This window comes from Setaria viridis, chromosome 1, assembly GCF_005286985.2.
Source record: "Setaria viridis chromosome 1, Setaria_viridis_v4.0, whole genome shotgun sequence".
Taxonomy (NCBI): Eukaryota; Viridiplantae; Streptophyta; class Magnoliopsida; order Poales; family Poaceae; genus Setaria; species Setaria viridis.
In genome coordinates this window covers 25,069,923-25,142,011 of record NC_048263.2, presented here as the reverse complement: position 1 = coordinate 25,142,011, position 72,089 = coordinate 25,069,923, and the positions used below count along the sequence as shown (strand labels likewise).

Here is a 72,089-nt window from a genome sequence, read left to right as displayed (position 1 = left end):
CGCCGCGCGAACCGCACCAGGGCAAATCACCCGAACAGGAGCTAAGCAGATTCTCCCGGGTCGTGTGTCAGACGCTGGAGATTCGGTTGACCGATTTCTAGCGCCAACACACTTTTGGCACGCCCAGTGGGACACGGTTATAAGGTTCACATTTTTATTCATATAAAAACCACCTTCGGCAGCTGTATCGAATTCATCGGCCAAATGAGTGTTCATCATCTTGTTAGAATTAATTAATTATAATATTTCAGCAAAAGCAGCCGATGTAGAGATTGGAGAAAAGGCCCAGTCAAGTCTGCGTGTTCCGGTGGGATCATCTTCATAAATGCCAATGACGATTAGAGATGAAGCTTCCTGCAAAATGATTGGCTACTCTATCCGGGAAGAATTGCTTTTTTATCAGGCACATATAGAAACCCATGTTGCAATTAGGGGGCCTATTCGTGCATCGTGCATCGGCTGAAATAAAAAAATGAATCGGCATATTGAAAATTGCATCGGCCGATTGACGGTCGTATCAGCTGATTGGAAAAATAAAAAGGGATCGGCCGATTGGAAATTGCATCAGCTGATGGAAAATGGGATCGGCTGATTGGAGTTGTATCGGCTGATTAAGAAAAAAATAGCAGCCGATTGTAGAGAAAGGCATCAGCCAATTAGCATCAGTCAGTTGGAATTAAAAAAAACAGAGAGAAAGGCATCGGCCGATTAGCATCGGCCCATTGGAAATAAAAAAAAAAGAAGAGAAGAAGACCAGCCGATAGGAGATCACAACCGATGGGCAAGAAAGAAATAAAAAAAGAAGAGAAGAAGACCGGCCGATAGAAAAAAAGAGGCATCGACCGATTAGCGTCAGCCTGTTGGAATTAAAAGAAAAAAAACAGAGAGAGGCATCGGCCGATTAGCGTCAGCTAGTTGGAATTGAAAGAAAAAAAAAGCGTGGCATCGGCCGATGGAAAATTGGTTGAGCCGATTGGGAAAAGAAAGAAAAAAAAAGTGGCATCGGCCGATGGAAAATTGGTTCAGCCGATTGGGAAAAAGAAAGAAAAAAAAGTGGCATCGGCCCATGGAAAATTGGTATTGCCGATTGAAAAAAAAACATAGAAGAAGAAAAAGTTGGCATCGGCTGATAAAAAAATTTGTTTAGCGGATTGAAAATTGCATTGGCTAATCAGCCGATTGAAGAGAAGTATCGGTGTATTGGTTAAAAAAAAAGTGCAGGGAAGCATCGGCGGGTTAGTTAAAAAAAAGCATCGCCCAGTTGGAATTAAAAAAAAAGGAGGAGTTGAATCGGCTGCTCAAGAATCGGCTGCCTATTTAATATTCTCCCATAGCTGATGGGAGAGATAGAAGATTTTTCAGCCGATGCTATATTTTTCAGCCGATGGAAAATAATCAGCAGGCATAGTGGCCGACGGCAATTTTTTTTTAGCCAATGAGAAGCGGATCAAGAGGACATTGGCAGTGGAATCTTTTCTTTTATTCGCTGATGGATAAGAAATAAAGAAAAGGAAGAGTGGCCGATGGAATTATCTTGCTGGCCATACAATAGCCGATTCCTTTCAGCGGACGGAATTAATAATGTCGGCTGGCCATATAAATAGCTAATGGAGTTTTTTATTCAGTTGATGGAGTCTTGGGCTCCAATAAGCTTAGTATGTCCAAACTACGGAAGGGCAAATAGCTGATGAAATTTGTTTTCAGCTGACGGATTTGTTTTCGGCTAATGGGATTTTTGCTATATTTTAGTCCGATGAAGTTAAAATTGCATCGGCTGATTGGTCCAAGAAAAATAGTATCGGCTGCTTATAGTATCGGATATTAATTTCGAAGCATGAAATATTCATACTCCGAAACTAGGGGGCATGTGTTGACAACAAAAGCTTGCTGGTTACTGCACCAAGTTTTGGTGTCAACAGACTAATCTGTTTCTACTGCCGGCAAATTTATCGGCTCAGAGTGGGATCAAGGCATCAGGCCGATGGGGTTCTTTATATTTGAAGAGGAGTCGACGTGGCTTTGGATATTGCAATCAGACGTCATTAGCTCTGAAGACAAGTATCAGACTTCTATAATTAGTTTCGGAATATGAAACATTCATACTCCGAAACTGGGGGGCCTGTGTTGACACCGGATTTTGATCAATCCTATAAATTCGGAGTACAAGATAATTGGAGTCACGTACAACAATAAGAAGCTAGCATGCGTGTATATGGGCACGGAGTCCAAATCGGCTTCATTGGATTGATCGGCAAGGAGAGGCAAGGATGATATAAAGGAAAGGCCAGCACGTATGGATAAAAATGATTAGAATATACAACATGGATTCTGGTGCACTTTGCATGCCATGCGTGGGAGGCTTCCAGAATAATTATGCATGCGGCCGATCTGTGCATGTACGGGAGGTTGTTTCATAGAATAAAATATTTTAGAGATAGAGTTGGGTTAGTTAGAGATAGAGTTTTTTATTAGAAAAGATTGTGTACGTGACTTGCCTTGTGCGTGGTTAGATGCCAATTATGTAACGTCCGCCCTATAAATATAAAGGGACGTGGCCATTGTAAATTATCATCACACGATCAATATACAACATATTTATCTTCTATTTACCTTTTCGGCTTCACGCCATTGCATTAGGAGTAGGAGTAATGTAGCTTCTCGACGAGTTCCTTCTAGCAAGCTGGGCTGCATCGACCTCGATCTCCGGCGAGCTGCAAGTTCCGTCACCAGGTGTTCTAGGCTTTAACCACCGGGCGCATCGCTGTGGTTTCGTCTAGTTTCATCTACCAGTTATCGAGTATCTTGGATCTTTGACTTACGGCGCATCGCTTCTGTCTCGATCTACGGTATTCACCAGTTATCCCGCCTTGATTAAGCTTGCATCGGCTGATATTTATCTGTTCTATCGTCTTGCCATTTACGACATATTAATTATTATTAATTCTGTCGGAATAGACGATAGATCTATTTTTAATAGCCTGTTGCATCTTGATCTTGGCCATCCTTCGAGTGTTGTTGGGAGTAAGTTCCGTTGTGATTGGATCATCGGCTAGCGGGGTTCAGATTAATGTCCTGCTAAATATTTCTAGACTGCAACTACCGGGCGCATCGTTGTGGTTTCACCTAGAGATATTGGTGGTAACGTTAGTTTAGATCTCATCGGCTTGTGGCTCTAGCTATGGCGGGGCAACAACTCAACAACATCCTGTTTTCTATCGGCCGTCTGGCCGATATTTATTGTAAATTATATTAAATCGGCTGGATGGCCGATGAATCACTCACATTCATCAAGGTACTGGAATCGGCTTCACAGCCGATATATTTGTCATGATTTATTTTGTTGCACCATTATCGCTACTGTGCCAAGATTATATCGGCCTGATCGGCCGGTTGCCTCGGACTTCACAATAACTATCATCTCCTTGTCAGTTGAATGGTCAAACTGACTGGCACGCCCGCGCACACCACGCGCGCCGATTTGGATTCTGCACTGGAGTTAAGCAGATCTCCCAGGTCCTCATGTGCTGATGCAGGGTCCACCACCGCCAGGATTTTGCGTCAACAGAAATATTAGTAGATCTAGATTTAGAAATAATAGTGGATCTAGATCTATACTTAGAAACTTTTAGCTGTATTTAGATATAGGAAAATGTCGGTTAGTTAGTATAACTGATTTAGCTTATACAGGGAAATAGAGTCAGCATTATTAGATTTATTTGTTATGGTAAATGGCTATGATAAATATAGTTAGTAAATTCTGATATTTTGGTTAGGTATTACATTGTAGTTTTTAGGTAACAATGTTAGATTTGTTTGTTCTAGTAAATGACTATGATAAACCTAGTTAGTAAATTATGATTTTTTTGGTAGGTATTCGAATATAGTTTTTCGGTAACAATATTTTTGTTTGTTCTGGTAAATCACTATGTTAAATGTAGTTAGTAAATTATGATTTTTTGGTTAGGTATTATAATATAGTTTTTCGGTAACATTATTAGATTTATTTGTTGTGGTGCATGCCTATGATAAAGTTAGTTAGTAAGCTTGGTTTAGTGTTACATAGTTGTTTGTTTATTCAATTGAGGTCATTATTGCAGTTAACTTATGTATAGTGCTAAGATTAATTTGGACTGCCCGTTTCATGTATGTTGCCAAGCATGTCAGATAGTGTAAATATTCAAGTGTACTATGGGTCGGGAAAGTTAGATATGGTCCAGAAGGGGTTGATTTGAGTGGATTTGCCTGTTTCACCAAGTGTGTTCCAAGAGCAAGAGAGAGAACTTGGGGGGGGGCATATGCAAGTGGCTTTGTAGGGACTTAGGTGTTGACAGATATCAAGCGGATGTGTTTGTGAGGGTTGTAGTGAAAACACGGCCCGACATAAACTTTTGGAAGTTATATCCACTTGAAAGAACTCCGAACTATCGGGCTTACATAAATGGTTGCACGAGAAGAGGTTTACCAATTATATGGTATATCCATTTTTTCATGAAGGGTGGACCTAGCACTCATATTAAAGAACAAGTCGAAGGTGATGAAGTTGAAGCGGAAGAAGATGTGCAGAGTAATGCGAGTGAAAACGAAGAACTTGATTACGAAGAACAAGAAGGTGGAGATGCAGAACATGATGTAGCATCTTGGGAACCAAATGGAGAGGCTGATGAGGGGGAGGAAATTCCTGAGTTAGTAGAGTAGATGGAGATGGAAGGAGGGGAGGCCAATGGTGTCGTGGATGAGGACTCGTCCAATGAGGAAGACAATTATTCTGTACCGCGAAATTGGTCAAATTACGACCATTCCGCCCTACAGGTCAATGTAGGGGAAAATATTTCTTGGGAGTACAGGGAGAATGAGGTATGCGTGGGGGCTGTGTACCAAAGTGGGGATGAAGTGAAGGTGGCTATTAAGAGATGGTCCACTTTGTGTTTGCAGCGTCAGTTTAGGGTGAAAAAGAGTAGTTCGAAGGTGTATGATGTCCGGTGTGTGCGAAATGATTGACCATTTAGGATGCATGCATACAAGGGCAAATGGAAGGATTACTGGAAGGTGACTATAGTGGTTAAGCACCAATGCTTGCTGGCTTAATTGGAAGGAACACACTGCAACCTCACTGCTAAATTTGTTGCTCAATACATGTACCCTCAGATAGTGGAGAATCCAAGCTTCGAGCCCAAGTCCATTATCTGTGCCATAGAGGAGAAGTTCAAGTACAAGATCAGCTACAACAAAACTTACCGTGCTAAGTAGAAGGCGATTGAGATGAAGTGGGGTACGTTCGAAGCATCCTACGACAACCACCCTGCCTTGTTGCACACCATTTGCTAGAGAAATCCTGGAAACTTCTACGACTTGAAAGCATATCCAGTTCTTCAGGTTCCAGGCAAACAGGTCCTACAGTGGTCATTCCTTGCGTTGGGTCCTTGCATTCAGGCTTTCCGGCTTTGTCGACCAGTCATTTGCATTGATGGCACATTTCTGACTGGAAGGTACAAAGGGACAATATTGACAGCTATTAGGACCGATGGCAACAATCAGGTGTTGCCGCTTGCGATCGCTTTTGTGAAGGAGTCTGGAGATAGCTGGTGCTGGTTCCTCGAGAGGGTGAAGAACATAATTGTGTTGGACGTGGAGGGGGTCTGTCTCATCCATGATCGGCACAAAAGCATTATACAAGCAATCGACGAGCTATAGGTTGAGTGCGGCGGGCCTTCTCCCTGTGGCTAGGCTTATGGAGAGCGACATGGTCGACAGTTCAGCGCGACGTGGCTGCGAGAGACCCACACAGTTGCAGTTCGACATGTCACTGCTAGCAGCTCTGCTGGACCGTTGGTGGCTAGAGACGCACACCTTCCACCTCCCAGTCGGTGAGTTGACCCCCACACTAGAGGACGTCTCGATGCTACTGGGCCTTCCTTGTGCAGGAGCCGCCGTAGCCGCGATGGACGTCCTACCTGTCTGGCGTGACAAGCTGCTGGGTCGGTTTGCGGACGTTCCCCACGTAGACAGTGCCCCGCAGTACCACACTTTTAGCAACTCCCACGGCCCGACGAAGGCATGGTTCCAGCAGTTCAGTGTGAATATTTAATTAGCAGGAAGTCCAAATAATTTTTGTCAATTTTTCTTATTGTTGACACAAGTCTGAAATTGTTTTGCAGGCTGAGTACATGAGAGAGGACGCAAACGAGACCACAGTAGCGCGTCACTTGGAGGCGTACCTGCTGTGGCTCTTCGGCTGGACCCTCTTCTGCACGTCGCAGGGGAACTCGGTGCCTAAGCACCTTCTTCCTTACGCGAGGGCCATTGCGGAGGCCCCGCTTGCCGAGGTTCCACAGTACAGCTGGGATTTAGCTATGCTGGCAGCCACATACAGGGGTCTCTGCACGGGCTGCGTGAAGGTGAGTTCGGCGGAGCCAATCTTCCTTGGCTGCCCGCTGCTGCTTCAGCTTTGGGCCTACGAGCGGTTCCCGATAGGGCGACCTCGTATGGACATGTCCCCCTACCTTGGGGGTTTAGACGAGGACGACGTCAACAAGCCCACGATGGGGTCGTTGTGGTGCCTGAGGAGGGTACGGTTCTGCTACTACTATTTTTCGATTCATATTACACTTTGGAATTTTCGAGGTCCTAACTGAGAAATTGTGATTATATTTGTTGCAGGCGGTTTGGACTGGGGTGCAAACAAAGAAGTCGTACCCGGACTTCGTCAGTATGTTCGACGCTCTGGTCGACACCGATGTGAGGTGGAGACCCTACAACTTCGAGGAGGTGGACGCTCGTGCCCTGCATGGCCTGTCTTCGCTATGCTATCGGGACATGGCGTACTGGAGGATGAGGAGGCTAGTAGTTTACGACATCCACGTCGAGGACTACACGGTTGACCGTGTGATGAGGCAGTTCGGCCTGTACCAGCACTCCCCGCTTCCGGCAACGTCAGCCGTTCCAGCTTACATTCACAGTTACAATCCAGCCCATTCATTCTCCTTGCATTAAGAATTTTTCATTTATGTAACTCGTGTAACGATGGTTCCATTAGAGCTAGCCGTCAGGGTGGTGGTGGTGGTGGGCCTGGAGTCCTATGGGTTCCGAGGATGGTTCACTAGGTCGCCCTGTGGGCGACCGCACTAGATGAGGTGGTCCAGGAGGCCCGGGCACACGACGCCGATGCTTTCGCAGTGTACCTTCGCTGGTTCTTACCAAGAACCAGGACGCGGGTCCTATTCGTTCCGGTCGAACCACCGACGGAGACCGCTCCAGTCACGCAGACGTAGCCTCGCGCGAGAGACGTCAACTACGACCGTGCGGTAAGCTACTATAATTTTTGTTGTTACTAAACTTGCATCATTTGGTGACTAACTTCAAATTTTTTCGCTCCCCAACTGTTCGACATTATTGCGGATTTGGACACACAGCTGACGTACGGCATCAAGCACTTCGACGTGCTAAATGCCCTTCAGCACCGTTCGCTGCTTACGAGGGCTAGAGATGTCTGCAGGAGGTTTATCAGTGCCGTCAGCTACCGTGGTGGGCACGGGGACGTCTTCCTTCCACCACGAGCTCCCTACCCCCGTGCGTCCTCTTCAGCTCCTACTCAGCAGGCTAGTACATCCTCTCACCCGCCCGTTCGTCCGCCAGCAGCCGGGACGTCCTCCGCCACACCACCACCACCACCGTCTTGGCATGCCACAGCAGGTCCGTCCATTGTTCCGCGGAACGTTTCGCGGAACGTTCCGCGGAACATCTTGCTATTTGCCCTGCAGATGCAATCCGTATGGTCCTCTTGTCCATCTTCATCTACACCGGAGATACGACCAGCAGGTGCGTGGTGCATACATTTTTTATACTCCATTTTAAGTACGCAATGAAACTAACAAAACCATTTCCTTTGTGATTATAACAGGCTACACAGACCAGGGATGGGTTTCGGAGGATTCACACGACGAGGCAGCGAGGTCCAGTGGCCAAGCTTGGTTCGATGAGCTTTTTCAGAGTGGACCCCAACCTGCTCAGTCCCTCTTAGCTGGCAGATGCCCGCACGGTCCTACACAGGGTGCGACCCAGTACCTCAGGACACCACAAGGTCCTACACAGGGTGCGACCCAGTACCTGGCAACACCACAGGCGGAGGGAGCGGGAGGACGTCCAACTCGCGATGTTCACCCGCCGGAGCCCTGGACGTACGACCGACAGCAGACTAGAGCAGCGCAGCGGGCAGCGAGGCGTGGTCGTGGTGTCGGCGAGCCTCGTTTCAAGTGAGGACGCATTTAGTGCGTAGGATGACTTGTTATTTTTTATCATTTGTAGGATTATAATGTGTACGATTATCTTTATGTGCGAGGACTGCTCTATCCAGATAAGAAGTTAAATGCTTTTCATTATTCGCGTGCGTTCACTATACAAGTCTAAACATTTCACAATTAAGAATTAAAAGCACACAATTAAAATAATCGATCAGTACAAATGAAAATTATGCTGCAAATAACGAAGTACATATGAAAGGTCCAACAGTACACAACATTATCCATGAATAAATCATGGACACACAATGAAAGGTCCAACCGCACACAACGGAGTACTAGCCAATAACAGAGCCTACTGAGTACAACGAGGCCACTTTCCCTTCCTCAGGGCATCGGGATTCTCCTCGATCGCTGCTTTCGCTCGGCGTACACGCTCAAGCTTCCTCTCCCTCTCCTCCCTCTTCGCAGCAAGATGCCTCCTTTCCTCCTCTTCCTTGTGCTCCTTCTCTGCAGCCTCCTCTCTGAGCCTCTTCTCCATCCTTTCCTTGTTCTCTTCCGCCCAACACAACATGTACTGCATCTCCTCCTTGTCCTCAGGCTTCATCTCAGTGTCAATCCACTGCTCAAAATTACAGAGTGGTGGAGGAGTCTGCAGCAAACGGAATAGTTACAAAAAAAAACATGCAGGATGTCACAGGACAATAAAAAAATTAATAAACAACATTGATTACTCACCATCTTGTTGATCCGGCGCTGACAAAGCAAGGCTCAAATTGAAAGTTGGAACACATGCAATACCTCTGCCTATACGTGTCCTCTTCATCGGACTTGGCTACCTTGCAAGGATCGCCGCAAAAGCACATGGGCACTGGAACACCACTAGGCAGAGGCAAAGGGTCGAAGGTATTTCCGGTCAATGCAACACCACTCCACCTTTACCATTTTCGTTGTAAGAACCAGAAGCAGCTAAGGTTAAATCATACGACTAGCAGTTAACGTAATAACGTGCACTGAGATTACCTTGGTTTCCTAGCTTTTCCACGCCTTGGCATCCTACAGTTTTATAATAAAAATATTAAAATTTCATGAAACTATACTACTAAATACTTCTAGATCTAAATACTAAACTATGAACTAAAAATCGAATCTACTATACTAACTAAGCTACATTTTTAACATCTAAAAGTACACAACATATTTGTAGATCTAAATACTAAACTATGAACTAAATACCGAATCTACAGTACAAACTAAGCTAGATTTTTAGCATCTAGAAGCACAAGATAATTTTAGATCTACTATACTACGACATTGAAAAACTTACCTGATGCCTAGGAAGTTTCTTCCCCTTCTTTCCTCTCTTTCTTTCTTCCTTCCCTTCCTTCTCCCCCTCTCTGGTTCTCCTCTAAAAAACAATAGGTCTAGCTCAAGAGGTGGGAGGCTTGAGGTCTGGCGGGGGGTTTTATAGGGGGAACCCCGCTGGCCCAGGCGGCGGTAAGGGGCCTTATCGCCGGCCCAGGTGGCGGTAAGGACCCTTACCGCCCGCGCGCTGGTCGTACCGCAGTGGTGCAGGAGGCCAGGTCCTTACCGCTGGCCCAGAGGTCCTTACCGCCAACCCAGGCAACGGTAGGGCCGCAGCGATAAGGACACGCGCCCGCAGTGTCGGTGCTGTACCGCCGGCTGAGGCGGCTGTAAGGCCTTATCGCCGGCCCAGCCGGCGGCAATAGCTTAGATGCAATAGCTTAGATTTGCAATTTTTTCATCCCACTATATATTTCTGCAAAATTGAAAAAAATTAATAAATAAATAAATTCAGCGTACTAGCTAAGCCAGGCTTGCACAAGCCCACGACGACGCAGCCCCTCACCTCCCTCGCGTTCACCTCCTGCGCGCTGCCGTTTGCCGTCCCCTCATCCGCCCATCCCGTGCAGCCGTGCCTTCCTCTCTCTGCTTCCCCGTGCGGCCGCGCCCCAGATCTGCGACGGCGGCCGGTCGTAGCACTTGAACCACCTCCGCTCCTCGTCCCACGATGGAGCTGCTCCTCTACTCCCACCACCCCCGTTACCTCCGCTGCTCCGACTCCTCGGGGCGACATGTACGGCGCCGCTCAAGAAGCTCGTAAACACCAGCCATGGTGCTGACTTCCTGCTCAGACTCAGAGGGGGCGTGCGGGGAGGTTCGATTGGTTCAGCGAGCAGGGCCAGTTCGGGATCAATTTGCGCGAATCTTGCTTCCAGATGCTCGCTCGCGAGTAAGCAGGAAGTGCATTAGCAGGATTCTTCTAATATGGAGTTAATTGAAGTTTGGATCGATCTTATTTTCAATAATTTTCTTGAATCGCTGCACGCATGCGGTTTGATAGATTGATTCAGCATGGGATTATTCCTAATCCTAAATGCTCATATGTTAGATCTTACCAGCGAGATTGTTGAGGTAATTTAACAAATTGGTGAGTAACGATACTAGTAATCTTCATTTTCTCTTCAAATCAGGTGTCTCGTTTGATGCAATTGTGTCACGTTGGTGTTATTTCTCAATTTTGCTTCAATTTATGGGGTAAGATTAACCTTACCACACCAAGGAAGAGGTGATTGTACCAGGCAAAACTAGACAACCAAGCAAAATCTATTTCGATCCAGGCTTAGCTAATGCATACAACCAAACTCGGACGTCTTGCACTAGGCTAGCCAGGCTTGGGATGGCCTGCTTAGTTCCTTAGCCAGGCTAGGACTAGCCATACAACCAAACATACCCTATACAACCAAACATACCCTATGTTGCTTTGCTACTTGTCATGTCTGTGTAAAAAGTATAATGCATGACTCAAAAGTTCCATCGTCAATTTTTTTAAACTTTTTTAATTAATATTTTAAAAATTAACTCACCTAACAAATATTTGCAGATCTCACTTTTTGATCGTGTCGGAAAGGATATGCCAACATATAGGGTTGTATCGAAAGGGATCTGCCATCTTATATTCCATGTGAAAAGTTTGTTACCCCACTTGTGCCGACGTGACAAGGGCAAGATAGTCTTGTCACGCCACATCTAAAATGGCGTGACAAGCTCTGATTTTAGAAAAATTATATTTTTTTCATATGAACTTGAATAAAAATATTTTGTATGAAAATTGTACAATCGTTGTAGTTTTGAGCTTTTTCATTTGAAGTCGTTTAGACACATTAATAATTGATCTAGACTTTAGATAGCATATTAAGCACATGATCCTCTTTCATGTCATCTTCGACTTGACTTTGTTCATCATGGTTCCACCAAAAAATTCTATACAATATCTTATCTATGAAATTATAGGTACTAGCTAAGACTAATATGTTAAAAACTAATACAACTAAAATGAAAGATATATAATTATCAAATATGGAACAGAAATAATGAAATTTGGGTATATATGAAATATGTTATTGGTGACTTATGCGAATTTTGTGGCATATTTAAATTTTCAAGGTACACCTTAGAATTAGATAGGTTAAAATTTTACACACGTGCATCATCTCATAATTCATGGTACACGATGAGTGAGCATGTTTGAGTTATTTTTTTTTTGAAATTTCATATAACAACTTTAGACAAAATCATATTAAGATTGAAGTAAGATCCCTAGTGAATATTTTGGACTAGTCCTTGATCACGACAAACATTGTTTGAGTATTTAAAGTGGAGTTCAGAGTTCAAAAGTTTGATTGTTTGATCTAATAGCTGAAACACCGAAGAAAACATTGAATCAATAGTTTTTTCCTCAAAGTTCAAACCTAAAAAACTTGCAAACCATTTTATTTATGAATTAAAGTCCTATGTACCATTTACAACTTCGATTAAAGCTTTGGAAGAAGTTGATGTACTGGTCCAATTACCTGATAATGCGCATATATACACACACTCCATGACTGACCATAGAATAGTTATTCTGTAGTCAGGTCACCTGCCATGCCAGGATTGGCCAGCAGTAAGGGGGTGTTTGGGAGCACTCCACTCCACAAAAAATTGCTCCACTCCACCAACTCCAAAAAAACTCGCAGCCAAACGCGTTTAGCTCTAGCAACTCCGGCTCCAAGAAAAAGGTGGAGCAGGGGGTAGATCCACGTTTTTTGTGGAGTACCTCAAGAGGTGCTCCAAAAACCCCATTTACAGACCTCCTCGTGGAGTTGGTGGGTATTTACCCATCATTACCACTCGTTACACATGTTACCGGTTCGCGAAACAAAAAAGGCTCCCGTCGCACTCGTTCCACCGCGCCGCTGCCGCGCCGCCCGCCCGGCCGCTGTCGCCCGCCCGGCGCGCCGCCCGCCCCGGCCACGCCCGCCCTGCCGCGCCGCCCGCTCAGCCGCCGCCGCGCCGCCCGCCCCGGCCACGCCCGCCCTGCCGCGCCGCCCGCTCGGCCGCCGTCGCGCCGCCCGCCCGGCCGCCGCCGCGCCGCCCGCCCGGCCGCCGCCCACCCGGCGCGCCGCCGCGCGCCCGCCCCGGCCCCGCCCACCCTGCCGCGCCGCCCGCCCGGCCGCCGCCGCGCGCCCACCCCTGCCCCGCCCGCCCTGCCGCCCCGGCCTGCTGCCCGCCCCGCCCGTCCCCTGCCGCTGCGGCCGCCCGCCGCGCGCCCCGCGCCGCCTGCCCCTGCCACGCCCGCCCTGCCGCCCCGGCCTGCTGCCCGCCCGCCCGTCCCCTGACGCTGCGGCCGCCCGCCGCGCGCCCGCCGCTCCTCGCGCCGCCCCGGCCGCTCGCCACGTGCCCGCCCTGCCGCGCCGGCCGCCCCTGCCGCGCCGCCCGCCGCACGCTCGTCAAGATCATGTCCAAGGTGTGGATGACTTGCTTGCTCGTGTAGATGACTCCGTGCTGTTGCTCTTGCGATGTGCAAACAGGAAGAAAGATGAATTGCTTGCTCGTGTAGATGAGATGGTGTTTGAGTTGTGATTGGTTCTCGTCGTCATTTCTGAATGATGATCAAGATTGTTCTACATTTCGCATGATAATTTCTTGTAATATATGTAGCATTGTTTAAAACTGAGAAGAGGAGAGGAGAGGAGAGAGAGGAAGAAGAGAGGAGAAAATAGAAGAGTATGACATGTGGGTCCGTTCACAAAGGGTAAAATAGACCATTCACAACAAGTGCTCATGTTTTTGGAGCTGGAGCACTGCCATCAGCCAAACACGTGCAGCAGCTCCATATTTTTTTGGAGTTGGTGGAGCGGAGCTAGGAAAATGTGGAGCTGGTGGAGTGGAGCTGGTTTTTCTGAAGTGGAGTGCTCCCAAACAGGCCTAAATCCGCCAGGACACCTCCCACGCTCCAAGCCGGTCTAGGTGAGTCCTCTACGAGCGAGCCGAGCATCCAGGAGCGAGGGAGCCGTACATCGTTACGTAATTTGCGCGGATTAGGAGCTAGGGTCGTTACGATATCAACGCTGGAAGAGAAAATTCGATTCGGCTAATCAAAACAGCTCAGTCCAGAACACCATGCATGTGCATCCTACTTGCAGGTTACGTCATTTTAATCAAAATAGCTACATCCAGAATTGAGAATACCCAGGCAGGTTACGAGAATACATGGACTGGTATTTTATACAGAAATAAACAATTCATTTACAAGGGGGCTAAAAAAAAGGAGTGATCACGTTACTATTCCTATAAAACAATGCCCAGTTTACTAGAATCCAGATATAATTCAATGCCTTCAGTAATGTACCAGAACCCATATGATGGGTTACTACAATGGCATCATCTATTTACCATAACGGTGTCATCAATTTAGTACCAAGGTCTTTGATAATATGGCGTGATCGAGTTACTATAAAATGATGATGTACAGTTTACTAGAAGTTAATATACCGGAATTACAACAATGCCTTAGAATGATGTAACACAAACATAGGTTTAGTGTGATGCAGAAAGCGAGTGGCTGCTCGGATGACAATTATTTGTATTTACTTGTATCTCGTGATGCATATGACAAATAAAAACAATCCAAAATGCAACTATCTTGTTCACTTTGCTTTTCCTCTAAGCTGAAGCTCTTTGGAGCACATTTCATTTTCCCGACCTCATTCATGTGGTGGTAGTACGAGTTCCAGTGCTTGCTGCCCGACGAGACCCTGATTGCAGCACAGGCCATTGGGCATCTCCAGGATCACCAGGAGCTGCATGCCACCCAGCAATCGGATAACTTTAAGTCAATGTGAAGTGTTTGTTTGCTGTCATGCTGCACACAATGATAAAAATTGGACATGACTGCAAAGTGTATTTTAAAGCTCAAGGCTCACCAACCCAAAATGCAAATCTGAGAAAGGAAGAACTTACCGGCGAAAAAACATTTCAAGCATCAGGCGTTGAAGAAAAATTGAGGAATACCGGAATAGTACTTAAAGTTGCAGGCTAGGCACGATGTGCCTGAAACTCGCTTTGGGTGTGCATGGACATCATAAGGTGGCTGTGCAGCAGGGTTCCTGTGGATCTTTTTGCACTACATAAACGTCTGACGCTGCCGCCTGCCTCAAAAAGGATCAGATCGGAGTAAAAGATCCTCATATCAATTTGCTCGCAACAGAAAATAAGTAATCACTTGAAAGATAAAATTAACATGGTGGGGATTCTCTCTTTGAATGACGAGCATTTTAGTACTGTGGCTACATTAATCGAGAACTGAGAATTGTAAATAGAAGGAAATAAGCTGACCAATATAAATGCACCGCATAATTTGTTTATCAAAATTACAGTAACACCACATTGGTTGACATAACTTTCTGACAATGATTTACAAGAAACGTAATTCATATTAATATGAATCCATGAATTTACTGTAACACTGACCAAGTTCCATCATAATTCAAAATATTTATTACCAGATAAAACAACCAGAACTCTATAAATACTAGTAAAAAATATGGTTAATTTACCACATACTTTACATGTAAAAGTTCTGTACCACAACAATGATTGACGTCAAATACTGACTATGATTTATGAGAAAGACTGATAAGTATTTTAACATGAATCCATGGATTTACTTTAACATTTAGGTTCCAACATAATTTAAAATTCAATTTCATGCAATTTAGAACCCAAAGCCAGATAAATCAATCACAACTGTATAACCTGGTGAAATCGACATAGTTCAGAAAAGTAGTAAATTTACTACGGTGCTGGGTCAATGAAGGTCTAGTAAATTAGGAGAATTTGTACTATGCAGCCTGTTAATTTACTATAAGAGTGATTTATCATTGAAAAGTATATTTGGCTCCAACAGGAACTCACAATGTTACACGCAGCTAATCAGACAAATAAAAATAGGCTAAAATCATTGGTATAAAGTGAAGCAATAATCCGAAACCAAGGGTAATAGTGTCAGATTTAAAGAGGGATGCATAAACCCGTGGCAAGCCTGTGGCAATCTAAGAATGGATGGCACAGGCAGACGTGGGGGAACCAATCTAGCGTAGGGAGGAATTTTTTGGGCTCATCTCATAGGAATATTAGTAATTCGTTCGCCACATATGATGAATCAATAGAAAGTAGTGGAATCTGATGGAATCGAAAATCAGAACAAAGAAACAACAATAACTTCCCGTTCATCCCGTTCCTCATACATGGATTAATCAGAAATTTGAAAGGCCCATACAAAAGTAACGAACTGGATACGCAGATTTGCACGAATGCTCACCTCACAATCCATTCTTCTCTATGAACGGATTAGGATTGGTGGGGAAGCCTAGCGCTAGTCATGACGGCAGCCGCAACGTTGCAAGTCGCCACCGCATGCATAGTTGCAGACGAGAGGGGAGGGGGCTAGTTGTCCTGCGTTGTAGAAGATCGGGTTACCGTCGAAGCCATGCCAGAGGGTGGAGGACAAGGGCGCAGCGGAGGTCGCTGAACCTGCGGATGTCTTCGGCAGCGGCGTGTTCGGTGGAGAAGCAGATGGTCAATGGGGGAAGTGGGCGTAATTTTGGAGTGTCGATGGCTGGGGCGCGTGGGCGGGGGACCTGTAGCGATACTGCGTTAGGAGCCAAGCCAGGCCGGGAAGATGGTTCGTTGGATGGACGAGCAGAGCAAGGCGCCAGCGGGTTGGGCGGGACCGTGGTGGGGGGTTGGTGCACAGTCGGTTCGGTAGATTGGTCCGGCTACACAATTAGTTATTCTGTAGCCTACAGAGAAACAGATGCTCGTGTTACCCACGCGAGGTCTGTAGTAGGGGTTAAAGGAGAGTGAGAGAGGGAGCTGGTCCCAAGTCTCTTAGGTGTGCACTGATGCTCTAAAGGAGAGTGTGAGTGTGTTCTGTTGGCTTGAGAGCCTCCCGTCTCAAGGCCCCCGGTTCTCCTTTTATAGCGCAAAGAGGCCACCGGGGTTACAAGTGAGACCGGGTGTGAAGAGAAGTAAAAGAGATAAACTAAGTTAAGTAAAAAACAACGAAAGGAGAGGGACCAAGTTCCAGGGCCGCCGCCCCCCGCTCTGGCCTTCGGCTCCTGTCAGCGCGTCCGCCGGAAGAGGGCGGCTACCTTCGGATCCTGTCGACGATCTCCCTGGTGGCCGTTGCCGCCAGGCATGATGATGATGTTTGGTCGTGGCATCTGTGCCTGTTGGGGAAGGCAGCTGGTCATGTTATCTTGCTAATGGCCCGTGGGACGCGGACGTCGCGTCCCTATCGCCGGATGTGCGGGGCGCGAGAACGAGCGGGACTTCCTCCTGTGCCGGGCGGCGCAGGCCATGAGTGCCCTGCAGCGAATCGGGGAGAGCCGCGGCCACTGTAGCCCGTGCCGTGCGGTCGTGCATGGGTACTTGTGACGGGTCGCGTCGGGGGCGCAGGTGCCTTTCTGCGCGCCAGAGCCGCGGCGCATTTATGGCGAGCTCGACATGGGGGCCCATGAGATCCTCACTCCCTTCCAATCTGCGCCCGAGGCGGATACTTGTCTCGTGGGCCCGGGTGAGTCCGACCCCCTGCGCCCTGGGTCGGGCGAGGCGGAGTCTTGCGGCGGGGGGTCAGGTGCTCCCGACCCTAGGCCCGTCATACGCCTTGACCCTCGGCGATCCGTACTCCAAGTCGGTGGGGAGGATTGCCTCGGACCCGTAGACCATGAAGAACGGGGTGAAGCCCGTCGCCCGACTAGGGGTCGTCCTCAAACTCCACAGGACTGCGGGGAGCTCCGCGACCCATCGGCCGTCGAACTTTTTGAGGTGGTCGAAGATCCGCGGCTTGAGACCCTGGAGTATCATGCCGTTGGCTCGTTCAATCTGCCCGTTCGTGCAAGGATGCGCCACGGCCGACCAGTCCACTCGGATGTGGTGGTCGTCGCAGAACTGGAGGAATTTCTTCCCGGTGAACTGCGTGCCATTGTCCGTGATGATGGAGTTGGGGATTCCGAAGCGATGGATGATGTCGGTGAAGAACTGCACCGCCTGTTCGGACTTGATTTGCGCGATCGGTCGTGCCTCGATCCACTTGGAGAACTTGTCGACGGTGACAAGCAGGGGGGTGAAGCCCCCGGGCGCTTTCTTGAAGGGCTCAACGAGGTCCAACCCCCAGACCGCGAAGGGCCACGTGATGGGGATGGTTTGGAGCGCCTGTGCGGGCAGATGAGTTTGGCGCGTGAAGAATTGGGACCCTTCGCAGGTGTGGACCACGTGGGTGGCGTCGGCGACCGCCGTCGGCCAGTAGAAGCCCTGCTGGAAAGCGTTTCCAACGAGGGTTCTTGGCGCGGCGTGGTGGCCACAGGCTCCGACGTGGATGTCCTGAATCAGCGCCTTTCCCTGCTCGATCAGGATGCAGCGCTAGAGGATGCTGGTGTGGCTCCGCTTGTAGAGCTCCTGGTCAATGAAGACTAAGGATTTGGCGCGGCGCGCAATCCTACATGCCTCCGTCTTGTTCGCCGGGAGCGTGTCGTGGACGAGGTAGTCGAGGTGCGGGGCTCTCCAGTCAGGCGAGGGGTCGGGCCTCGTTGCTGGGTCTGCATCGATCTCTATGACCTTGGGGTCGGAGGGGTTGGCCTCCGAGTCCAGGGCAGGCGAAGCGTCGCCGACCTTGTCTGGGTCGGCGCCCGAGCCCGGGATAGGTGGCGCGTTGCCGACCTCTCCCGGGTCGGGGCCCGAGTCCAGGGCAGGTGGCGCGTCGCCGACCCTCCCCGGCTCCTGGTAACGGATTGAGGGCTTGAACTGGTCGCTGACGAAGACACCGTCGGGTACGGGCTTTCGGCCGGACGCTGCCTTTACCAGCTCGTCGGCTACCTCGTTGAAACGCCTTGCGATGTGGTTGAGCTCTAGTCTGTCGAACTTGTCTTCGAGCTTGCAAACTTCGTTGCAGTAGGCTGCCATCTTGGGGTCGTGGCAGCTCCACTCCTTCATGACTTGTTCGACGACTAGCTGAGAGTCGCCTCGGATGTCCAGCCGCCGGATGCCCAGCTCGATGGCGATGCGAAGCCCGTTGAGGAGGGCCTCGTACTCGGTGACATTATTAGATGTAGGAAAGTAGAGGCGGATCATGTACCTCATGTGCACGCCAAGAGGAGAGACGAAGACTAGACTGTTGGAGGTATGCCCTAGAGGCAATCATAGAGATGATGATATTCCATTTGTATCGATGATTTATATTGTGTTCCTTGAATATCCATTAAAAGGCTACTTGAATTGATTTGCAATTATGTGAATTGTGTGTGAAACTCTTTACTTGTATGGTTATTCTAAAGTTGTCCCTAGTCGGAGTTCATGTGAGGACACACATGAATATTAGACTAGCACATGTATTAGTTGATGACTATGTTTCACAAGTCATGGACATGGAGATGTTGAACTAATAATGTGGGCACATGTGGAGACATGTGCTAGGACTGACCCAACACGAGAAGTAGTTCTCTCTTTAAACAACATATACGCTTTGTCCTTAGATCTGAGATTGTCGCATGTATTCAAGATGTGGATCGACCTACTTAGGGGCTATCAAACGCTACGCCGTAACATGGTAGTTATAAAGGTACCTTTCGGGTTTGTCAAGAAGCATGCTGTGAGACATGGTCAATCAAGATGGGATTTGCCCCTCTCTGATTGAGAGTGATATCTCTGGGCCCCTCGAGTGATCGGATCCGAAAATGCATGGCCATGCTACGTACGGTTAAGAGTTGACCTACAAAGGGATTCCGAATCACAGGATCGAGAAAGAGCGGTCGGCTTGAAGCTAGACCAAATATCGTGAGGCAAAGGGAATAGCATGTATATAATATTGTGATGGTTTGTCTGATATGATCTTCGTGTGCATATAGGAGTTGGCACGTCTTGCTAGAGGCCGCTACCGACTATTGGGCCGAGTAGGAGTACTCGAGCCATGTCTATATGTATCCGAACCCATAGGGTCATACACTTAAGGTGCTGGAAGCCCAATTCGGATGTGATCCGAGTTGGATTAGGTTTAGAAGTACTAATGGGCCTCGGACCTAGAGGCCCGTTAGGAACCTCTATAAATAGAGGGGTGGGGGCGCCCTAGGGTTTACACCTTTTAGCGAAACACATCTGCCGCGCCTCCCACGCCCTCGCCTGTTGCAACTCTGGATCTAGCAGTCCGGCTTGCAACACTTCCTCCCTGCACGTGTGGATACCTTGGAGGTGTTGCGCCTGCAGCACTTGGACGAGCCGCCGACGAGCCACGACGAGCCGCCGATGAGCCACGACGAGCCGACGACGAGCCGCGGCACGAGGGCGATCTTGCTGCACGTGGACGAGCTGCTGAGGAGCTGCTGGATGTCGACGTGATCGACTACGTTGATCGACTTTGTGGCATCGACGCAAATCTACATCTTCCGCACCAGTAGTGCGTCGAGTGGTAATCCCGTGATCCTTATACGGCAGTTTTTCTGGTTTACGCGGTAGAAACTTTTGATTTGCGCTAGTGTAGCCTACCTCGTATCCCGACATAGACCCGCTCTAGCACGGGCCCTCATCAACGATCTGTCGAAGTACATCGTCCAGTACTCCTGCTTCTCCGGCGCCGATGGTGTCTGGATCTCCGTCCATTCTGCTATAAAATCGGCGAGTACCTGGGATTTGATAGCGGTGCGGGGCGTAGGTGATGCCCTGGTCCATGAGCTCGAGCGCCCACTTCGCAATTCGTCCCGTGGCATCCTGGTTTCGGATCACTTCACGGAGGGGGAACGACGAAACGACCGTCACCGGGTGGGAGGTGAAGTAGTGGCGCAACTTCCTCTTCGTGATGAGGACAGCGTAGATGAGCTTCTGGATCTGCGGGTAGCGCACCTTGGACTCGGACAAGACTTCACTGACGAAGTACACCGGGCGCTGCACCTTGAGGGCGTGTCCCTCCTCCTCTCTCTCCACCACCAGAGCTGCGCAAACTACCTGGGTGGTCGCCGCAATGTAGAGTAGGAGGGGCTCCCCGTTGATTGGTGGGACTAGGATCGGGGCCTTCGTCAGGAGGTCCTTGAGCCGGTCAAGTGCCTCCTGGGCCTCGGCGGTCCACTCGAAGCGGTCGGTCTTCTTCAGGAGTCGGTAAAGAGGGAGCCCCCGTTCGCTGAGGCGCGAGATGAAGCGACTCAGGGCCGCCAGGCATCCCGTGATGCGCTGGACTCCTTTTATATTTCGGATCGGTCCCATGTCGCTGATGGCCGCTATCTTCTCCGGATTGGCTTCGATGCCGCGCACGGAGATGATGAAACCTAGCAGCATGCCCCTTGGAACCCCGAAAACACACTTTTTAGGATTGAGCTTAATACGCTTGTCTCTCAGCCTTTCGAAGGCTAGTTCGAGGTCGGGGACGAGCTGGTCGCCCTTCTTGGACTTGACTACGATGTCGTTGACGTAAGCCTCAACAGTTCGCCCGATGAGGTCCCCGAAACACTTAAGCATGCATCGCTGGAACGTAGCCCCTGCGTTTTTGAGGCCGAACGACATCTTAACATAGCAATAGGGGCCGAAGGGGGTGATGAAAGAGGTAGCGAGCTGGTCGGACTCTTTCATCGCGATTTGATGGTAGCTGAATACGCGTCAAGGAAGCTAAGGGTTTCACACCTGGCGGTTGAGTCGACTATCTGATCTATGCGCGGCAAAGGAAACGGGTCCTTTGGGCACGCCTTGTTGAGACCGGTATAATCAACACACATCCTCCATTTCTCATTCTTTTTTCGTACAAGAATAGGGTTAGCTAGCCACTCGGGGTGGTACACTTCCTTGATGAATCCGGCTTCCAAAAGCTTCTGGAGCTCCTCGTCGATGGCGTTGTGCCTCTCCTCGTCGAAGTGGCGCATACCTTGCTTCACTGGCTTAGAGCCGGCCTTGATGTTCAAGGAGTGCTCGACGACTTCCCTCGAAATGCTGGGCATGTCTGAGGGTTTCCACGCGAAGACGTCGCTGTTCGTGCGGAGGAACTCGACGAGCGCGCTTTCCTATTTGGGAGATAGGGTAGCGCCGATCCGTACGGTCCGGCCGTCGGAGCTGCTGGGGTCAAGGGGGACCTCCTTGACGCCTTCGGTGGCCTCGAAGGAGGTGGCCGATTGCTTGGAGTCGGGTTGGTCCTTGGCGCCCTCCGCAAGCTGGACCGCCGAACCTTCAATGAAGGTGATAGCTGCGGTGTACTCGCAGCACTCTACGTCGCACTCGTACGCCTGCTGGAAAGACGTGCCGACAGTGATGACCCCGTTGGGCCTCGACAACTTGAGATTGAGGTAGGTGTAGTTGGGGATGGTCATGAACTTGGCGTAGCACGGCCGCCCCAAGATGGCGTGGTAGGTTCCACGGAAACCTACCACCTCGAAGGTAAGGACCTCCTTCCTGTAGTTGGAAGGAGTCCCGAAAGTGACGAGCAGGTCGATCTGCCCGAGAGGCATTGCCTGTTTCCCCGGCACGACGCCGTGGAATGGCGCCTTGCTGGGGCGGAGGCGGGAGTGGTCGATCCCCATGGCGTTGAGAGTCTCGGCGTAGAGGATGTTGAGGCCGCCGCCTCCATCCATGAGCACCTTGGTGAGGCGCGTCGTGCCGACGTCGGGGTCGACGACGAGCGGGTAGCGTCCTGGCTGCAGGACGCATCCCGGGTGATCGGACCGGTCGAAGGTGATGGCGGATCCCGACCAGTCGAGGAAGGCCGGTGTAGCAGGCTCGGCCGCGTAGACCTCGTGGCGCTCCAGCTTCTGGCGGCGCTTGGAGTCGTAAGCCGCCGGGCCGCCGAAGATCATGAAGCAGCCGTCCACCTTGGGGAAGCCGTCTTCCTTCTCTTTGCCGTCCTTCTTCTCCTCGTCGGGCTTCTGTTTTTGGTTGCCCTTCACCGGGTTGGCTACAAAGTACCTCTTCATGAGGTTGTAGTCCTTGTAGGCGTGCTTCGCGGGGAATTCGTGGTTCGGGCACGGTCCCTCGAGCAGCTTGTCGAAGAAGCCGGGGGTGCCCTCTGGGGGCGGTTGTCCCCGCTTGCGCTCAAGAGCAGCCACGAGGGGAGCCTCGTGCCGCTGCTTGTTGTTCTTCTTCTGCTGACGGTTGGAGGTGCCCTCGTTGGCGTCCTCCTCCCACTTCGCCTTGCCCTTGGAGCGGTTGAAGATCGCTTTCACAGCCTCCTTACCTGAGGCGAAGCTGGTGGTGATGTTGAGGAGCTCCTCCGTGGTCCTCGGGCCTCGGCGTCCCAGCTCGTGGACGAGGGGCCGGCAGGAGGTTCCTGCCAGAAAAGCCCCTATGATGTCGGTGGCCGCGATGTTTGAGAGTTCGGTGCGCTTCCTGGAGAAGCGTCGAATGTAGTCCCGGAGGGATTCGTCTGACCCTTGGCGGCAGCTTCGGAGGTCCCAGGAATTGCCAGGGCGCATGTACGTGCCCTGGAAGTTTCCCACGAATATCTCCTTCAGGTCGTTCCAGCTGTGGATCCGACCGGAAGGGATATGTTCCAGCCAGGCTCGCGCCGAGTCGGCCAGAAAGAGTGGAAGGTTGCGGATGATGAACAGGTCATCGTCCGTCCCACCGGCCTGACATGCAAGCTGGTAGTCGCTGAGCCATAGCCCGGGGTTCGTCTCCCCGAAGTACTTGGCCACGTTCGTTGGCTGCCTAAAGCACGGCGGGAACGGCGCGTTCAGGATGCGCGCGGAGAAGGCCCGGGGCCCCACCGGGTCGGGGCTCGGGCTGCGATCTTCTTCGCTGTCATAGTGGCTGCCACGGTGGACATGGTAGCCGCGGTCCACCCCTCCTCCCTATCCGCGCAGGAGCGCCTCCGCGCATCCAGGGTGTCGCGAGCGTCGCGGATGGGACCGACACGCCGGTGAACGGACTGAGCCCCACCTCCTACGGGTGGCGGTGTCCGTCGAGCGGGCGCGGCCTGGTTTGCCCTAGGAGGAGGCTGGTGAACAGACTCCCCCCGCCTCTCAGGGGGTGCGGTGGGCGCTGCCCTGCTGGAATTTTGCCCGCGTCGTCGGGACGCGGAGCTTTCCGCCTGCTGGACGGTGGCGCACTCGAGCAGGTTGTGCACCTCTTGTTGCACCTGACGCTCCTCGGGCGTCGCCGGCTCGGGGAGTCGTCGGAGTAGGGCCACCACAGCGGCGATGTTCTAGCTGGTGCGAGCGAAGAGCTGAGGGCGCTCTTCGTCTGCGCAGATGCGCTGCTGGACGTCACGCGCCCGTTGTCGTGCCCTACCTTCGTTGCGGGGGCGCTCGACCTCCTGGCGGGGCGCCGCGCGCGCCTCCGGCTATCGGGGTCGCACCGGGGCCCTGGCAAGGGCTCCGGTCGTAGCCGCGGCGCGCGGTGGGGGAGTCCTCTGCGTCCCTTCGGCGCCGTTATCATTGGACCCCTCGGAGTGCACGTCGGCCATGAAGCACTCACGCGAGGGGTGGTGGCTCCCGTTGTTGGAGCCGGCGTCGGAAGTTGTCCTCGCCACGCCCATGAGCTCGTTGCTTGCAGGCGGCACGGTCATGGACCGCACCAAGAGACGACCGTAGGTCACCACGGCATTACACAGCCCGAAGAGCCGCCCCTCCGATGGAGGCCCTTCGGCGCGCGCCCGGCCGCTCGCCGCTATCCCGACGGCGGAGTCGGAGATGGTGGGACGAGCGGGCAAGACAAGAAGAGGGATCAACTCGATCCCCTCTCCGGTGGTTAGGAAGTCCAGACTTCCGAAGCGGATCAGGGAGCCTAGAGCGAAGCTGGCATCGTGGTTGGCCATCTGAAGCCGGTGATGTACGCGCAAAGGTCCCCTACCTGGCGTGCCAACTGTTGTTGTCGAGATTAGCGGATCAAGACTAAGACTAGTAAATTTTTTTACACGCGTAAGGCTTCGTATGGTGGCGTGGGAGACACAGGGTTTAGACTAGTTCGGGCAAGGAAGAGCCTTATGTCCAGTATCGCGAGCTGCTCGTGTTGCCCACGCGGGGTCTGTAGTAGGTGTTACAGGAGGGCGAGAGAGGGAGCTGGTCCCAAGTCTCTTAGGTGTGCACTGATGCTCTAAAGGAGAGTGTGAGTGTGTTCTGTTGGCTTGAGAGCCTCCCGTCTCAGGGCCCCCGGTTCTCCTTTTATAGCGCAAGGAGGCCACCGGGGTTACAAGTGAGACCGGGTGTGAGGAGAAGTAAAAAAGATAAACTAAGTTAAGTAAAAAACAACGTAAGGAGAGGGATCAAGTTCCAGGGCCGCCGCCCCCCGCTCTGGCCTTCGGCTCCTGTCAGCGCGTCCGTCGGAAGAGGGCGACTACCTTCGGATCCTGTCGACGATCTCCCTGGTGGCCGTTGCCGCCAGGCATGATGATGATGTTCGGTCGTGGCATCTGTGCCCGTCGGGGAAGCCAGCTGGTCCTGTTATCTTGCTGATGGCCTGTGGGATGTGGACGTCACGTCCCTATCGCCGGATGTGCGGGGCATGAGAACGGGCGGGGCTTCCTCCTATGCCAGGAGGTGCAGGCCATGAGTTCCCTGCAGCGAATCGGGGAGAGCCACGGCCACTGTAGCCCGTGCCGTGCGGTCGTGCATGGGTACTTGTGACGGGTCACGTCGGGGGCGCGGGTGCCTTTCTGCGGCAAAGCCGCGGTGCATTTATGGCGAGCTCAACATGGGGGCCCACAAGATCCTCACTCCCTTCCAGTCTGCGCCCGAGGCGGATACTTGTCTTGTGGGCCCGGGTGAGTCTGACCCGCTGCGCCCTGGGTCGGGCGAGGCGGAGTCTTGCGGCGGGGGGTCAGGCGCTCCCGACCCTAGGCCCGTGGGTCGGGCGAGGCGGAGTTTATTCGTCAAGGGGTCGGGAGCATCCGACCCCGGAGCGCTGGGTTGGGCAAGGCGGAGCGGGGCTCTCCCCTCCCGTGTTGGGCCGACGGCAGTCTTTATTACCTTAGGTGGGCCTGGGCCTTTATGATTGTTATTTTCATGGGCTTCAGGAGGTCGTTAATATTTCCTCCTAACAACTAGATCTATCTGCACACTCAACCAAACATGTCGTGCTTGTGTCCTAATTAATTTGTATCATCCACCTACCATGCAGAACCACGTTGTATACAAATCCCACAAGACTGCATGCATGTATAGATGAAATCTTTTGTGGTTCGATTCTTTGAAACAAAATTTTCTCCTAAACCGTAACCCCCAATTAACAAACTGTTTGCTGCATCTTACTAAAAAATGTGCTTAACAAAACTAGATCCAATATGGATATATTTTTATTATTTTTACATGAGTTGCATCTCTGTGTATTACTGATTGCAACTTCGTATACTACCGAGTTGCAACTAGTTATAACTTTGTGTACTTTTGCATCTAGTCTCTGTAATCAGATTTAGTTGCAACTCAGAGTTGCTATCATATCTGATTGCAACTAGAGTAGCAACTGAGTTGCAACTGTGTAGTTGCAACTAGTATAACTTGGTTGCAATTGAGGAGTAACTGGTTGATAGTAACTGGGTAGTAACATGTTGCAACCAGTAGTAACTCGGTTACAACTGGGCAGTAACCTGTTGCAACTAGTAGCAACATGGTTATAACTAGATTTCAACTGGTTGTGACCAGTGATAACTTGGTCAAAAACTAAGGTGCAATTATGTTGTATCTATGATTGCAATTCACACTACAATATAGTTGCAATTACATATTTTTGAAAAAATTCATTAGAATCTATCCTTCATGGATCTCATTTTGTTCAGCATATTTTTTCCATCAACATGCTTCAAACGGATCTGAAATCGGACCTACGGTTTATGAGATATCGCATTTTTTAGATTCGAATCATGGAAAGATTCCCACCACATGCAAAGCTTCTGGTGGGTGGATTTCTGGGATTATGCGGCTTCACATGGTTGGTTGGCTTTATTGTTTCTTAGCATGCGGTAGTGAAATTGGAGCTCGAATGGGTCTGTGCACTCGTAATACAAAATTCACCTTGGTGCATTTTAGCCTCGTCACACACACACTGTATATCTATATTGCACCTGGATGCATTCTATGTACATAATGCACCCAGGCCCAATCGGTGCGCCTGGTCCAGCTAACCAGCCCAACCACCCAATTAACCAGATGCGCAACTGCACTTGGAAGCGGAACCGCCCCCCGCACGCTCAGACCAAAGTCACCATGGCATTAACTCCCCCGGGGGCCCACCCACTCCGCTTCAGTTTCATTTTGTTCTTCCCACTACTCTCCGCCTCTCTCCCTGCTCGCCGCACGTGCTCGTCGGATTCCGCGCTGCACATCCATCCTCCTCGCCAGAAAGCTCATCGCCGGGGTGTGACGGCCTCGGACCAAAAATCCTTCGTGTCAATCTTAATCCGAGCCCCTGATCACCTGTCTCAGTTTTTCCAAGCCTAAGTGTTCAACCTCCAGCTCTTCCGACCCCTGCGATCCGACCCCTCGCCGTGGTCTTCCCAGTTCCGACCCCACCAACTCCCAACCCACCGTCGGATCTTCCTAAGCCATCCCGCAGCATCGCCCTCCAGTTCGAGCAGTGGACCACCGAGACTAACCGGTAGGCCCATGAGATCTTTTCCCCCCAGATCTCCCGCGACAGGCGCACTCGAGTTGCATGCCCGCTTCAGTTTTCCCCAGCCGCGTGGCTCAACTCCTCCGACGCCCGCCGCTCCGCCTCGTCTTCGGCCCACGACCGGATGGATTCTCGCGCCCCCTTCCCCAATCGCGGCGGAAGCTCCTCTGCCACCCTTTCTGCAGCACCTCGCCGCCCGTGCCCATCATCACATCGCCAGATCCCGGCCGCAGAGCCGATGCCGCCCGTCTTTTCGGTCACCTCACCACAGTCGCGCCGCCCCGGTCTTCGCTACACGACGATTCCTCCTCCGCCAACCCAGACCGCGGCAGCGACAACTCCTTTTCCCGTCCTGTGATAATGAACTTAGAACCGGATAATGAACTTAGAACTTAGATGAACTTAGAACCGGAGCTAAAACGGTTTGTCCTATGATTGCTTAGAATAGGTTGCAAACTTAGACCGGATAATGAACTTAGAACCGGAGCTAAAACTTGAAAGTAGGGATACATCTAGCGCTTTTGGCAAACAAACCCCTCAGCCAAAAAGCCCTTGCATGTCTAGACGAGGTAGTTTAGCGCGCTCCCTGTCGGTTAAGTCTTGTTGAGCTTAGTAGCTCAGCCTTGTTGTGGCTTTTCTTTTTCAGGTGAAGTTGCTGCTTCTGAGCCCCCTTCTTCTGGCACTTGGCCGCCCCAACTTCCTCCGGGTTGGACGGTCGAGTGGGATCCCTCCTCGGACGGCGAGGAGAGAGATCTTTGATGTCCCGATTGGCCTCACCAGGGATGTCCGACCCCGACGAAGTAGCTTCCGCTTGTTGTTTATCTTCTGTGGTTTTCTTTCAAACCTTGTAAACTCTGATGTTGTTTTTACGGTCAAACTAAATGGAGAATTTGTTAATTTCGTGGACTTGTTGTATTCTCTGGAACCGCTCACCTTTGGGTGGGTTTGCTATTCGGTCCTGTCAAGTGGTTAAATCGGATGAAATCCGATGGCACTCCGTGTTTACTCGGTTAGGCATGAGCGTCGCGTGTCATGCGGCTAAAACATGTTTAACTAAGCAAATCCGAAGTGGATCCGCCACAGCTGGTATCAGAGCCGACTCTCGCGGTTTCACGGGCGCGTGCTGTCGCAGTTGCGCAGGCATGGTGTGCATGGTTGGTGTGGACCCGGAGTTGTCACACAGCATGGCACATGCGCTGGCATTGGACACACGGACGTGGCCAAGAGGGGATGTTCCTAGCTTGGGGTTGACCGACGAGGGCGTCGGTCTTCTAAGGGGGTGAGTATGTGACATTCTGGCCCAAGGCTTAATAGGATTGAAAGAATACTCATACCAACAAGTTGCAACTTCTTTTCTGGAAGGTCATCCTCAAAGAACTTCGGGGTTAAGCGTGCTTGGCCCGGAGCAATTTCGGGATGGGTGACCGACCGGGAAGTTCTTTCCGGGTGCGCACGAGTGAGGACAAAGTGCGTAGAAAAGACTTGTGTTGGTCTATGAGGGAATTCTTGATATCATAGAGAGCTGCCAGGTGTATGCGGGCCTGGCCCCGGGGGAGGGGGGGGGCGGGACGCCACAACTGGTACCAGAGCAGGTTTAGCAATACAGAGAACACAATAAGCCCTAACACACTTCTTTGAAAAGATAAAAGTTGCAAGAAACCCTTTTGAAAACATCTCGTACGATTGTTAAGGAGGACTTTAGTGCGAGAGGCCCTAGGGGATTTTGGGGTTGTTTTCAAAGATAAAAGTTGCAAGAAACCCTTTTGAAAACATCTCGTACGATCGTTAAGGAGGACTTTAGTGCGAGGGGCCCTAGGGGATTTTGGGGTTGTTTTAGGTGGCTAATATTATTTGGTTATCTTGCTAACCCTTCCAGCACTTCGCCACGTTTATCATACGTGTGCCGAGTTCCGCATCACGAGTATGCGAGGGTTGATAGGGAGTTCTATTCAAAGGACCCTATCATCGCGGTTGTTTCGCCCACGTCTATCATACGTGCGTAGGTTCCGTATGTGATCCATACGAAGGTTGGTACGGTTCGATTCCAACGAGCCTATCAGCACGGTTGTTCGCCACGTCTATTATACGTGCGCTGATTCCGCATCGCGAGTATGCGAAGGGTTATACGGTTCCATTCAAAGGGAACCTATTTCCACGGTTGAGTGCTGTCCATGCAGCCTTGAACGCATGGGTGCCATTCCTATAGTGAGCGGTAATGTTTGGGAACACTTTCGTGGGTGCTGGCACGAAAGGTTCGTGTGGTGGTGTTTTTCTGCAGGTACGCTAACCGCGTTCGCTTAAGAAACGTTGCTAGAACCGACTAGTTATTATAGGGAGAGACGTACTGGTTGCCTTGCCACGGGCACTAACTGCGTAAGACCAAGTTTTGGCAGTTGTTTTGGTTAAGAACGAGGTAGGCCGTGCATGCAACATAAGCTTAAGAATCTGTGAAGTCACCCTCCTCAAAAGCAACCTTGCTCGGAGAAGCTCTTCTTCGGTTCTAAGGATTTCTAGTTTCTTCCATCTTGTTCTCGGTTAAGACCGAATGCTTTCTCTGTCCGACCGCTGACCTCTAGAGTCCATCTCACGTGGTTTTGGTTCTTGGTTCCAGATGGCCGCCCCCGGACATGTCCTGTATGGAGCGGATGGCACCTTCCATTCGACGTGTCTACACTTCGAGGGCTTTCCCGCAATCTTGTGGGATACCTTGAAATGGTTCGGGTACCAGTCCCCACCGTTGTATGCGGGACGATTGTACCTGGAGCGAGGCGTCCAAACGTGCAACGTACAAGCATTAGTACCACCCCCTCCCGTGCGGCCCGACTGGCCCTCGTTTGGGATATCAGCATACGGCCTTGCCCCGGAAGACACCTGGGAGTCCGCCGCTCTTCAGCTCCTTACTCAATTCTGTCAGCTGCACCCGCTGGAGGTCACCCTAGACCCTATCGGCCTGTTCCCTGCCAGGAACCGGTTGGACCTGGAGTGGCTCGACCGCGTTAGCAAAATCGAGGTGCTGGCCACCACCTACTCTATGGTCACCATCTCCACCAACATCCGGTGTATGTCAGCCCTCTATCGACTGATCGAGCTCCAAGGACGAGCCATGAATATTCTTGCTTGGACCGCCGTGGATGCCCAAGGACACCTCCAGGCTGCCAGAAGAGACCTGGTAGGCCAAACCTATCAGCTCATCCAACGAGGCGTTCAGATCCATGACATGCAGGACAGAATCTCTGAGCTCGAGGGAGAAGTAGCCGACTTGGTGGACGGCATGATCGAGCTATCAGAGGAGAAGATGGAAGTGGAAATGGAGCTGGCGGTTGCCAATGCTCACCTGGACGAGCATCACGCCGAGCTCGATGATATGCACGCCCTCCAGATGCAACTAGAAGCTCAAGAGGACCCCGAGGAGGTTGAGGAAGCGTCCAGTATGGACATTGAAGAGGACGACGCCCCTTCTCCTACTCATAGTGTTCCTTTGTAGATGGAGAGTTGCAGGGAACCCATTCTTTTGTTGTACTCCTCAGCAGCCTAAATTTTGGAAAGTCCTGTAATAGGTTAGCCTTGAGTCGAGTACTCCTTGTGTTTAGAACACCTCTGTAAAAAGGATCCCAATGAGATCAAATCCTGAAGTCTGACCTTTGACTCTTTAAAAAAAAATGTTGGAATGTTAGACTAAGTGAGTTGTGTTGTGACCACACACGCTGTTTTCTGTGGGTCTGTTCAAGTTGGCCGACCCCGGTTCGCGAGATCGGATGCGCCCGACCCTTCGAGGCAGCTCACCGCCTCGCCCGACCCCTTTTTGGTATGAATCGTTGCCGACCCCTTTTCTCGGGATGATCACCTAGCCCGGCCCCGTGGCTTAAGTTCGGAGGTAAGGGAATTCTAGGAGTCTGGGTATGGATCGCCCGAAGTTGAGTACAAGGCTAAGATAAACGCTAACTAACATGACCATGAGAAGAGTGTATCTCCCTTATGAGGACGTGTGTTGCATTACCAGCAAGAGTTGCATCGGAAAATTTGACTTATGCGTTCCCATCTGTTGGGGTGCTTTTAAGATTATGAATTTAATGGAACGTTAACTCTTGCAGATGGCGCATCGCACTAGATCTGGTTCTGTGCCCGGCAGCAGCGAGCAGAGACGGGATCTTCCCCCACCCCTACCCCCGTCTCCACTAGAGGCAATCTTAGCAGCTCAGACCGAGCTGCTAAGACATCTGGTACAAGGGCAACAACAGCAGCCGCCCCATGGTGGAAGGGCTTAGCAGCAATCTCATGTTGCTCGGTATGAAGACTTTTTGGGGACGCAGCCCCCATTGTTCCAAAAGACCCAAGACCCGCTCGATGCAGACGCCTGGGTTCGCACCATCGAATCCAAGTTCGAGCTTCTCACCGCCTAGTGCCCCGATCACAACAAGGCCCGGTTTGCGGCCCAGCAGTTACGTGGTTCCGCTCGGCTATGGTGGGATCACTACCACGCCATGTTACCGGCCGACCATGTCATCAGCTGGAATGAGTTCAAGACTACGTTCAGAGCGCACCACATTCCGGAGGGTCTCCTGGAGCGCAAGCTCAATGAATTCCTGGCTCTTCACCAAGGAAACCGAGATGTGTTACACTACGCTCAGGCCTTCAATGACCTGTGTCGTTATGCCGGATATCACGCGGACACTGACGAGAAGAAGAAGGATAGGTTCCGCAGAGGACTGAGCTTGGAGCTCAGAGAAAGGTTGAACCCGATAAGGGTGGATACGTACAATGAGTTGGTCAACCTGGCCATCTCCCAAGAGGACTGCATGAAGGCTCTGGTAGCCGAGAGGAAGAGGAAAGCCCCACTGCCAACGCCCAGCCCACCTGCGCAGCGTTTCAGACTGGTTCCACCCCAGGCGCCCAGCCGACCCCAGCAGTCGGGAAGGTGGATTGCCCGACCCCCACCAGCAGCAGCGCCCCGTTTTCCTGGTTTCCAACCGCAGGCGCCCCGGCCAAACCTGCCGCCATCTCCACGCCCTGCAACGGGTAACCGCTGTTTTGCCTGCGGTGATGTGGGACATTTCGCCAAGGACTGCCCCAGAAATCAGAGCCCGCGCCCAGGGCAGAGCAATGCAACGCCCAACAAAGGAAAGAGGCCCAAGGTGCAAGTTCGCCAAGGACGACTGAACTTCACCCACGCAGCCGAGCTTCCCGAAGGTGCGCCGATAATGACGGGTACCTTTCTGATTCACAGCTTTTCAGCTTTGGTTTTGTTTAACTCGGGAGCTTCACATAGTTTCATCGGGAGAAAGACCCGTGACAAGTGTGGGTTACAAGAATGCCAAACCAAAGGGTCTTTTAGAATATCCACCCCGGGTGGAATGATCACATCTGATAGGATGAGTGTCAATGTTCCTATTCAGCTAGGCCAAAACCTTTTTAAGGAGAATCTTATCATCCTTGACCTGGACGGAATAGATATCATTCTTGGAATGGATTGGATGACCCGGCACCAAGTGGTTCTAGACCCAGCCGCCCGAACCCTCCACATCAACTCGCCCTTTTATGGCAGTTCTACCCTGTTCTTGAACCCTCTTAAGTCTGCACTTCCCTGTGCGTACCCTCTATTGCAAGCCCGACTAGAAAGCCTCCCTGTTGTCTCTGAGTACCCTGATGTGTTCCCAGAGGATTTGCCCAGCATGCCACCTGATCGAGACGTAGAGTTTACCATAGAGTTGATCCCCGGCACCGCCCCCATCTCCAAAAGACCCTATCGGATGCCACCAGCTGAGTTGGCCGAGTTGAAGACCCAGTTGCATGGTCTGTTGGAAAAAGGTTTCATCCGACCCAGTGCATCACCCTGGGGTTGCCCGGCCCTGTTTGTGAAGAAGAAGGATGGCAGTCTACGCATGTGTGTAGACTACCGACCTCTCAATGCGGTAACCATAAAAAACAAGTACCCACTCCCCCGCATTGATGTCTTGTTTGATCAGTTAGCTGGAGCTAGAGTGTTCTCCAAAATCGATCTTCGTTCAGGTTATCACCAAATCAAGATCCGACCGTGTGACATCCCTAAGACTGCCTTCTCCACAAGATACGGACTCTACGAGTACCTGGTCATGTCTTTTGGACTCACCAATGCACCCACATACTTCATGTACCTCATGAACTCGGTATTCATGCCCGAGTTGGACAAGTTTGTAGTGGTGTTCATTGATGATATCTTGGTATACTCAAGGAGCGAAGAAGAACATGCCAACCATCTTCGCATAGTTCTCCAATGGCTGAGAGACCATCGGCTCTATGCCAAGTTCTCCAAGTGTGAGTTCTGGTTGGATAGTGTCAAGTTCTTGGGACATACTATCTCTAAGAATGGCATAGCCGTCGACCCCAGCAAGGTACAGGAAGTCATAGACTAGAAGCCTCCTGCCTCAGTGCACCAGATCCGAAGTTTCCTTGGACTGGTAGGCTACTATCGGCGTTTCATACCGCATTTCTCCAAGGTAGCTAAGCCGATGACAGAGTTGTTGAAGAAAGAGGTCAGATTTGTGTGGAACGACAAGTGCGAAGAAGCCTTCAAGACTCTAAAGCACTTGCTGACCACAGCCCCAGTTTTGGCTCAACCCGACCCCTCTAGGTCGTTTGACGTGTACTGTGACGCCTCTGGCACTGGACTTGGGTGTGTTCTTATGCAAGACAACCGAGTCATTGCCTATGCCTCACGAGCGTTACGACCTCATGAGCTGAACTACCCGACCCATGATCTTGAGTTGGCCGCAGTGATTCATGCCTTAAAGATATGGCGACATTATCTGATGGGCACCCGCTGCAACATCTACACCGACCACAAAAGCCTCAAGTATATCTTCACCCAAGCCGACCTCAACATGCGCCAAAGAAGATGGCTGGAGTTGATAAAGGATTATGATTTGGAAGTACACTATCACCCCGGCAAGGCCAATGTGGTGGCCGACGCTCTTAGCCGCAAGCCCTGTTGCAACTGCTTGTTGGCAACAACCTTCACCGAAACTTTGTGTCATGAGATGGGAAAACTCAGGTTGGAAATTGTTTCCCATGGAACCCTCAGCCACATCACCCTTGACTCTGTTCTAGAAGACCAAATAAGGTCAGCACAAGTAAAGGACGAGGAAGTACAGCGGATCACCAGGAAGATCTCCTGGAAAGATGAAGGATATAAGCAGTTTCGGCAGGATGAAACTGGAAGCGTATATTATGGAAACCAACTGGTTGTAAAAGCCGACCCCAACTTGAGGAAGCAGATCCTAGATGAAGCTCACCTCTCCAAATTCTCAATCCACCCAGGCAGCAATAAGATGTATCATGATCTACGTCAAACTTTCTGGTGGAGTGGAATGAAACCGGAAATTGCCCGGTACGTTTCAGAGTGCGACACTTGTCGACGTGTCAAGGCCAGTCATCTAAAGGTAGCAGGTACTTTACAACCCCTACCTATTCCCTCTTGGAAATGGGAAGATGTCAGCATGTATTTCATTGTTGGACTGCCTCATTCATCGCAGAGACATGATTCCATTTGGGTTATAGTGGACCGTCTAACCAAGACCGCCCACTTCCTTCCTGTCCACACCACCCACACAGTCAAACAGTATGCAGAGTTGTACCTTGACTGCATAGTTTCCCTACACGGTGTGCCTAAGACCATCATCTCTGATCGAGGAATTCAGTTCCTAGCACGCTTTTGGGAATAGCTACAGACATCCATGGGCACCAAGCTCATTCGTAGCTCAACCTATCATCCTCAAACTGATGGTCAAACCGAAAGAGTCAATCAGATCCTTGAAGACATGTTGAGAGCTTGTGTCATCCATTATGACAAAAATTGGGACAAGTGCTTGCCCTTGGCAGAGTTCTCCTACAACAATAGCTACCAAGCCAGTTTGAAGATGGCACCATTTGAAGCATTGTACGGACGGAGATGCCGGACACCATTGAACTGGTCCCAAGTAGGAGAGAGACAAGTTTATGGCCCTAACTTAGTGGTAGAAGCCGAAGAACAAGTGAAAATGATTCAACCAAATCTCAAGGCTATCCAATCTCGACAGAAAAGTTATTTCGACAGGCGAAGAAGGCCCCTACAGTTTGATGTTGGTGATCATGTGTATCTACGAGTTTCCCCAACCAAAGGAGTGCAACGGTTTGGAATGAAAGGGAAATTAGCTCCCCGTTACATTGGCCTGTATGAAGTTGTGGAGATTTGTGGACCCGTGGCCTATCGGATCTAGCTCCCAGAACAGCTATCGGCCATACACGACGTTTTCCATGTGTCTCAGCTGAAGAAATGTGTCCAAGTCCCAACCGAGATCTTAGAATAAGGACAATTTCAAATCGAGCCTGATCTGACCTATGCAGAGTATCCGGCCAAGGTCCTTGACCAGAAAGAAAGGCATACCCGGCGCCAAATGGTCAAAATGTACAAGATCCTCTGGAGCAACCACACGGAGGATGAAGCAACGTGGGAAACAGAAGAGTACTTGAACAAGCACTTCCCCGGTTTTCTTTCCAGCCAAGGAGGTAAAGGCTACACACCCCCACTGGTTGCTTCTACATCCGAATCTCGGGGCGAGATTCTTTTTAAGGTGGGTAGGCTGTGACGGCCTCGGACCAAAAATCCTTCGCGTCAATCTTAATCCGAGCCCCTGATCACCTGTCTTAGTTTTTCCAAGCCTAAGTGTTCAACCTCCAGCTCTTCCGACCCCTGCGATCCGACCCCTCGACGTGGTCTTCCCAGTTCCGACCCCACCGACTCCCAACCCACCGTCGGATCTTCCTAAGCCATCCCGCAGCATCGCCCTCCAGTTCGAGCAGTGGACCACCGAGACTGACCGGCGGGCCCACGAGATCTTTCCCCCCAGATCTCCCGCGACAGGCGCACTCGAGTTGCATGCCCGCTTCAGTTTTCCCCAGCCGCGTGGCTCAACTCCTCCGATGCCCGCCGCTCCGCCTCGTCTTCGGCCCACAACCGGATGGATTATCGCACCCCCTTCCCCAATCGCGGCGGAAGCTCCTCTGCCACCCTTTCTGCAGCACCTCGCCGCCCGCGCACATCATCACATCGCCAGATCCCGGCCGCAGAGCCGATGCCGCCCGTCTTTTCCGTCACCTCGCCACAGTCGCGCTGCCCCGGTCTTCGCTACACGACGATTCCTCCTCCGCCAACCCAGACCGCGGCAGCGACAGCTCCTTTTCCCATCCTGTCAGAAGCCGCCCCGACAATCTGTTGCTCCGCGCTCGCCCGCACCCCCGCAGCCGCATGTCTTCTTACCTGTGCGCCCTCGATCCTAGCGCCGTTTTCCCGGTCACTTCCATCAGATCCACCGCACGCCGACGCCCGCCTCCGCCAAATCTCAACCACCGGCAAACCCGCGCCTGCGCCGCCCTGAAGCTAGTGCCCAATGACCGCCGGCGTCATCCCCAAAGTCCTGCTCCACCGCCCTCGTCGCTCAATCGCCGCCCAGGCAGAGCACTCCATCGCTTCTTCCCCGGCCTTCGCGCCGCTCCCCTTCCCTCTTCCGCGCAGCTATAAAACGGGAAGCGCAAGCCCCGCTGGAGTTTCCCTTGCCCTAGCTGCCATCTCTCTTGCTCCCTGTTCGAGCTCACAGCACCACCACCTAAGTCTGAGGAACTCTCCTCTCTACTCAAGCACCACCGCTTTCCCCGATCCGCCAGCCACTGCTTTCAGTGCTGCCCAAGAGCTTGCTTGTGATCCACAAGAAGCACCGCCGCCGTCGGACATTCTCGCCGTCGTCCCAAGCCCTTAGTTCTTCCGCCCAAGCCTCCTCTGTAAGACGAAGGTAGGCTGCCAACCCTTGTTCGCTTCGCACGACCCCTCTTATCCGCCCGACCCCGGTTCCGTCTCGCCCGACCCTGTCTGTTCCGCCGACCCTTCTCCGCCTCGCCTGAGGGCTCGGCTGTATCTTTTTCTTTGAACCGAGGGTGTATGTGTAAAACTTGGGGACCTTTGAGCGTTGAGTCTGAGGGCCCCTAGTACATCAAACCCTCTAGATTTAGGGTCAGATCATAAGTTCCTTCCCTCCGACCCTTACCTCTTGATCTCCATCAACTCCATTGAACATCCCCACCCTCCTGTAACTTGTCGCAAGTTTCTGGGCTCAGACTTGCAAGTGTTGCTGTTGAAATAACCGTCTATGCTAACCAATGCATTGCATTCGTGTAGAGCTGCGTCTCGCCGACGGCTACTACGAGCTGCACCCGGCGCCAGAAGACGACGGTGTAGCTGAGCTCCTGCCCCCAGAAGCCGAAGCTGCCCCAGAAGTCGAGCAGTTCCCTTCCTCTTTGCTCGGAGGCAAGCCCCGGATGCATGAATCCCCCTATGTTTTACCAAACTTGCGCATGCCTTCTTTAACATGCTTGTGCATTTACGTATAGGAGTTGTTTGGAACCCTAGATGCATAACTTAGCTCCCCTGATCTGAATACTAGCTGTTGGACCGAGTAGATGCTTGCTTAAATAGGAAACGGTAAAAGCCAAGTGATTCCCTGTCACTCGCTAGTTGTAGGAGTTGGATGTTTACTCTTCTGTCACAACTATAAGGACGATGGATGGGGTAGGGTTCGAGGTAACTCTTTGGTGGTCAGATGATCGCCCCGTCTGTCTATGAAACTTGCTAAGGCCCGACAGTGGTGGTGTTCGTGATCAAGTGTTTGAAAGTACTAATCTCATACCTAGTATGGGATGGGGAAGCCTAGTACCGGATTGAACTAGGGCGTGGCTTATACCCCTGCTGTCCCTGGAACGAGGTTCCCATGGTGCATCATGTGGGTGCAAGTGCGGTCACAGTACGGTAGAGGCCGGGACTGTGGAGCATTGCATACCAAGGGAAGTTTGGACCTGACACGCGCTTGGGAATTGAGGGGGACGGCCGACACGGGAAGCGGCCCTTGTGGTGCGCGGATGTCGTGAGATTAGGTTCGCCATGCATGGTTAAGAAACTCGAATCGATTCGTCTGCCTCTCACAGTTTGAGACTGTTTGATCGCTATGTCACCCTGAGTAAATAAGGAATCTGATGATGACATGGTTTTGTTGATGAGATATATACCTTTTGGTTTGTCCTATGATTGCTTAGAATAGGTTGCAAACTTAGACCGGATAATGAACTTAGAACCGGAGCTAAAACTTGAAAGTAGGGATACATCTAGCGCTTTTGGCAAACAAACCCCTCAGCCAAAAAGCCCTTGCATGTCTAGACGAGGTAGTTTAGCGCGCTCCCTGTCGGTTAAGTCTTGTTGAGCTTAGTAGCTCAGCCTTGTTGTGGCTTTTCTTTTTCAGGTGAAGTTGCTGCTTCTGAGCCCCCTTCTTCTGGCACTTGGCCGCCCCAACTCCCTCCGGGTTGGACGGTCGAGTGGGATCCCTCCTCGGACGGCGAGGAGAGAGATCTTTGACGTCCCGATTGGCCTCACCAGGGATGTCCGACCCCGACGAAGTAGCTTCCGCTTGTTGTTTATCTTCTGTGGTTTTCTTTCAAACCTTGTAAACTCTGATGTTGTTTTTACGGTCAAACTAAATGGAGAATTTGTTAATTCCGTGGACTTGTTGTATTCTCTGGAACCGCTCACCTTCGGGTGGGTTTGCTATTCGGTCCTGTCAAGTGGTTAAATCGGATGAAATCCGATGGCACTCCGTGTTTACTCGGTTAGGCATGAGCGTCGCGTGTCATGCGGCTAAAACATGTTTAACTAAGCAAATCCGAAGTGGATCCGCCACACGGGGCTGCAGGAAGCCTTACCTGAAGGAGGCGCGGGGGCGCGCGGTCGCGGTTTCTCACCCGCGACCCTATCCCGCGTGCAACGGAGCCCATCGTCACAAGGTTTGTGGGGTGGAGCATTCGCCATCGTCATCGGGCGGGGGTGGGGGGGGGGGCGTGAGTTTCGCCATCATCTACGTCTGCAACCGTCGTCACGTAGGTGTTTCCCCGCACAACCCTCTTCTCGCGCGCTCGCACTCCTACTCCCCAATAGTGACCTAGGGTTTCGTATCTGCGGGTTTTCCCCTTTAGTTTTCTCCTCAATCCTGTGCTCGTGCTTTATCCTATCATTCGGCTAGGTTTTCGTAGTGTTTTGGGGTTTTCGTGCACAAGTTCTCACCTCCTTCATATTAGCGCGCACGCACACACATATTAGCAACACACACCCCACACGATTTTCCCATTGATTACAATTTTTTTATTCAGCGCAAATACTCTAAAAAATGTGATAATCCTTGATCTCTATTTTTGTTAGTTACTGGATCCCCAATAATTTTGCAACTGGAGGTCTGCTATATTTGCAATTTGTCTTGGACGTGTATGCCCGGGCTGATTTTCTTTTTAATGCGGACCTCCCGCATGAATATCTAGTTTTGTTAGTTACTGGACCCCCAAGTTTTTTGCATTTTTTTATTTGCGGATGTTTAGCATGAATATCTAGGTTTTGTGAGGTACTGGATCACAACCCTCTAGCTCGGTAGTTAATGGATTGTTACTTGCAATTATAATGCTTGTGGCATTGCAATTTGTTCGATTGTGGATGTGCTGGTCCTTTTTTTATGCGGATGTTCCTAGATGAATCTCTAGTTTTCTCAGGGGGTACTGGACTTCTGATTACTTGCAAATTTAATGGTATGTATGTTGCAATTTGTTTTGGATGTGTATGCGCTGGGTGATTTTTCCGAATGTGTTAATCTGTAATCTCTAGTTACTGTATCATAACCTCTTAGCTAGTTACTGGATTTATTCCTGTGTGTGATTGATTTTTTTTGAGTGTTTTGGAACTAATCTATTTTATAGTTGCAACTGTACTCCCATTAGTTTCATGCAGTTTTTTTTTAATTCCTGTTACTACATTGTACTCCTAGTAGCGTTTTTGCAAAACACACACTAACCTTTGGAGCCACCCAACGTTGTCCGTTCGTCCCCTTATGTAAAATTGCACAACATTCAGCGCGACAAAGGCAAGGAGATTGCGCGGGGGATGTGGATAGTGCTCTCAAGTTAAAGAACAGGAGGAAAAAGTTAAAGCTCCCCGATCCTTCATATTCCCCGTGTAGCAACGACGATGAAGACGACGACGCCGATGATTTCATAGAGCCCATTGAAATAGTGCCATCGCCTGATGCGCATCCCACTAGAAAGAGGCGATGTGAGAAGGCCAGCGCACATGGCTCAGCAGACCCTGCAGAGGTAAAAAAATATACATGTACTATTTTTTTGCTTCTTTTTTCTATCTGAATATTTATATATGTTCAATATTGCCTTTTTTTTTTTGCACAACCGCAGGATGCAAACAGCGGTGATGATGGTGGAGAAGATAAGAAGAATAAGTCAGTCTCCCTTTGATGTTCTCCTTCTAAATTCGCAGATCTTATCGCAGCAACCAACAATGATTTGAAGGACATACTAAGCGGCATGCGCTTTGGTGGGTTGCTGGAGTTCAAGCCAACCATAATGGACAGATCCCTACTTACATGGCTTATGGACAAATTCAACCTAGAGACTATGAAGATAGAGCTTGGTGGTGGCATAGAAATCGAAATCAACAAGCAGAGTGTTTGGTGTGTGTTCATGCTCAATAAAGAAGGATTTGACACCCCCCATTCAAGAAAGAAAATGAAGCACGTGGTAGATACACATGGTTGTTAGACATCAAATATATGGACAACTAGGGAAGAAGATCCTACCCAAGGTAATTGAGGAGAAGCTGAAGTATGGGACTCTTATAGGAGATCTGGCACTTAGGTCTTTCCTGATGTCTGCATTGCACACTACTTTTCTCAAACACCGACAACTACATCAGGCTGGATGATGTGGTGTGGACTGAGCATCTTGATATAATTGGTGGCATCAACTGGTGCAAAGCAGTTGTTGACAACCTCAGGGTTGCTGGACGGCTGTAAAGGGTTGAAAAGCAGACGAAGGGCTCCAGCGCACCCATCACCAGGTGCGGAATCTTTCTCATTGTTAGTTATCTAACCCCTCTCTTTTTTCTATCTTCATACATGCAATTGGGTTAGCTTCATAGGTGCAATAAGTTAGTTTGTGCTTAGCTTTTCCACACATGCAACTATCTTGCACCAATCATAGCAACTGGTGCAGCATTACAGTTGCAATCGGCCATGTTTTACAGCGCAATTGGTTTTTTAGTAGTCTCATATTTGCAATCTGCTAGTTTTTTTTAGCTTTGCAACTATCCCCACACCAATCATAGCGTTTTGGGGCAACATCCACAATTGCAACTGGGTTATGTTTATACGGTGCAATTTGTTTTTTAGTTTCCATAGATGCAATCTGTTAAGTTTATTCCCCTATTTTCCCATAATTGCAACCAATCAAAGCAATTATAGCAACAGATGCATTATTTTACAGTTGCAACTGGAGTTTCTTACCTTTTTTATTTCTTTTAATATAAATGCAGATGCTATATGTTGACCGCCTCCAGCATAGGCTAGACATTGATCTGACCAGATTAGCTCGATGTTCTGTGCTGGACAACAGGATCATTGACAAAATATTAGCAATGGATCGCAAGGGAGATGTCCCTTCTAGAGTGATCAAGTACGGCAATCTCAATGTGGTTCTATTTTTCTCATGTACATGTTTTTTTTTGCAATTGGTTGGCATTGTATATTGTAACTTGCTTGTCATATCAGTTGCAATCTATTTTTTTTCACCGCGCTCACTATATCTCTGTGTTTTTTGTCTCAAGTTGAGGAGTCTCTCAAGCACCTGCTACACCCCCGACCCGCTGCTGCCCCCGTACCTGCCCCTACACCGGCAACTGCCGGTGCCCCTTCTGTTGCTGCTGGACCTTCTGATGCTGGCACATCCGGGGATGCTTGTGCCCCTGCTAGCAGCACCATGGGCACACCAGCTCTGTTCAACTATCCGAGTTTCTTTTCTAGTTTTGGCGAGAGCCTATGTGATTTAGTTGGAAGAAGCAAGAACAGTGAGGCTGAGAAGATTTTGAGGAGTTACGATGCCAACACTATGCGGGCTCAGTCGATGATTAGGAAGGCTCATGATCTCACAAGGACGGCTGACAAGCTAATGGGGAAAGACCACCATGAGTGCTATATTGGCATCAAGAAACTCTTGGATGACGCTCGGCTGCGAAGTTGGCAGCCAATATCATTAGGAGGAAGAAGGTGAAGAAGCAACGTGTTTCAGGAGCGCAGACTCGTCGAGCGCAGCATGGTGAAGCATCTAGTTTAGCACAAGGGGAACAGTCCCCCTCCAGCCCACACACTAAAGCAGGGTTTGTTCTAGGAGAAGAGAAACCTGCCAACCAGAGAGAGCATTCTGAAGAAATACCATATCCAGTAGAAGAAGATATGCCGCGTCATTTAGAGGAAAGAGGCACGCCACCCCTTAATGATGTTTCAATGGAAGACCAGCCAAACTAGGAAGGAGAGGAATCCTTCGATCGACTGATCAGGACACCCAGCTCAGATTCCCATCATGATATCCCTAAGACCCCAGTGCATGATGACAACATTGAAAAGCAAGCAGAACAGCAAAGGAAGGGCTGATTTGTCATGCACCATTTTTTAATAAATTTGCATGTTAGTTTCTGTATCACAAATCCTTTTCTTACTCATTTTTTTCATTCCTTTATTTTTATTTTTTTCTCGCAGCACCTCCTGCATTACACGGGAAATCCCACCCTGTGGATGATATAGTGGAAATGTTACAATCTCCATCACCCCGTGATAGCGATGATGACCAGGTTTTTCTTTTTTTTTGGTGTTGTATTGTTTTCCCCATTCTTTTCTCCAAATGGCTTTTAATACAAGCGCACAGGATGTGGATGCTGAGAACCAAAATACTGGTATTGATGGCACCGCATCTGGTGCAAAGCGTTTGCATTTATAGGATGCACATGACATTGATGACACTGTAACAGTCCTGTTAATTTTTTTGAAAAGCATTCAATTTTCCTTTTTTTTGTGTTTTTACTACAGCACGCATGATATTTTTCTTTTTTTCCATGCCACTCAGGACCCTCCGATGGGAGAGGAGGCACTTGCACCACAACGTGTAGCTGCCAAGAGGAGGGCCCCCGCAACCCCTGGTAATGAGCAATAGAGCGAAGCCGAGGTAAGCCCCTGCTGCCAAAAACCTACGTATATTCTGAGCTGAAACTGACCTTGTCTATCATTGTGCAATCACACACTCATTTATGTTGCAACTCATTTTTCAACTGGCTTCCATCCAGATTAGCAACTAATCCTTCTATTATTGTGCAACTATACATGTTTTCATGAAACATTTTTTCCACACACCCCTTTTCAAATGCATACTGAGATGCAACTGTCTCCCCCCAGAAGCATCCCCAGTGTTGCAACTATCCTCATCCATTACTTATCACAACTTTCTTTTCCTACACTTTTTAGGGAGACACAGACCAGGAGACACGGGAGCATGATGCGTCGTGCGAAAACTAGATGGAGCAAGAAGATAGAACCTCAGAGTGCGACACCGGTGGGAACAGTGAGCAGATGGTTTCCGACACATGGGCACATGAGCAAGACACATTAGGCACTATCAATGCAAATGATGTAGGTCTAAAAAAATCATTTACTTTTTTTGACCCCCTTTTTTATTTTTGCCATTGCCACTTCTCTAATTACGCCTGTTTTTTTGTTAACAAGGAAACTGACAACCAGGGACATGGCACCCCCAATGAGAAGGATGCTATCCCTACCGATGAGAATGACTCCAGGCCCACTGAGAGGTCTGTGGCTTCTCCTTTACATGCGGAGGTACATGGAAACGACTCGAGCATACCTGCAGCAAACATCGAACATCATGTAAGCATGCAGATACAACCAAGCATTTTTCACTTTTTTCTAAAGTTGCAATCCATATGAGACTTGAGTCGCAATCCAGATGACACTTGTGTTGCAATTAAGTTTTCATACATGTTTTTTTTTTACACGGAAACACCTCTAGTGACATCTCTTTTTTTCCCAATATGTATTGAGGAAACTCACACAGAAAAGGTTGTTTGTTTCCCAGCCCGCAGTGAACCTCATGTAAGCATGCATACACTCCCTATGCAACTCAGTTGATATTTGGGTTGCAATCCATATTCTTACAGACTTCTTTGCATTTTTTGTTTGAGAAAAAAATAGGAACTCAAAGTCCCGCACTTCTCACCTGAGAAGCACCCAAACGCACCTGACAAGGACATATGTGGACAAGGAGCCCATACAGATGATGTAGATGCCCACACAGAGAAGGCTTCCGCCCATGTCGATCCCTAGCAGGGTGATGAACAAGTCATTGGCACATCTTCAGGCATCAATACAGAAAATGTAAGCATGGCCAGATACAGCAAGCAATCTAGTATATTAGTGAGTAGCAACCATGGTTCATATATCTTTGCAATTTGTGTCTAAACAGGTAATTCTATGTCTGCCCACGATGTTCGAGGATCGATCCAACCAACCTGTCCAGGCTGCAGTTACGTACAGAAGAAGAATCGCACGAAGCACAAGGTCTACCGACACTGGAAACACAAAAATGGCTGAATCTGACAAGAAGGCGCAAGCTTCACTGGGGATGGATGAGAAGAAGCAGGCAGTTGAGAGGAAGAAGGCCGAGATGAATGAGGAGAAGAAGCAGGTAGCTGAGAGGAAGAAGGCAGAAAGAGAGAGAGAGAGAGAGAGAGAGAGAGAGAGGGGGGGGGGGGGAGGAGAAGAAGCTACAAGTTGAAATGGATAAAGAGTTAAAGAAGAATGCAGCGGATATGAAGAAAGCAGAGGCCAAGGGCAAGGCAATTGCAAAAAAGAGGCTGCACATTGAAACTGGAAAAGAATATGCTCTGAAGCGCGAAGAGTATGAGAAATGTACGGAGATGCTCTGCAACAAAGCGGATGCAGACTTTGCTATGTTGAGCAAGCATGTTGATGACCGAGCAGGTCCTAGCTCGTCTCAAGAAAAGATCTAGTTCCCAGCAGAGTCCGATGACGACATCAACAATTTGACCCCATAGTTCGAATCTCCCAGGAGGAAATGTTACAAGGTTTGGAAGACTTTAGTGAGTTTCAAAGGATAATTTTCAAGCAGCTTGGTGATAGACTACTGAGGAGGCCAAGGAAGTACATATCTCCTTTCAAGATCCCATGCAGCCGCCCCGACATACCACTGGAAAAGACCATTGCACTGAGGAGGAAGATTGACGAAGATCCTGAATTGCAACGGTACGCTCACGCACATGTATCTCTTAGTTATTTATCTTTGCAATTAACACTTACATATCTACTTCTATCTTGTTTTACAGTAAGACTTTGATAGAGTTCGACCTCCTTTGCGACTTTAGTGGTGAGGACCTTCTAACTACCTTCGCTGATGATGCACAAGGCGAGTCGGGCATCATAGATTTCCTTGTCCACTGCCTATGACACGATGACATTGTCCACAAGGTGGATTCTATCGGCTACATGGTGTTCATCACCACTGCCTTTTATGGGAGTTATTTTCTACGCTTCGCTTCATTTTTTCATTCTTTTCGTGTGTTTTTATCCATCTGCATAATAATTATATTTTGCGTGCGCTTTATTTTTTTTGTACAACCAGCCCCCTGATTCGCTTTTGGATGATGTTCCTTTTTTTCCTCCAAAACACAGTACAATGTTTCATGAACTGAAAGAATTTTGAATGAGGATAAAACTGAGATGAACGAGTTCATTCTCATATGGAAAACTCTGCAGACTGAGTTGGAGAATTATGACTTACTCAAGGCAAAACTAGTTAGCAGTCTTACACACTCTGCTTTTTGTTCAATACACTAACAACCTAGCATCACTACCATTAGCAATCATTATACGCACAAATATGCAACTGTCATTTTTTTTCACTTTTTGTTCTTGTGTGTGTTTTCATGGGATAATCACTCTGGTTTGTTTTCCAGATATTCATTCCAATCAAAAGCGGAGATCACTTTTTTGTCTACTACTTCAACATGGTCCACCAGCGCATGGACGTCCTGCATTCCAACGACTACTTCTTGAAGTGCACTGACCAACAAGAGCTCCACGAGTCTATTTTTGCCAGGATCCACATTATCGATGCTGCATTCTAGAAAGTTTCTAACTTGAAACTATCTCGAGTTCACAAATGGAAGAGGCCTTTTGTTGATGTACCAAAGTAGGGGGATCCGAATGATTGCTTGTTCTTTCTCTGGAAATAGAAGGAGTATTATGACGGGGAGTCCCTAAATAAGGAAATCAACCTGGTGAGCTACATTACTGCCACTTTTTTCTTTATTTGTACTTAACGGTCTGCTATGTGTTCTGCACATCATAAAATATGCAGATTAACTTTCAAATTCCTTTGTTCATTTTTCCTCATGTAGTTGAAGGGGACGATATATAGATGTGAGCTGATGCACTACCAGGTGTTCCATTCCCTCAAGCAAGTAGAGATACCTGAATCACTAGACAAGTTTAGAGTTGGGGGACGCCGGGTTGATTGGGACAGTGGTGGTCGTCAATAGAACTCTTTTTCTTCCCTTTTTAACATGGTGCATAGGTGGCTGGGGGAACTAATATATGTGTCTGTAGAAGTTGTCAGAATGACAGTGTTGCTACAAAACTATCAGTTGTGCATATAAGCGCGCACGTCACTTTTGAATTCCAAGAGCTCTAATGTATGTTACCGTGTATATAAACTTGGGTTCGCTACACTGTTTTTTTTGCATGATAATGTGGGGGCAGTGAACTATGTAATCACATTGAACTATGTGGTATCTACCTATTTTTTTTATGTTATCACGTTTATATTTGTCAAGGCAGTTTTTTTGTTGTTTTTGCAACCCACCCGCCGACCATTGTGCAACAAGTTTTCACAACGAGTTGCAACTGGTTTGTTTTTAGAACTAGCAAATAGGAGTTGCAACTGGTGTATAAACAAGGCGGCAACCAACCTGTCAGAGGAGTTGCAACTATGCCCACCAACTGGTATATGACTAAAAAAGTAGCAACTGGTCCACCAACCGAGTTGCAACGCCGTGTTCACCAACACTCCGTCTCTTTTTTGCCCAACAATATTTTTCACCAGCACTCCATCTAGCATAACCACCTATGTTGCAACCAGTTTACAATGAGTCGCAACTGGTCTAACATCAGAGTGACAACCAGCGCAGTCATCAGTGTTGCAATTTGACTACGACCGAAGTTGCAATCAGCCAACCCACCAGGACAATACACCATACAATGTGTGATCTCAACCGAGTTGCAATGGGTCTTTTTTCTCTAAAAAAGCAAAACACATGAGTTGCAACTAGCATAAACCTCGATATATGCAACCAGTCTACCATCTGGGTCGCAACTGGTCCACGAATAGAGTTGCAACAGTCGCAACTGAACATACCCTTTCCACACATAATAATAGCTTGTATTTGCATCAGCCGGCTCCCGATGAAGTGGATGGATGCATAGAAGAACCAACTTCGGTGGCTTGGAGAATCTCAATCCTAGGAGTAATCCTATATTTCTGCCTCACCGTTTCAGCGTATGCGCGATCTGTTTTGCTACCTGCTCTGCCCAGCCTCATTAACTTAGGTAGCAGTTTTGACATTCGTGACTGCTCCATGTCGCCTCGCAGCCCAACCTGCACAACATCATGCCTGTCCCATGGAACCACAGATCTTGCATCACAAGTGTATCATTTGAGAATGTACTTTTCTAGTATGTGTTGCACCTTGAGGTGCGTGAACACCTTTATAATGTGCATGCAGAACAGCCCTGCAGTTTTGCAATATATTTTTTTAATATATAGAAACACCCAAGGATATTGATATGCAACTGGAGAGGTAACAAGGTTGCAACCAGCGTACTTGTGTGCTCCCACTGCTTGCATTCGCATTCATACACGCCTACTTCCTTGTCCGCCACCTGAAGAGTATCTTGACCCCCTAAGTGGGTTTTGGTGAATTAATGACACAAGCTTAAGTGTCTAATAAACTTTCAAGTGCATGAGAAGGTTTAAAATGATTAGTGGACATATAGCACTTATGGATGACCCTTAAAAAGGAAATAAATGAATGTGAGGCATACCTTGAAGGCTAAATTTATTTTCTATTTGAATTTTAGTGTAGGAATGCCGCACTATCAAGAGGGATGCGTAATCTTTGGTCTTTATATTGAAAAAGGTGCTCAAGATGACCTGACCAATCCATGAGAGACACCTTTGCACCTGCACCTCACATGGGTATACTTAGAAGGGTGCTATTCTAAGACCTTCGGAGTATTCTAGAACTGAAGATTCCAGAGAAAGCTCTGGAAATCTCTGGAACTTGCCATCCCAATGGCTAGTTTTTGGTGAAGGGGTATAAATACCCCCTCACCCCCTCCCATAGTGATCCTCTTGACCTAACTTTGTGCTGAGCTTCAGAAACACATTGAAGGCCCCTTTTTACTCCCCCCTTTGCATTCTTTGAGAGATTTGGTGGGGATTTAAGAAGGGATTCAAGGGAGAGCAAGGGAGAGTGCTAGTGAGCTGATTTCCCATCTCTTGAGCACCTTGTTCTTCGTCAAGCTGGTGATTGCGTGTTTGTTACTCTTGGAGCTTCAAGCTCCTAGCCGGCTAGGTGTTGCCCGTGGAGCATCCAAGCTTGTGGGTGCCTATGGAAAGTTTGTATTACCTCGACAATTGAGCAAGTGACTCTAGCTCGATCTTTGTGGTCGCTAGAGTGAGGAAAGTGGCTTATGTGTGAAAAGCCCACCCTTTGTGGGTTCCTCAACGGAGACGTAGGCTTCTAGTGTGGAGCTGAACTCCGGTAAACAAATCCTTGTGTCTCTTGTGCTTGTTGTTCTTCATCTCGTTCATATTCAAGCATAGATCATATTTCTAGGGTTTGTGCTCGATCTACTTTTTTAGAAGGTTACTTGCTGTTCTATCTTGTTCCTAAGGCTTGGAATACCCTATTGCTTTACCTATATTTGGCGATTTACTTTTGGTCAAGCATTTCATAGGGCCGATCGTCGAGATCATCGAGTGAGCTTGAAGGACCTTATCATCAAGACCAATCTACTCAACAAGAAGCAAGTCATCGAGTCGGAGTTATGAGTAAACAAATCTACGTTGAGATAGAATTGATGCTCTCTGTGTTCCAATCGAAGACCAAATTGGTTTTCGCCGCAGGCTATTGCATACGGCTCGTCGATCAAGTCACGCGCAGATTGAGGCAAATAATAAAGTCGCCGATGACTACTTCGACTACCCGTCTCGACTAGAAAACTAGTCGAGGACGGTCTACTTCGACTACTCATCTCGACTAGAAAACTAGTCGAGGATGGACTACTTCAACTACTCGTCTCGACTAGAAAACTAGTCGAGGACAGTCTACTTTGACTACTCATCTCAACTAGAAAACTAGTTGAGGACGGACTACTTCGACTACTTGTCTCGACTAGAAAACTAGTCGAGGATGGTCTACTTCGACTACTCGTCTAGTCGAGGGCGGGTTCCACGTGATCAACAACTAGTCGGAATCGACTCCGACTAGTTGGCTTCATCAACAATCAACACGCCTTCGTCGACAATTGTCCATGAATCAAGCTAAGTCACTTTTTTAATTATTTTATACAAATTTTCAGCTTATTTTCCGCATGCAGGATAACACACTGACTACTTATTTGTGTACGTCTCTCAATGCTCCAGAGCTACACTTTGCCAATTATTCCTGGGGCATGTTGACCGACAGCCATGGGCTTGGTACACCGAATTACGGAGGCTATCGCCACGGGTGTGGTGCACCGAGTTCCGTAAGCTCCACCACAAGCTTGGTACACTAAATTAGGAGGCTCTGCCATGAAGTTTGGTGCACTGAGTGTTGGAGGCTCGCAGCGGCTACACCCTAAGGAGGTACAAATCCTATGCGCGGCAACATGCGCTGTTCTTGCCAAAAGGCAGAAAAGTCTCAACGACTACTTTAAGCGCAATCGCGCTCTCTTTTTGTCGCAATGCCGACTACTTATTTTAGATGTCTTCTTTTAGTGGTCGCCAATATCCTTCAACAAAACACGCCTTAATTCGTGATAGCCTCGGATCTTCTGTCATGCCTAAATGGTAGGATGCGAGATAAAGATATTCGTAGCAGCAGTGCCACTACGCATACACGAGACAAAGATCTCACACACAGTGATAATGGCTAAACAGGGACTGAGAACCTAAACATAATAGGCTATCTACTCGGGAAAAATATGGTCGAAACAAGAGCATGACACACAACATTTACATTATATTCATCACTGAATAAGTTCCAGTAGTTCCAAATTCTACAAATATGATACATAATATATGCATATCTTTTTGTAGGTCAAACTTCGATGACGACTCTCTAGGACACTCAGCGTACCTCCAATGGCTCCGCGAGCTCCAAACAGGACGTAAAGTATTATGCTACTTTGGGGGGGTCCGAACCTGTATAAATCCGTATCTTGTGTCCCCGCTTTTACGTTTGAGTTCCAGGTCCGGTGATCCCCACCAACCAATCTACTACCTTGGGATACCCCTCGGTAGATTGCCAAGTATAAAACACCGACACCAAGTAACCATTCTTCACTTCTGGATCAGGATTAGGATCTATGATAAACGTTGTGCTATTACCATACTACTTCTTGTATTCTTGGTACACAGCTCTCATGTACACCCTACTGAGCTGCTCATCGAACCTTGATTTGCACGCTCGGATGACCTCAGCGTGCACAATTTTTTTTTGTGATTTAAGATGCAGCCAATAGCATGAATGATTTGTTATTTGTGAGAGTAAAATACAAACTGTTTTTTGACACACACACACACTTGCGAGTAGTGCGTCTCACCAGCATCCATGTGGTCTGTGTGCTGAAGCGAGTCAAGCACTCTCTTTACAAACATGTGCAGGGTTGTACTATTGGTAACATAACCATCCTTCGGCACTTTATTCTGGCTTTGTGTGGATGTCATTCTCTCGTAGTACATCCCTTTGAAGTAAGTCACAATCCAGCTCTTCCTCTTGTCCCACAGGGCAATTATTGCGGGGTTATCAGCGATTCCACACTCATCCACCATCTTCTTTAACTCCACCTCAAACTGCATAGGCCCCGACGGATAATTTATGAGAGATTCCAACCTCTCCTTCATGTTTTTATTTTTGTGTTGTGCGTACAGTTGGTCGAGCTCGTACTCCTAGACCCTTGTTATATGCCATCTGCAGTTCCTATGTTGCAATTTGTCAAACACAATCTTTACGCTTCTCTCATTGCTGAATTCTCATTTGCGGCAGCCACAAAAAAACAAATCAGCAGTTTCCAAAGGAATCATCAATACAATTAGGTTGCAACCCATGCAACACCTAGTTTGCAACAAGCATACTCCATTTTTGCATTTTGTTCAACTACCAAGTTTGCCACCAGGAATACATTATATGTGCAATTGGAGTAAAAGGCATACCTGTCAGGATTACATAGGGCTGGTGTCCCCATGCAATTCTTGAAAGTTTCAAATAGCCATTTGAGTGATTCAATATTCAATTGTTTCGAAGCAACGGTTGCCCAAAAGTGATAATTTTCAGGTTGTTATTGGCCCCCACAAACATGGCTAGTGGGATGTGTTTTATGTTTGTTTTGTGGGTCATGTCAAATGTGATCACATCCTCGAAATCCCTACACTCAGCCCTTTGGCTTGCATGGCTCCAGAATACGCTCCTGAGCACCTTTGTTTTTGGATCAAAATCCACATCCCAGTAAAAGTACTTGTTGCTTGCTTTGTACTCCGTTGCTTGCTTTGTACTCCCTAAAAAATTGAAAAAGCGTCCGGATCACCATCCGTGTCCTCCCTTGCTTGCTCAGCATTCATGGAACATAAAAAGAAACAAGTAAATTTATTTCTCTGAACAAGCAAAGAGAGGTTTGTTTTCTTTTTTTGGGAATTTTATTTTTCTTGGACTAAGCACAGAGGTCCCACGTGTTTTCACATCTTTCTCTGTGAATGGCTAGTTTTGACGGCCACCAAACAACTCAGACATCATGTTCATCGCAGCCTGGTGCGCCACCCCATTCCGCGACATGATAGCAAAGGGTCATCCATTGCCGCCTTTCTTTGCTTGTGGGCATGCATGTACCTCACCATCCTGGACGACGGTTGCAGCTTGTGGTTATGTGCTTCCACAACATGGTCGAAGAACCATTGCTTCCCCTTCTTATCTTCCTTGACCTTGTCATATACAGGGCAGCCCACTCTTTTTGATGTCTTTTCAATCTGTGGTGGGTCATTCTCTTTATCTGTTTCCAGAAACCCCTCTCGGTTGCAAACCTAGTGTGTAGTCTCCTTGCTAGTTCTTTCCACCCTCACACTGAACCCGGCCAATCTTGCATAATCGCTGTAAAAGAGGTAGGCATCCTTTTGTTTTGTCTCAAATGTCTGCCTCAACCTAGGGATAAACACATCAAGTATGTTTGGATCCTACGAAAAAAATATGCAGCTATAAATATGAATGAATTCTGGCACATAATAAAAATCAGGCAGAGTTGCAATTGCACTATCACCATTAGTTGTAATCAAACTATAACTAATGTTTGCAATTCTTATATGAAGTTGCAATCACCACATCTGAAGTTGCAACCTACATTAGGCACACCAGTTTTTTTTAACTAGGTGCAAAACAACCTATACACCATGATGCCATCCACACCTCAAGTTGCAAACACGCCAAAACACAAATTCATTGTCGTAACTATTTTTTTGGTACCAGGTGCAACCAGACAGCTTCCCCAATCTACATCTAAAATCAATTTCGACTACAAATATCACAGTTTAGTTTCCCATTTTGGGGGTTGAGGTTGCAATCACACTACGTACGCTGTTGTAATTAGATCAATCAAAAATAGTGCAACACACATACAGGAATAAAAAAATAGAAAACCAGACCTCCCCACACACCCAAAATTAAGCATGCCCTCCACGAAAATCGTAGTTGCAATCAAAGGAGTGAGTTTTTGCAGAGTAATGCGTGCTCACTGGGTGGAATCTCTGACCGGGGTCAGGCGTGATTAGTGCTGCAGGAGGAACCGAACCGGGGGGCATCAGCATTGTCGTGGTGATGCAAGAGATCACCGGATCTGTCGGGGACGACCGCTTCCGCGACAGGCGTGATCGGCGGCGGCGGAGGAGGAGCTGCGGCCGCAGATGTAGCCTCCGTCGGAGATGATGTGATCGGATCTCCTTCTCCCGTGACAACCATCGCCATCTGCTACTGCAGGACGGGCTGCCCAGCTGGAAGTGGCGATCCAAGCTGGGGTAGCGACAACAGGGCTATGGGCGCAACCGTAGATAAACTGAATTCCGGGCTAGATTTTGTGGCGGCGTGATCTGGGGGAGGAGGGATGCGTTGGTTTGGCAGCGCGGTGAACCGGGGCGAGGGGGAGGAAGGGGGGTGCAACTAATTTTGCATTTGGGATCTTTGATTTTGATTTTTCAAAGACGCGCCCCACCTGGATGCTTTTTGTCCGGAGTCCGGACACACCACGTACGGGCTTCTTCTCCTGTTTTGCGGGAGGGGTTGGTGGCCCTTTTTTCCGCATTTTCCCCCGTGAGTAAAAAGCTACACATTATTTTTTTAGATTTGTTAATTTTTTAAGGTTGCAATCGGTTCAGAATTTAATGAATTTACTCTTAAAAATTCGTATTAGTCTCCCTTTTATTTCTGTTTGCAATCAGGTTATTTCTCGGGTGCAATCAACTGACACCATGACTTGCAACCACCGCTTCATTTCTATAGTTGCAATCCGTTAGTACACAGAGTTGCAATTTGCTTTTTTCAGTTTTTTGAATGAGATTGCAATCCGTTAATGACAAGGGGGGTAGCAATCGACAAGCACGGAAGGTTGCAATTTATTTAGCTGGCGCATAGGCCAGGTTGTCGCGTAGGGGACCAGGTTGGTTGACATATAAGAGCATGTAATAACTTCTAATGACATATTAGGATTTTTAGAATTTTATTAATATACAATTTCTCCTCTACATCATAGTAGGATTCAAATGGGTTGAATGTTATTCGACCAATTTACATAAGAATGGGTTTGCTAGATAGATAGATATTGCTTTTGAATCAGTAATGGCTATTATCTCTTTGATATCGGAGTCAGATAGTTGTATCGGATAATCAATCAGCTTGGCCAGCCCAATGTGAGTCTCAGCCTGAAAGGATAAATGAAGAAGGGTGCCTTATTTTTATAGAAGTATTTTTAAGTAGGAAAATTATATATCTGAGTATTTTAGTGAACATAAGAACAAACTCAATTCCTCCCTCGATTCCAATTTGAATGCCCCACGTACGAGGTGAGAATGACCCTATCCCCTTGTCTACCTTTTAATTGGACCAAATCTAATTCTTATTACGAGAAGAATGGATTATGTACCAAGTTTAAATCCTACCTTCACTAAAATATGATCATACATCCAATTATTAACAAATGATCGACCTTTTCTTTTTATAAAGATTCAAATTTGTGAGGATTTGACTAACGTATACACTAAGCATGTGTTTGGTTTTGGAACGATGTGGGTTGGGTTGGAGCCGACCCACTTTTGTGGGTTGGAGCCAACCCATCTCGTGTTTGGATGAGTGGGTTGGAGCCGACCCAATCTTTTGTTTGGTTGAAAAGGTTGAGAGGATTGGGATGGATGTCCTTTTAACACCGTCAGCTGTGGGCCCCACCTGTCAGCTGCGGGGCCCACCTGTCAGCCTCTCTCTCTTCCCTCCCTTCCTCCTCCTCCTTCTTCCTGGGGCCGCCCGGCCTCCTCTCATCCCCGACGCCCCCGGCTCCTCCGGTTCCTCTCGGCGCCCGCGCGCCGCCGGCCACCTCCTCCTCCCCGCGCGCCGCCGACCTCCTCCTCCTGCTCCGTCCCACCGGCTTCCTCCACCACGGCCGGCCTCCCGCTCCGCCTGTGCCGCACCCGGCCTGCTCCGCCCCGCCGCCGGCTTCCTCCACCGCGGCCGGCCTCCCGCTCCGCCCTGCCGCGCCTCCCGCTTCGTCCCGCTGCCGCGCCTCCCGCTCCATCCCGCCGCGCCTCCTGCTCCGCCCCGCCGCCGGCCTGCGTCGCGCCCCGCCTGCGCCCCCAACGCCCCCACCCCCTACCCTCCCGGCGCCGGGCTGCGCCCCGCCAGCCTGCGCCCCCCACCGCGCCCCTCACGGCGTCACACGCTCGCTCACTGGGTTGGAATGGTCCGCTCATTTTGAGGGGATCGTTCTAACCCGCATCTATACGGTATATTTCCTACGGGGGTCGAACCTAACCCACTTTATTCCTAACCAAACATGGGATGATGAGGGTCCGACCCATTCCAACCCACCTCGACCCAGTAACCAAACACACCGTAAGTAAAGGTTCCAAATTTGAGAGGATTTATAAAATTTTAAAATCTAGTGATTTTTTGTTGCAAGTCCAACTTAATTAATAACACAAACTGTCATGATACTAATTGGTCGTCTGTTTTTGTACAACTATTAATTTTTCTATTTATTGTGTAGTGTATTTGAGTGTCCACAAGATACGAGGCATATTGCTGAATTTTTTGTTCGAGGAGCACAACGTAGTTGTAATTTGGACCAGTGAAATGGCGCAATGATCACAATGAATGTGGCAAATAGATTGTCCCTTTTACTCAATCTAAAAAAATAGTTCAAAATCTAAAAAAAATATTCATGATCGACATTGTCCGTGTTCAACTCATCACTTATATTCGATGACGATCCATTCGTATTAGTTACTTACGACTGCCTATTCATATATGCAACTGTCTGACTCCGAAAAAATATGGAGTAGGATACGGAAAAAGGTACTTTTCCATTACAGGAAATATGTCTTACATGTTGACCACTGACAACACGCAGGCAAACAAACTATCACTACCGGAAACAACAAGGTTGGCAAAGAGTTCGCCGAGTGTAACACTCGGCGAACGGCACTCGGCGAACTTTCCTACAGCAAATGTGGAGTTCGATGTTCGACACTCGGCAACTCCACATTTGCTGTAGGAAAGTTCGCCGAGTGCCGTTCGCCGAGTGTCAAAAAGCACTCGGCAAACATTTTCGGAAAAAATAAAAAAAACAGACCGCCGGCCGTCGGCCGCCGGCCACGGCCACCACGCTGCCACCGGCCGCCACGCCGCTGCCACCCGCCGCTGCCCGCCCGCCGCCGCCCGCCCGCCGCCGCCCGCCACCGCCCGCCCGCCGCCGCCCGCCGCCACGCGCCAGATCCGGAGGGGAGAGAGGTGGGGGCCGCCGGATCCGGCCGGAGGGGAGGTAGCCGGGGAAGGAGAGGCCGGATCCGGAGGGGAAGAAGGGGGCGGCGGTGGGGCCGGGGGCCGAGCGTCGGGCGGCGGGGCGGGGGGCGCCGGGCGCCGGGGCCGGGGGAGAGGGGAGAGAGAAAGATCTGAGGAGGATAGTGGCGGAGGAGATAAGGCCGGGTGCGGTGCGGGCCGGGATAAGGCTTGCGGGTGGAAAAAAAATGGTCGCCGAGTGTCCTAGGGTGACACTCAGTGAACGGTTGTTTGCCGAGTGTCTAACCTAGGACACTCGGCAAAGATATTTTAAAAAAAATTAAAAAATATCTAACAGTTTTAAAAAATTGTCAAAAATTTACATGAAATAATATATATTCTCTATTGACTATACAAAAAGTTTGTAGTCAAATCAAAACTCGACCGTCATTTTGACTCCAAATCTTATGCAATCCTTCTCAACGTTACTATTCTTCTTCTGAAATGCTTCGGTTTGTAAACATCGTACGTGACGAAATGTGCAAAACATTCTCAATTTTTTTCCACAGCCTCCACCTATGATATCATCACATCATGACAAATCTCATGATTTTCAGACTTTGCTTGTTTTTTTTTATAATTTAAAAATACCACTGCCACACGTTCATGGTCGTGTTTCCTGAACAAGATGTTTAAAATTTCTTGTCATTTCATGGGTCAGGTCTCAAATTGGGCCGAATAACATGAACATCATTTTTCTACTCATTTTGTTCCATAATTTGAATCACTTGCAGTTCAAATTTGACTTATACCAAAAATTTCCTTGAAATGCAATTAATTAAATAAATATAGCAAATAAATCCAAAAATATACCAAATTTTAACATGGAGTACCACATGTTGTATGTGGGGAGTAGAAAAAAATTCATGGTGAAAGGAGGAAAAAAAATTATTTTTTTGCCGAGTGTCAAAAAAAACACTAGGCAAACCCCCGTCTTTGCTGAGTGTTTTTTTTGACACTCGGCAAAGAGGGGGCTTTGCCGAGTGTTTTTTATTTGACACTCGGCAAAGCCTAGATTTGCCGACTGTATTTTTTTTGCCGAGTGTTTTTGGCTTGGCACTCGGCAAAGAGCTTGTTTGCCGAGTGCTCGCAAAAAAATACTCGGCAAAAAAAATACACTCGGCAATTTTTAGCTTTTCCGTAGTGTATGAAACTTGACTTTGTGGGTCAAAGCATGCATCTAGCTAAACCGCCACATATAAGCAGAAACTAGACGAAATTACGAGGAAGACCTGACACTCCATGTCTCCATCATACGTACCAAAAAGGAAATACGACATAAGAAATACTGAAACAGTATTTTGTTAAAAAAAAGAAACACTGAAATATAGTAGGTATAGGCTGGTTACATCACTGGAACAGAGGGCCCCAGGTGAAGCTGAGCCCTTGTCTAGTAGTGCTCCACCTGGAGCTCATCAACCCTCTGCATCCTCAGCTGCTCATGGAACCTCCTGATGAACTCCTCGGCCAGATCATCGATCTCATTCCCCGCTCCGGCTCCTGGAGAGCGCTCGGGCGACCATCCTTTTCCTGGCGCAATGCACTCCAGCATCTCCTGCGCTTGCTTGTCGCCGACGCAGGGTGGCAGACGACGCCGCCGCCGCCGCCGTGCAGGGCCATCCCTAGTCTTAGCAAGAAAATTTATCGGCGTGGTCGTGCACGAGAACTCGTAGCTCCCCTTGAAGTAGTCATCGGCGTGTCGACGCGCCACGGCGAAGCCACCACCGGTGAGGCATTCCCAGAACTCCCTGCACTTTGCCACGACAGCTGAACTGACGCTGAGCATGGACGGCATATTCCTTGGCATGGACCGCACATTCGCGGCGCTCGACGGCTTCGAATTCCCCTTTGATAGGTGTCGCTGCAGCTTCATTGTGCTCTTAGGACTAAGAACCGATCTAGAACGAATGGAATGCTAATGATGAATTGAATTTAATGGTATTTGTAATTCTGCACAGGCGATGGTTGGTACTATATAGGTAGTGAGAGAGGTACTAGTATTTGTAGGGTTTTAGGAGTAGTAAAGCTTCCCGTGGAAGGATGGAGGATGGAAAAGTGTTAGAACATTTACGTGACAGCAGCGTTATTGCTTATAACTTAAGATTGCCGTACCATTCCATACTTAATTTCCTGGAAGCAGGGGGAAGTTCCTTGTGCAAGCATTAGCGTGATACACAGTTTCTTCAAATTAGTATTTCATGTTGTTATCATTTAGATGTTTATTAAGAGATCTTGTACGTGCTAACCCCCTGAATGAATTCAATTTCATGTTTCTAAAATTCAAATATATGGAAACACATTTCCATGTTCACAACAGAAACAAATTTGAGGGGACTATGGGAAAGGTCAAATTATGGCCCACTTGGTAGAGCTTGAGCTCCTAGCCTCATGCTAGATCCTCAGTTAATTTGTAGGCTAAAATAAAGTGGTTTAAGCAGTTATATTTAGTCTAAAATAGAAATAAAATAATTCATGCAAATACTTTTGGTTTTTTGCGCTTCTAGCTACGCCGTGCGGACGTGATTAAGATCAATATATCTTGATAAAAATCAAAATATCTTGAAGCAAATACGATACATGCATATCTTGATCACTAGTGGTGTGCAAGAAAAGAGCAACTGTCCAAGAGATAAATAGAAAATCCATTATTTATATATCAGAGTTCAGAAGTACTAAATGTGGTTCAAGGAAATTATTGATGAAGACCTGTATATCTGTTTCTTATAATAAATCAAGTCTAGGCATAATTCAATGTTTAATTCACCTTATAACATTTCTTTTTGCAAATCCATCTTTTGTTTCTATTTGGTAATTATTAGCTCTTCTTTGCACACCACATCAACTCCTGGTGAAGGCAGGAGACTGGTATGCACACCTTATCAACGATGTCAGATGACACACGAAGATGCAATCGATTTTCTACCAGTACAAGTCCCCTTCGCCACGTATAGAGATCGTTTTCTTTTCCTTCCAAACAAAGGAGTCTTTCAGTCTATCACCATCGAGCTGAACAATGTCGGACTAAATTTTCCGCAGTAGCACACAAAAGCTTGATTGCGTTCACAGTCAAGTGTCTGACTAAATTGTTATACTGCGCGTAGAAATTTGCCGGGCACTTTCTTCGCTAATCACTAGCGTGTTGGTGTGTAGGTTGCAGGTATAATAATACTGAAAAGGACTGGCGTGGGCGGCGCTAACACGTAGATGCATAGAAAAAAAATCTTATTACATTCAAGTGCTGTCGTCACTGTAAATTGCTGCCATTCTTCGTCTTCCCTAGTCAACATGTTAGATGTGGGTAAGGAACGAACATTGAAGGTCCAAATTAAACGCTACACACCAAACACTACGGGAAACATGAAAATTGCTGAGTGTATTTTTTTTGCTGAGTATTTTTTTTCGAGCACTCGGAAAACAAGCTCTTCGCCGAGTGCCAAGCCAAAAACACTCGGCAATTTTTTTTGCCTAGTGTTTTTTTTGACACTCGGCAAAAAAATAATTTTTTTTCCTCTTTTCACCATGAAATTTTTTCTACTCCCCACATACAATATGTGGTACTCCATGTTAAAATTTGGTATATTTTTGGATTTATTTGCTATATTTATTTAATTAATTGCATTTCAAGGGAATTTTTGGTATAAGTCAAATTTGAACTGCGAGTGATTCAAATTATGGAACAAAATGAGTAGAAAAATGATATTCATGTTTTTTGGCCCAATTTGAGACCTGGCCCATGAAATGACAAGAAATTTCGAACATCTTGTTCAGGAAACACGACCACGAACGTGTGACAGTGATATTTTTAAATTATAAAAAAAATAAGCAAAGTCTGAAAATCATGAGATTTGTCATGATGTGATGATATCATAGGTGGAGGCTGTGGAAAAAAATTGAGAATGTTTTGCACATTTCATCACGTATGATGTTTACAAACCGAAGTATTTCCGAAGAAAAATAGTAACGTTGAGAAGGATTGCATAAGATTTGGAGTCAAAATGACGGTCGAGTTTTGATTGGATTACAAAACTTTTTGTACAGTGAATATAGAATATATATTATTTCATGTAAATTTTTGACAATTTTTTGAAATTGTAAGATATTTTTTAATTTTTTTTTAAAATAACTTTGCCGAGTGTCCTAGGGTAGACACTCGGCAAAGCACCCTTCACCAAGTGTCACCCCTAGGACACTCGGCGACTTAAGTGCCCGGCCGCCCAATGACTTAAGTGCCCGGCCCCCTCACTACTCCCCCCGTCAGTACTCCCACCCATCACTACTCCCTCCTCTCTCACTCCCGCCGCCGCCCGCCGCCGCCCGCCGCCCGGCATGCCGCCCGGCGCCCCCCACCGCCGCCCGGCGCCCCCCGCCGCCGCCCGGTGCCCCCGGCCCCGCCGCCCGCCGCCCGGCGCTCCCGGATCCGCCGCCGCCCGCCCGACGCCCGGCCCCCGGCCCCCGGATCCGCCGCCGTCCGGCGCCCGGCGCCCCCGGATCCGCCGCCGCCTGCCCGGCCCCCGGCCCCCGGCCCCCGGATCTGCCGCCGCCCGCCCGGATCCGCCGCCGCCCGCCCGGCGCCCGGCCCCCGGCTCCCGGATCCGCTGCCGCCCGCCGCCCGCCGCCCCCGGATCCGCCGCCGCCCCCCCCGGCGCCCGGCCCCCGGCCCCCGGATCCGCCGCCCGCCCGGCTTCTCCACCGGATCTTCTTCCCCGCCCCTCCCCTCTGTCACCGGCGGCGCCGCCCCCGGGATGTGCTTCCCCGCGGCGCCCCCCCTAGATCTGCTTCCCCACCCCTCCCCTCCGTCACCGACGGCGCTGCTGGGGAGGCTGCGTGGCTGCGGCCTCGGCAGTTCTTGGACGCTCGGTGCACGCGCCGTGCCGGCGCCGGGGCCTGAAGAGAAGAGGAGAGGATGGTGGCGGCGGCGGCGGCGGCGGAGCAGGTGGCGGAGCATGACTTTTTTTTATTTTTTTCAATAATTGGTTGCCGAGTGTTTTTTGGGCACTCGGCAAAGTCTTTGCCGAGTGCCCGACACAAAACACTCGGCGAATCAGTGTTTGCCGTCAAGATTTTTGTCGTGTGTCGTTTGCCGAGTGTTACACTCGGCAAACGCTTTGCCGAGTGTTTTTGGGGCTTCGCCGAGTGCCCCTGGCACTCGGCATCTTGCCTGTTTCCCGTAGTGAAAACATGCAATGCATGAAATAATTGAATCTCAATGTGATGTCCTGTGCTTTCAGGAGCCTAAGAGAGAAGTGTTTGATGCACAATTCATTAGAAAGTTCTGGCCACCTAGTTTTGACAAATTTGAATTTCTACCTTGCATTGGTGCATCTGGTGGATTATTAGTGGCTTGTAAAGGCTCCAACTTTCAGGGTCAATTGATCTTTCAGAATAGCTATGCCATCTCCATTGAATTCACATCCTTGTTTGATGGTGTACAATGGGTCTTAACAAATGTTTATGCTCCATGCACTGATGCTGGGAAAAGGGATTTTCTCCAATGGTTTATGAATATACAGATGCCTGACCATATTGATTGGTTAGTGTTGGAAGATTTTGATCTGATGAGACAGCCAGAGAATAGAAACAAACCTGAGGCAGACTTTAATGAGCTCTTTCTGTTCAATGAAGCTATTAGTGCTTTGGGTCTTGTTGAGCTGCCCTTGTTTGGTAAACAGTTTACCTGGAGTAATAAGCAATTTTTACCCCTTCTTGAGTGTCTGGATTGGTTGTTCACGTCCAACTCTTGGACTCTAAACTATCCTAATACAACAGTCCGTTCTCTGGTGATGGAGACATTCAAACCTCCATCCCGAGGGGTCACATTTTCAGGTTTGAGAATTATTGGATGGAACGTGAGCATGTAGGTTGTACATCATGGTTGGTCCCTGCCCACTTTTCAGACTAACAAGGCTAGAGTAATAACAGCAAAATCTAAGAACCTGAGAAGAGTTTTGAGGGCTTGGCAAAGACAGTTATCTAATCTTAAGACTAGAATTGCAAATGTGAAATTAATTCTATCCTTCTTGGAACTTCTTGAAGAGTTTAGGGATCTATCTTTGGAAGAGTGGAATTTCAAAATTTTGTTGGATGAGAAGCTCATCTTACTCCTGAAGCAGCAGACTATTTATTGGAAGCAAAGAGGTACCATCAAATGGGTCAAGTTTGGTGACGAGGGATAAAAAAAATTTCATGCCAATGCCACTATAAGATCTAGGAAGAATCTGATAACTTCTTTGACATATGAGAATGATTAGGTGATCTCAGATCATGATGGAAAGGCTAATCTGCTATGGGAAGCCTATAAAGATAGGCTTGCTAAGAGTGAATTTCAAAACATGTCCATTGACTTGCAAGACCTGCTACAAGTTTCTGATTCCTTGCATTGCCTAGAGGAGTCATTCACCAAAGAGGAGATTGATACTGTAGTAAAGAATCTGCCTAATGACAAATCACTATGCTTCCAAAGAAGGATGGGGCTGCTACAGTCTCAGATTTTAGGCCAATTTCTTTGTTCAATATATCTATTAAAAAATTATCACTAAGCTGCTGGCCAACAAACTTCAGGGAGTAATAAAACAACTGATCCATGAAAATCAGTATGGCTTTATCAAATACAGAACAATTCAAGACTGTCTGGCTTGATGTTTCAAGTACCTTCATATATGTCATCATTCAAGGAAGGAAATCATTGTTCTAAAATTAGATTTTGAGAAGGCTTTTGACAAAGTGGAACATCCAGCTATGTTACAAATAATGAAGCATAAGGGGTCTGGGGAAAAGTGGCTAGAATGGATGGATGTCGTCTTTAGCTCAAGGACTTCCTCTATCTTGTTAAATGGTATGCCAAGCAAAACTTTTAACTTTAGGAGAGGGGTTAGACAGGGGGATCCATTATCTCTATTACTTTTTATCCTAGCAGCAGACCTCTTACAATCAATGGTCAATAAAGCTAAAATTGATGGTCTTTTATCCCTGCCTATACCTCTGAACTCAACTCAAGACTTTCCAATCCTTCAGTATGCAGATGATACTCTAATCATCATGGAAGGATGTAGCCAGCAACTTTTAGTCCCCAAGGATATTCTACAGAGGTTTGCAGACTACTGGGCTTAGGGTGAACTTTTCTAAGTCAATGATGGTCCCTATTAACATCCCTGAGGAAAGATTACATGCTCTTGCTACCTCCTTTGGCTTCTCAGAAGGATCTTTACCTTTCACATATCTTAGCCTGCCTTTGAGATTGACTAAACCAAAAGTGGAGGAGTTTTGGCCCTTGGTTTCTAGGTGTGAAAGAAAAATAGTGCGTACTTCTCAGTTCCTGTCAGAAGCTGAGCGACTGGAACTTACCAATTCAGTATTTATAGCCTTTCCAACCTTTTTCATGGGCACCTTCTCTCTCCATGGTCAGGTTATAAAGCAGGTGGAGAAATTTCGTAAGCATTGTCTTTGGAGAGGTGCTGATTTGAATGCTAAAAAAACCTCCTAAAGCTTCATGGCCACTTGTGACTAAGCCAAAAGAGGAAGGAGGGCTTGGGGTCTTGAATCTTAGAACACAGAATGATGCTTTGCTGTTGATGAATTTGCACAAATTCTTTAACAGAGCAGATATTCCTTGGGTTAAACTGGTTTGGGAAAAGCACTACTCAAATGACAAACTTCTTGGGCTAGTGAGAAAGGCTCCTTTTGGTGGAGAGATATTCTAAAACTGTTGGATTCTTTTAAAGGCTTGGCATCTGTTTCAATACATGATGGGCAATCCTATTTTTTATGGCATGATCTGTGGGAGGGCCATGCTCCTAAACTTGCATATCCAGAGCTATTCTCCTTTACTAAGAGTGAAAATATATCGGTTTCTAAAGTACAGCAAGCCTCTCATTTTCAAGATCTGTTCTACTTGCCACTCTCTAAAGAAGCTTTTCAGCAGTACCTGATGTTGCAACAATCAGTGGCTTTGTTGCCATATAGTCAGGACCATGATGTCTTGATATATATCTGGAATTCCCCTCAGTTTGCATCTACCAAAGCTTACAAGAGACTCATGAGGCATGTGGAAATTCATCCAGTTTTCAACTGGATGTGGAAGTCTTCTTGTCAGCCAAAGCACAAGATTTTCTTTTGATTACTTTTGCATGATCATCTTAGTACCAGGGACATCTTAAGAAGAAAGAATATGGCGTTGCCATCGTATACTTGTGTGTACATTGTCCTGGTGCAAATGCTGAGACTCTGAAGCACCTATTTCTGGATTGCTATTTTGCTAGAGAGTGCTGGCAAATTCGACATTTGAACATCTTGGACACAGATGATACTTTCTAGACTTTGACAAGTTTTAAGCATCAGCTAGCAGTACCTTTTTACATAGAGATCATTATGTCAATGTGGTAGACCACTTGGATGTCTAGGAATGACATGATCTTCAAGAACATTGCCCCAAGGTTGGACAACAGTAAGGTATTTTTCAAGACAATTTTTGCTCTGATGTTACATAGAGTGTACTTTCCTCAAATTAAACAATGGCTAGCTGACTTCGTGTAGTTTCTTTCCTCCCCCTTTTGCTTGTACATAATTCTCTCATGTAAACTCTTTTTGCTTTTAATATATATATATATATATATATATATATAAAATCAGTTGGAGGAAACCCCTCCTGTTTCAAAAAAAAAATTGCTTCTACATTGCACTCAAAACTTTAGAAGCCGCGCGGTCACACCGAGAGCAGGTCTTGCGTGTAAATTGGCTTTGGATCCCGGCCGTGCAATTACGTGGCTAACTATGCATTGGAAATTCGTATCCGTGGTGGGACTTAACACGTCTTGTTGATTCGCATCCTCGTCATCTGGAAGCACGGTAATATGTGCTATAAAATGTTTTCTATATTGTGATAGCTACTCCTAAGTTGGAAGATTTGTCTTGCCACGAATTGCCAAGAAATTATTTACAACATTTTAGTAAAAACGTAAGTCCTGACGACTGACGGGTCGCGTCTTCAAGGGGCTGGGTATGAGTAACGTGCTTGTTTGGTTTGGTACTGAAGTTTCCATCGAGTAGCCGAGCAAAAATTGGCCGCAGAATTGGTGGCTCTCTAAACAAGCGGTAGTAAAGGACATATTCACAGTGAAAAAAGCTTTGTAGGGGCGGTTGAAAAAACGTTTTCAGGGACGGGTGCATTACCTGATCCTGTTTTACGCAGCTACAAATAGCTATTGTCCGCCCTTGCAAACTATTTCCAGAGGCGGGCAAGGGGGGTGATCTGCTCCTGCAAATGCCATTTCTAGGGGCGAGTGAGGGGTGCCCCACCCCTAGTAATAATCCATTTAAAAAAGAAAAAGAAAAAACCATTGCGCGCCAGCACGGCAGTCTGCTGTCGGGGCTGCACCGGCCTCCACACGCCGTCGCGGCCGTCCGCCGCCGGGGATGGGGCCGCACCACCGGGGTCGAACCCGAGGGGGTCGCGGCAGTGAAGTCTCGTGCGGCGGTCGTTGGGGATAGGGCCGCGCTGAGCCCCCACGCGCTACGTCCGGCCGGGAAGGCTGCTGGCCCCTGCGCGCCACCAGGCCTTGGCTGCTCCATGTGTTGCTGGAGGCTCGGAGTTGTGCCGGCAGCCGATGCCTCCACGGGCCGCCGCTTGAAGCAGCCGCCCGCCCCGCTGCCGGCTACCACCGTGGGGAGCCGCGCCCCCACCAACCACCGTGGGGAGCCGCGCCCTCTCACGGGGAGCCGCTCCCCCGCCGCCGATCCCGCCACTACGTGATACAAGACTATAAGGAAGGGAGAGGGAGGGGGAGGGAGAGAGGGGGGAAGAGAAGAGAAGTGAGAGAGGCAACAGAGAAGTGAGATAGGAGATAACAGATAAGGTAGAGAGGGGACGTGGAGGAATATTGGACCAATAGAAGTGACGTGGCGCCTTGTGTTTCTTATGTGAACTTATAATATATTTTTTACTATTAAACGATCTTAAATGAAAAACTTATCAACTATAAAGTTTTAGATCTAATATAAATCTACAACTTTTATATAAAATTTATATTTATCTGAGATCATATGAAAAAGTTTGTATTCAAAAAATACATCCTTCAAACTTAATCGTTCCGATCCTTAACATCAAATGAAAAACTTGTACGTTTGTAACTAAATATTTTCAAATGAAAAACTTATTAACTACAAAATTTTAGATCTCATTAAGCACTACCACTTTGTTATAGAGCTTGTTTACATCCGAGGTCATTTGAAAATTTTAAAATTCAAGACTTCGAAATTAGAGAGCTTAGAATGAAATTTTAAGCTATTAAAAAAATTTAAATGAAAAAGTTGTCAGCTACAAAGTTTTAGATCTCGTCGAGCTATACAATTTTGATATGAAGTTTGTTTTAATCCGAGATCATATGAAAAAATTATGAATTTACTTTCACGGGACCATTTCTATGGACTGTCATTTCATCACCCACCCCTAGAAATCAATAGCTCCCATTTCCAAGGGTGGGTCGCCCCGTAATCCGTCCCTGCAAATACTTTTGGAGAGACGGGTCAGTTGCTACATTAGTCCCATTCCTTTTGTAGGAGCGTGAGACCTTTTCACCTACCTCTAGAAAAGAAATCGAGCCGCCCCTACAAACCTTTTTTATAGTGATTGCAAGACTTCCAGCCTTCCACTAATGCCCTCAATCATATTTCTTGGCCTAGCAACTCACCGCCAACCTCACTACTGCATGTAAATTTTATCATTGCCGGATCCAAGTACATTATTACAGTCGGTTTCTTTTCAACTGGATTGGATTCCGAACCAAGAAAGATAGGCAACTTTCACTTGAAAGAAAGAAGCTTCAGAACTCTTGTAATCTACCGAATGGTGAAAATACATTATCACCACCGGTTTAAGTCACGAACTGATGGTGCTAATAACTGCAGTTTTGAACTGTTTGAAAAAACGTTCTGTAGTACTCCCTCCGTTCCAAATTATAGGTCGTTTTGACTTTTCTAGATACATAGATATTATTATGCATCTAGACATAGGGTATATCTAAGTGCATAACAAAGTCTACGAATCTAATAAAGTCAAAACGACCTATAATTTGGGACGGAGGGAGTAGTACATGTTGGTTCGAGCATTTAAAACCTCACTTTAGATTTAATTATAGATTCTTCAAGCAGTTCGACTGTGAGCCAGAGATAATTAAACCGTGGTAAGTTGAAAATGAACCATACACATTGAAGCAGTCGGCTGTTTGTGTTAAAGCTCAAAAATTGCACTTCCAACATGGTTTGAAGCTAACCGAATGAAAAGATCGATCTTCATAAACTTAAACATGAATCTCCAAAGGATTACGGTGCACAACAGAATTGTAAGTCCATATAGTCACTACCGGAAACAGTACTTTTGCCGAGTGCCCCAGACACTCGGCGAAGGCCCAAATACACTCGGCAAAGGGTTTGCCGAGTGTAACACTCGGCGAACTGGACTCGGCAAACTTTCCCTCGGCAAACAGTGTATTTGCCGAGTGTCGAACGTCGGGCACTCGGCAAACGCTTTGCCGAGTGCCGGAAAACACTCGGCAAAATAAAACACTCGGCACAAAGGTGATAACGGACTGTCACGGTAATGGCGCCTTTGCCGAGTGCCAGACGGAAGACACTCGACGAAAATTTAACATTTGCCGAGTGTATTTTTCACTGACACTCGGCGAAAATAAAATGTTTGCCGAGTGTATTTTTAACTAGCACTCGGCGAAGATCCATGGTTTGCTGAGTGCCTGCCTTGTGGCACTCGGCAAACCAGCCTCTTCCGTCAGATTTTTTTTGACGCGTTTGCCGAGTGTTTTTCCAGTGACACTCGGTGAAGATCCGTCGTTTGCCGAGTGCCTGCCCCTTGGCACTCGGCAAACAAGCCCCTCCCGCCAGATTTTTATGACGCCTTTGCCGAGTGTTTTGATGATGCACTTGGCAAAGTCGTCAAACAGTAACAGAAAACGGTCTCTTTGCCGAGTGTTAACACTCGGCAAAGTGTCCATCCACCTCCTGCAAAACAGAAATGTTACGTATAAAGGACCCCACTCAAAAAACAACCACAGAAGCACATGCATATAAATTGCACCATAGGTATATAAATTGCACCACAGGCATCACAAGCACGCAAATAACATTTAGAAGTACGTATAGGTTATCGTCTAAACAAGTAATTCACAAGTTTGCATCACAAGCACACAAATAACAAGTCACTGAGGATGAGGAGGATGTGCAGGTGGCCACTGCCCCTAGGATGATTCTGCATTGGACGCCACTGATTGATTCTGCACAAAGTTAAAGAGATTGCATTAGTCACTTTTCTAGTGTAAGTTTCTAGTGCTTGTAGTTTCTAGTTTAACTCTAGATTGATTGTAAGGTTTAGAATGACTCATAGGAGTAGCTGCAGGAGGTGGAGGTGGCGGGAATAGGTTCGGTGGCATAGGTGGTGGAGTTTGACCTAAAATGTGAAAAACACTCTGCATGTACTGGAACATCGACTCCGTCCTCTGCCTTTCTAGCTGCCGATCCAGCTCGATCCTCGCCTCTAGGTCCTCCCGTCGCTTCCGTTCTACCTCCACCTGGGCCTACAATATTTCATCCCAATGTCTTATTGCAAAGCAAAAGGTACGTAAAAATCAATGAAAAATTAAACAAACAGGAATAACCTGCAGAGCCTGCATCTGTAACTGTGCAGTGGTAGGCCGTGTCCGTATCGCGGGGCTCGAGTTCATGCTCCTTGCTCGGATCTGGAAGAGAGTGGGAGTACTGGCAGTGTCGATCACGCTATCTCCAATCCAATACCGGCCATGCTTCTTGCCTCCTCCCACCCTCATCACAATTGTCGTAAATTTTTTAATATCTCGTCTGAAAGGATGGTCAGGAGGAAGGAATTGTCGATGTTTGTCGAACGAAAAATACTTGCCTCCCTTCGTCAACCAAATGAACTTCAAAGAAGCCTTGCATACTGGGCATGGGAACTTCCCATGAACACACCAGCCACAGAAAATACCATATGCCGGCAAGTCATGCAGGGAGTAGTGGTACCAAACATGCATCTTGAAGTTTGACCTTGTAGCACGGTCATATGTCCATACCCCTTCGTCCCATGCACGGACCAAATCATCAATGAGAGGCTCCATGTACACACTCATATTATTCCCTGGGTGTTCTGGAATTATCAACGATAAAAATATGTTCTGTCGTTGAAAGAGGATACGAGGGGGGAGATTGAGGGCGATAACGAACATAGGCCAACAGGTGTACGGGGCAGCTGCCATTCCATAAGGATTGAACCCATCTGTTGCGAGCGCAACATGTACATTACGAGCCTCCCGAGCTTTTTCATGATAAATCACATCAAACTTTGTCCAGGCTTCACCATCGGATGGGTGTACCCGCTTGTCAGCATTATATCGACATCCGTTTTTGTGCCATGTCATCTGTTTCGCGGATTCTTCACACATGTAAAGCCGTTGGATCCTCGGTATGAAGGGAAGGTACCGTAGGATCTTCACAGGGACTGCAAGCTGCTTCTTCTGACCGTCACCAGAGTCTACCTCCATGAACCTAGACGATTCGCACTTTACACAGTACTTTGCTTCCGCATACTCTTTCCTAAATAAGATGCATCCCTTTGGGCAAGCATGTATCTGCTCGTATGGCATCTTAAGTGCACGAAGAAGTTTTTGTGCCTCATACATAGACTTTGGCAAGATGTGACCCTCCGAGAGCAGGCTCCCAAAAACTGTCAACATAATATCGAAGGCGTCTCAACTCAAGCTAAACTGGGACTTCACGACCATTAGACGTGCAATGGCATCCAGTTGAGAAACCTTGGTATGCCCGTGAAGGGGTTGCTGTGCCGCAGATAACATGTCGTAATACGCCTTTGCAGTAGCCTCTGGCTCCTCCTCCCTACGAGCTTCATGATAGTCATCTAACATGTCTCTCACCCCGGCATCATCATCATATTCCTCGATGCGTTGTCTGATGACCTCGTCCCTCCCACAATCGACTTCACCATGTAGATCCACATGGTATAGTCTGACGTAAATCCGTGCCTAACAAGATGTTCACCCATGTCTAGCTTGGTTTGCCGACGCATGTTTCCACATTTGCTACACAGACACCAAGTATCTCTTCCTCCTTTGATCCTTGCAAATGCCCGTTCCAAGAATGCATCAGTCTTGTTAATCCATTCATCGGTCAACGAATTCTGACTAGATCGGCCCGTGTACATCCACTGACGATCCTTTATCCTCTAGCATATCAACGAGTAATATAAAAACTCACGTTGCATCTACACATTCCTATACTGTCTATTAGGTGAAGATAGGTCCTAATCCCATCCGAGGATGTGTAGGTGGGATTAGTTTCTATGGTCTACTCCGACCCGAGATAGAATTTCGGCAGCACCTCCCCGCTGTTCTCCAAATACACGTCCTGGAATGGAGATTATGTATCCGGAGAACAGTTGGGAGGTGCTGCCGAAACTCTATCTCGGGTCAGAGTAGACCATGGAAACTAAACCCACCTACACATCCTCGGGCTGTCCAAAAAACGTGGACAATTCGAAACAGATATGGTTATAAATATGCAAACATCTGCATATTTCCAACCGTATCTCTTTCGAACGGGAGACGCCTAACTAGGTTACGTGATATACGAACATCATACGGAAAGAGAGGTGTAGGATGCCTCACCTTGCTATCGTACAAAGTGACGACTCGAGGACGGTAACGTAGCCTCTCCTGCAAAAAAAGAACATACAACTGTCAAGTTAAATTTTCGGCAGCACCTCCCCTGCACGTGGAGGTTTCCATAACCTGCATCAAATAAAATGGCACGATAGCCGACAACCACATGTACAGCAACGGAACGGCACGATGGCCGACTTCCACATACAGTTCTTATACGTTAGATTCCCATGTCAAACATCATTTTCTAATTTCTAAAACAAAAGCCCTACCACCTCTCTATCTTATCCTTCCATAATTACTAATTACTTTTGTAATTTCTAATTTCTATTTCATCCTACCACATCTCTACCCTTTTCTAATTTCTAATTCCAATTTTGTAACTTGAAAAACTAATTTCTCATTCCGATTTTGTAACTTGAAAAACAAAGATTGATTACCGGGAGGGTGAGGGACACCGGCCTAGAGAGGCGAGGGGACGTCCGGCGGCGGGGGACGCGTCAGGGGCGGGGGCAGCAGGGCCCTAGGGCGCCGGGGGCGGGGGGCGCCGGGTCGGCGGCGCCGAGCTGGGGGCGACGGGCGGGTCGGGGGCGTCGGTGGCGGGGCCACCGGCGCCGGGGCGGGGGCGGCCGGTGGGGCAGGGCGCCGGGCCGGGGGCGCCGGTGGTGGGGTCGGGGCGGGGGGCGGCCGGTGGGGCGGGGCGCCGGGGCGCCGGGGTCGGGGGCGACGGGCGGGCCGGGGGTGCTGGTGGGGCGGCCGACGGGGTAGGGTGCCGATGCCGGGGCGGGGGGGTGGCGACCGGCGGGGCACCGAGGCCGGGGGCGACGGGCGGGCCGGGGGCGCTGGTGGGGCGGCCGATGGGGTGGGGTGCCGGTGCCGGGGCGGGTGGCGGCCGGCGGGGCGCCGGGGCCGGGGGCGACGGGCGGACCAGGGGCACCG

General features: G+C 48.4%; 1 protein-coding gene, 1 long non-coding RNA gene and 1 pseudogene across 2 annotated transcripts; 2 read left to right on the top strand and 1 right to left on the bottom strand.

Moving 5' to 3' along the window:
- The first annotated feature begins 5,644 nt into the window (after positions 1-5,644).
- Positions 5,645-8,017, top strand: LOC140221643 (serine/threonine-protein phosphatase 7 long form homolog). Its single transcript, XM_072291379.1, has 5 exons — positions 5,645-6,073; positions 6,156-6,566; positions 6,658-6,929; positions 7,758-7,815; positions 7,898-8,017. Exons 1-5 carry the CDS (start codon positions 5,648-5,650, stop codon positions 8,015-8,017), a joined length of 1,287 nt encoding a protein of 428 aa, XP_072147480.1. The 5' UTR covers positions 5,645-5,647.
- Positions 8,018-13,983: 5,966 nt separating this feature from the next.
- LOC117864426 (uncharacterized) lies at positions 13,984-16,234 on the bottom strand. Its single transcript, XR_004642396.2, has 3 exons — positions 15,901-16,234; positions 14,541-14,728; positions 13,984-14,442 (listed from the first exon to the last, which is right to left on the bottom strand). It is a non-coding gene; the product is annotated as an uncharacterized lncRNA (long non-coding RNA).
- Positions 16,235-31,175: 14,941 nt separating this feature from the next.
- LOC140221642 (uncharacterized) lies at positions 31,176-41,047 on the top strand (annotated as a pseudogene).
- The last annotated feature ends 31,042 nt before the right edge of the window (positions 41,048-72,089 follow it).

Excerpts from the sequence above, each read along its gene's own strand:
- LOC140221643 (XM_072291379.1), top strand. The coding sequence starts at position 5,648 with ATGATCGGCACAAAAGCATTATACAAGCAATCGACGAGCTATAGGTTG. Across the intron at positions 6,074-6,155 it reads CATGGTTCCAGCAGTTCAGT|GCTGAGTACATGAGAGAGGA; the intron begins GTGAATATTTAA and ends ATTGTTTTGCAG. Across the intron at positions 7,816-7,897 it reads ACCGGAGATACGACCAGCAG|GCTACACAGACCAGGGATGG; the intron begins GTGCGTGGTGCA and ends TGATTATAACAG.